General features: G+C 33.3%; 2 protein-coding genes across 2 annotated transcripts in view; both read right to left on the bottom strand.

Moving 5' to 3' along the window:
* LOC129950514 (uncharacterized protein K02A2.6-like) overlaps window positions 1-2,136 on the bottom strand; it is a 4,311-nt gene extending 2,175 nt beyond the window's left edge. The window contains exon 1 of the mRNA XM_056062447.1: window positions 1-2,136. This exon is cut by the window's left edge and continues 2,175 nt beyond it. Within this exon, the coding sequence (XP_055918422.1) occupies window positions 1-2,136 (2,136 nt within the window).
* A 20,694-nt stretch (window positions 2,137-22,830) lies between these two features.
* On the bottom strand, window positions 22,831-65,373 carry LOC129952148 (protein Optix). Its single transcript, XM_056064603.1, has 4 exons — window positions 64,202-65,373; window positions 48,410-48,528; window positions 48,086-48,335; window positions 22,831-24,547 (listed from the first exon to the last, which is right to left on the bottom strand). Exons 1-4 carry the CDS (start codon window positions 64,483-64,485, stop codon window positions 23,884-23,886), a joined length of 1,317 nt encoding a protein of 438 aa, XP_055920578.1. The 5' UTR covers window positions 64,486-65,373; the 3' UTR covers window positions 22,831-23,883.
* Window positions 65,374-72,089: the final 6,716 nt, after the last annotated feature.

Genomic DNA, 72,089 nt, shown 5'->3' with positions numbered 1-72,089 from the left:
GATGGTAAGGCCATGATCATTAAGACGTTTTATGACTTCCATAACAACGTTGTAGTTCCCGTGCAATGTTTTTGTTGCGATGTAGATGTCGTCAAGGTATGCAGCGACTCCATCAATGCCTTGCAAAATTATTTCAATTGCTCTTTGAAACAGTCCGGATGCTGGCTTCGATCCAGGAGCTAAACGATTCATCAAGAAGAGTCCCTTGTGTGTGTTTATGGTGAGAAGTTTCTTCGAATCATCATCTACCTCAAATTGCATGTATGCATCGGAAAGGTCAATGTTGCTAAATATTGTGCAATTTGATGTCTTAGCAAACATTTCATCCGGAGTAGGAATTGGATGAGCATTTGGTTCCAAGCAGTTGTTTAAACCTGTGGAGTAGTCTGGACAGATACGAATTTTATTGTTAGGTTTACGTACCACGACAATAGGTGCTGCCCAATCTGAGTGTGTGATTGGTGTTATGATACCAGAGTTTTCTAGTCTCTTCAATTCAGCTTCCACTAGATCTGCAACTCCATATGGAACATCTCTTTTTGGAATGTAAACGGGCTTGGAATCAGGTTTTAGCTCTAACCGCAATTGAAATTTGGTACAGTGGCCTGTTTTTGAAGAAACCACATCCGGAAACTTTTGCTGGACCTCTTTGAGAACTAAATCCTTACTCATATCTGCTGTGATTGCGTTGCAAATAGAGTTTATGGGTAAGTTCCAGTAGCCAAATTTTTCAATTAGGTCAATTCCGAAAATATTTAAACTGGGAAGACTTGTTACATAAACTGTAGCTATTTTTACTTCGTTCTTGTGCCGGATTTGTGTAGTGAACATGCCGATGAGTGGAAGTATATTTCGTGATGCATCTGATGCGCTGCGCTTACATGGCTGTAGATTAGGACGACCCAATTTAATCCAGTTTGTTTTCGAAATAATCGTGATGTCTGCTGCTGTATCGAATTGAAGTTTAATTTGCTTCGCAGATATTTCGACTGTGACAAACTTTCGGTCCGAAGTGTAGTTGCCAACACAATGTATGGTGCTATGCGGACTTGATTTTATAACATTTTGCCTGAAGGCTTGCTTTTTGTTGCTGTTGAATTTGTTGTTAGCGTTTTTGGGCTTTGCTGTGTTGGGCCTTGAGGTGTTAGGTGAATCCCCTTGTGTTTGTTTCTGGAAACATGCACAATAGCCATCCTTATGCCCTTGCTTGTTACAAATGTTGCACTTGTGTTGTGTATATGTGCAATCTTTTACAAAATGCATGGCACCACATTGCCAACATGGTCTTCTTGGTGCGTCGATACGTTTATGCTGAACTTTTTGATGATCACTAATGCTGTTGCTTGAAAATTGATTGCGAGTGTTTTTTTTAGAAGAAACAGCATTGATGGCTGTATCTTTTGCTTCTAAAAGGTGCGAATCACTTTTCACTATCAATATTCGTTGAGTCTCTGTGATCAATTTTTCTAGTGTTATTTCAGCATCTGTATCAAGCATTGTAAGTAATTTGCTACGAATGTCATTATAAGTGGATGAATTTAATCCAATTATAAAGATCAAACATTTAAATTGATTTGTCGACATGGCTGCATGCTTAAAATGCTCGCATTGCTTGTTTACTTTGCCTGCATAGGCAATAAAATCTTCAGCATCATTTTTGGTAATTTGTAAGCATTTGTAGCGAATGCTGAACAGCGATTCTTTCGTGTCAAACAGCTTCTTGAGTTCTGTGACTGTGTCCTCGAATCTAAGTTCTTGTGGTTTTCTTGGCAAGATACAATCTGCATACCGTTCATAAACTTGTTGACTAAGTCTACGTAACAACAACCGTACTTTCGAATCATCTGGAAGCGTTTTTGCATCCTCTTTGAAATGCATTTCGTAGCGACCGTACCAATGTGAAAAAGTGCTGTTATTTTCAGGCTCATACCTAAACTCGTGTATGCTTTTTCCAATTACATCCATCAATGCTTCTTGTTGTCCAGCTTGAAGTTGTTGCTGTGATGCCTGTGAAGCTTTGTTGGAGGAATTTTCCATTAGTTTGGTGAGCTTTTCAATTAGATGTTGTTGGCGCTCAGCAGCCTCCTGTTGCTGTACTAAAAGCTTTCCAACCACTGAATCAAGTGATGTAGACATGATTTTTTTTTTTTTTTTTTTTTGAGTACCGCGTGTAATTACTTTAAATCCTCGTCGCCACTTTGTTATGTTTTAAAGTCAGTAAACAAATAAGTTTTAAGATAATAGTTTTATTAATCAAGTAAAATAGAATAAGAATCAAAATTAGTAAATTTAGTTTATATTTAAGATGGCTGACAATTCAGAAGTCACGTCCTTCCTGGTAGAGATCACAAAGCTGACTGACTTCCTTCTTCCATTCTCTTCGTATTCGCAATTCAAAAAGTAGTTGGTTTGGCGTTGCCAACATTATGAATAGGCAAACCTTACTGGAGAGAAATGTTAAAAGAGCGGCAAAAAATATGGCGTCATTTTCTGTCCCTGACAAAAAAAACAGATGATGAACATAAAGTTTAAATTCTGCGCCAAAAATTACAGAATTAGCCACAATACTTCTAGCAGTGGAATCAGAGCGTAAAAAATCAAATGAAAAATCTCCATTTCAAAAACTGCTTCCAACACCTAAACTAAGGTCAGTCAGAAAAAAATTCAGCATTGTCTGAGGAAAAAAACGTATGGGCTTTATTTGGAGCACAGTTTCCTAATAAGGCCCAAAGGAATTTTTTTTTTAAACTAGGGAAAAAATATATTGAGCAGCTTTTTTGAAATTATGTTCCCATCTTATTTTGTATAATTAAACTAATTTGTATGATCCATTTAGTCTTCCTTGGTATCTAATATAATAAGGGAGTTATTAGGGAAAACATATTAGTTGGGTACAGGTAAAGGAACTGATGTTGCTTTGTCTCGCTAAATGTTTTAACTGGAAGTTCAGGGAGAGTTTAAACTGAGAGAAATATTAATAGTAAGTTAAAGAAAATACTAAAAATGAAAATCTAATTCTCTAATACAAACTGTTCCTACAATTGTGAAACATTTGAAGTTCATCTTGTCTTTACAGTAAACTTGTTTCTTTTATCTTTTTAGAAAAACATAATTGTGACTTGGTTGTCAAATATTCATTTGTTCAACATGTTTCATCACTTTGGTCTATTGCATGGAAACACAAAACAGTTATGTTTCATAAACAAGGTTAAATAATGAAAATGCAACCTTTTACTGGGAAAATTTATCTCATCCCTTGAAACTATTATTGAAGCACAGTGGAAAAATGTGTCTTTCTAAGTCAACAATAAAATATGATAACCGTTTGTTAAAATCGTAATGCCACCAATAATAGGTTTATTTCTAGAAGGTGGATAGTTTTAATTTCAATACCTGCATTTTACCTTTGGGCGTTCTAATTGCTCACCAATTTGTTTTAATACATGTACATGTATATTTAGTTGATTGCAATCGGTTAAATAAAGAAAGTTCCTGGAGTTTAATTAAAAAAATGGTTTGGATAATAAATCAGGGAGCACCACCTTTATTCTGTTCGATAGCATTTTTTCAATAATTCCATAAATTCAAAAACAATTTTTTCCTGTATTCAATTTATCTAATTCATTCTATTTGTCAAAGGCAAGAACAAATCTTTTGCACGACAGCTTATAACAAGCTTTAAATTTTGGTTCCAACTAAAAAAAGTAAAATACTCTCGCTCTTTGTTTCAGAAACAGAACCATTATCAACTTCTGATCTGGAAACCTAGCTAGCTGTCTCCAGTTTCGCACTCTAAGTTGGTTGAGGTCCTCTCTCACCTGGGAACGCCATCTGAGTCGTGGTCTTACTCTACTGCACTGTAACTCGGAATTGTATTCGAAGACCTTTCGGGCTGGAGCGTTGATGTCCATTCGGTCTACATGATCCAGCCATCTAAGCCTTTGGACTTTAATTCTGCTAACTAGGTCAGTGTCGCTTTACAGCCAGTACAGTTCGTCGTTATATCTTCTCCTCCATTCTCCATCTAGGTATGCGTACGGGACAAAAAATCACCCGAAGAATTTTTCTCTCGAAGCATCCTAAGACGCTCTCATCTTGAGAACCGGGATGAAGAGTGTCTTATAGATGGTGATTTTACATGCTCGAGAGAGGACGTTACTTCTCAATTGCCTTCTAAGTCCAAAGAAGCAGCGATTTGCAAGAGTTGTTCTTCGTTTGATTTCAGCGCTGGTGTCGTTGTCTGCATTAATAGCAGTGCCGAGGTAGACAAAGTCCTTAACTACCTCAAAGTTATAGCTGTCTATGGTGACGTTTTGTCCAAGACGTCGTCGTTCAGTGTCCTTTTTTGATGACAGCATATACTTGGTCTTGCCCTCATTGACCACTAAACCCATCTTCTTCGCTTCCGTCGCAATGCTCAAAAACGCTCCACTGACATCACGCTTTGATCTTCCAATTATGTCAATATCATCTGCGTATCCGAGTAATTGGATGGATCTTTGGAAGATTGTGCCTCTAGTGTTGACGGTTGAGTTTTGCACAATTCTTTCCAGAACGATGTTGAAGAAGTCGCATGACAGAGCATCGCCTTGTCTAAAACCTTTCTTGACATCAAATGCATCGGTGAGATCTTTTCCGACCTTGAAAGAGCAGCGTGCATTTCCCATCATTCTGCACAAACGGATAAGTTTGACAGGGATGCCAAAACTAGACATTGCTCGGTAGAGCTCTTCCCTATAGATGCTGTCATACGTGGCTTTAAAATCGATAAAGAGATAGTGGGTATCGATTTGAAGCTCCTGGGTTTTTTCCAAGATCTGCCGTAGTGTGAATATTTGGTCGATAGTGGACTTTCGTGGTCTGAAGCCAGACTGATAAGGACCTATCAGGTTGTTGACGAACGGCTTCAGACGTTCACATTATATGGCAGAGAGGATCTTATACTCGTATGAAATGTTAAGGAGACTGGTGCCTATGTAGTTGGCGCAGTTTAAAGGGTCTCCTTTCTTATGTATCGGGCACACTATGCAGAGATTCCACTCATCGGGCATGCTTTCTTCCGACCAAATTTTGCAGATGAATTGGTGCAAGCTCCCTACCAAGTCATCGCCTGCTGCTTTGAATAGTTCGGCAGCGATGCCGTCGGCTCCAGCAGCTTTGTTTGATTTAAGTTTAAATATAGCTATCTTCACTTCGTCAAGGTCGGGTAGACGGAATTGTTGATCTGCGTCGCCGAGGTTGAGTGGTTCTGTCTACCTTACAGCGGAATTCGGTTTGTCATCGCCGTTTTATAATTTGGAGAAGTCGTCTCTCCATATTCTCAACTGCGGTTCTACTACGATGTTCCCCTGATCGACTTTACAGGCTTTGGTTCGTGGCTGGTACCCTTGGGAGGTTTTTTTTACCTTTTGGTAAAATTTACGAAGCTTGTTCCTGTTGTGACATCCCTCTATGTCCTCGAGCCGTAGGGGCAGTTTAGTTTTTGATCAAAAACAAATAAGAGCAATAAATTCTAAAAAAGCAGTAGTAGATAATCCTAAAGTTTTGAAAAATTACACTTTACCTTTTTTAACTGTTTTTGCACAAATTTTGAGTTTAAAACAATTTTTTTCAAAAACTATGCATAGTTTTGACTTGATTTAGAAACAAGCTAATAAAAAAAGTGTTGGCTTTAAGAATATGTATAAAACTTAGTTGTAAGTACTACCAATATTATTTAATAATTGTTTTCCTTTTAACGTACATATTTTTTTAAATTGCCCCTTCCTCCTAAACGGGAGGAGATAGAACCCTCCCCCACTCCCATAGTAAAAAATACTTGCTTTTAACTGTTCTATACAAATCCGTCATTAAACTTTGTCGCCAAAGTTATCGTACCTATACTCTCCCCGAGGCGGCATCTCTGATGGCTGCAAGGCAATGTTGCCACTGGTTTTTAATGCTTAATGCAGGCAGCATAGGACTCCTTAAGAGGTTATTAGAGACTCGATCGGAAAAGGACATGGCAGTCTAGCCGTATAACGTCGAATCTTCTTACAGTACTTCCTTGTTTTGGCTTGGATCGGGATATCCGTAGCCGTACCTTGGTTACAAGGAGGTAGTGGTCCGAGTCAATGTTGGCCCCTCGAAATGTTCAGATGCTTGTGAGCTGCTATTTTAAACAATACTTTTTAACTATAGAAAATCATCTAACTAACCATCTTCTAACTATAAAAGATTCTTCTTTCACAAGAAATTAATATTTATAGTTCTTAAATACAATGTATTGCAGAATATACATAAACGATAGCTTTCTCCAGGTCCAATTTCTAATAGATACAAACTTATGCTTGATGAAAATATATAAGAAAAGATACTTATCTTATCCAAAAGATTTCCTGTAACACAAAATAATTGAACAAGGCAACTATATAAAACTTCATTCTCTGCTCCACCTAACTCATGCCAAATATCATTTAAAATAAAAATATAATCTTTAACAAAATTTCAAAACCTTAATTCTTATGGGCCCTTTTCTACAATGTTTCATTATTTAATATTAAAAAGTAGATATATTATTATTTAAAATATTTTTTTTTTGTTGTTAATTGGTCATGATTACCTTCCAAACATTGAACACTCAAGAACGATGAATAAATATTATTCTCCATTTTGAAACACCTGACAAAAGACTACTGAACCTCTTATAGTTATTTTTGAATTATCCATGTGCATCGTTAGTCAGCTAAATCGCCATTTTTTTATTTTTGTTTTTTCCTCAGTCTCGGTCCCATTCATTGTTAAAGTCTGTATATAGGTAGGTACCTATAGCATAGACAGACACCTTCGTCCGTTCTTATTTTTGTTTTGAAATAAAATATCAGTTTCTGGGTAAACACCACATGCTTTAAGTCACTATCCCACACTAGCAATCGAGTCGGAAAGCAAAATATTTCCATCCGCGAACATGGCGATGGCGCCACAAATACCAAAATTTTAAAAGCCTGATCATCTTGAGTGGTACGGATATTATAAAAATAGACTTGGCCAAGTCTGTGTGTCTACCTTTTAAATGAATGTACGTTTAAAATGTTCAACAATCATCGCAGACTGCTCTTCACTTCACAGTTCACGTTCACGTTCACACAAAAAAATGCACCAAAAGTGACGCATCACTGTCAATATGTTGTATCTAATAATGTTGTTGTTTTGGCCCTCTGTTTTACGTCTATGTCTACATCTACATCTTTCAATTTCAATCTTCCCGATCCCGACTCGATTCTTGTGGGTAGATAGGTTAGGTACATACATAGATGTGTTTTTATTTTTACAGTGAAGATAATCAAGTCTTCTGTAAAGTGCTTCCTTATCTGCCCCTCTTCTATTTCTTAAAAAAATATCTACATATTCGGTTCAAATTACAAGGTGAGTTCTATGTAATTATCCTCGATGTATGTATATTTCAGTGTTCTTGTGTGGTTGCTTCTGACGTGCATTTTGACGGTACGTCAGAAGCTAAGCAAATACAAAATTAACATTTAGAATGATGGAATGACAGTTTTCGCCAGTCAGACATCTTCGCTGCCGCCCGGTTGCCGCCGCCGCCGCCGCCGCGCCATGCCGTCACAACGCTGTCGCCGAGGACGTCAAGCAGTAATGGTCGTCCAATTTGGTCCTGCAATTAGCGTCGCTGTATGTTCAACAAATATAACGTTTGTAATGCTCAATAATTGATTACGCCTTGAGCAGAGTGTAGCTTTTTACCTCTTTTTATTTTTGGTCGGTGTCGACGACACGTTACGACGAACGCCAATACATAATATACGCTTGTGTCGCCGTCGCCGTAGCCGTATACCCGTCGCTTCGCATCTCTTTACGTCAACATTTAAACAATAACCAAATCAACCTGGTTAGCATTTTTAAGCGTAATTTACATTACTCATTGAGATTGAGAGGGTGACATGTTTAAAAGACGACTCAATTAGATAAACCACAAAAATAAGCGCAGAGGTTTACCCAAATTAAATTTATTCACCCTCTTGTTATTAGTTGTCCTCTGCTATATAGCTTCTGAACTTATTCTATAGTCTTAGAGAGCGCCATAAATACGACTTCAACGTTATCATCAAATGAGCAAATGGAGTGTAAATAGACAAACGCGATTTGAATGGAAATTAAAAGTGTCGACCAGGGAATATAGCAACCTACTTGGGCGCTTATGTTAAATGTCAACAAAGCGGATTAGTTGTTTAGACGCCGCCGCCACCTCCACCACCGCCTTCGCCATCGCCGCTACCGTTCAAAATTCGGAATCAATATTTAATTCAGCACCCTTAACAAATGATGTATGGACTATGTTGTTTAACTTTCGATGGGGATGCTGCACTTGTTTGAATACAAAGCCTATAAAAACAAACACATCTTACATCCTGCAGGCGAGGCGGCTTACAGAGCAGGAGCTCACCGTCAAAAACCCTTTTCATCCTTATCACCCTTTTTAGCTAAAAGGCACATGTTAACAATGCTCAGTGTTATGTAAACACCAACAAAACGAAATGCAAAGTTAACTGACAAATTCCTTAAATATACTTTTTGTGTGTGTTTTGTGTGTCAAAAAAATAACAACAAGGAGCTCTTGTTTTTTTTATTTGTTACTGTTTTAGTGTTACAAAAGCTTTTAAAACTGTTTTGAAATAAAATTTGAATAGATCAATAAATTAAATAAACATACATACTTGTAAATATGTGCATAATTATGTACATAAGTTCATATTTTTAATGGAAAAATATATTTTTTTCACTTTTAATAAAAAAAAACTTTTTTAATGACGAGAGGCCGCACAAGCCGACGGTATTTTTTAAAGTTCATAAATCTGCTCATTGATTTGTTCAGAAATAAAAATTCATACTTTCTTATTGTTTAATATTAAGGGTGTTTTTTAAAACGTTCTCAAGAAGAAATGAAAAATATATCTTTCAATGTTATTGCTTTGAATTAATATTAAGAATTAATATCTGAAAGTTACAGTTCCTGCCTAAATATTATCTTCAAAGTCGTCAATCGTCTCTGTGTAGGTAAGTGACTTCATAAAACTCCACAAAAACGGTCCAGTGGTTTTAAATGCACCTTATTCAATTTATTATAAAATGGCAAACCAAACTGACAATAAATCAAGTGACGGCCGTCAAAAATACTAATCCGGAAAAAAGTATTAACAGACCACACGTTTAAAAAAAACGTAGTCTAAGAAAAAAGCACTTTAATAATTAACTGTGTTTTGTTGGAAAATCTATCCATAGTATAGTAGGATTTTACACGAATAACAAAAACAATATTAATAGTATGAAAACTAGCGATAAAAGTTAGAGTAGAATTTTACTACGCATGAGTTTTTGACATACATACAAGTCTCGAATGGATCTTATGTGAGTTCGTTCTCAAATGTCAACACGATTGATATTGCATTTGTAACTCGATAGCTGTGTTCATTGAGTAGTTGTGCATTTGGAATCGGCCGTTTTCCATTGGGGAACAAATCAATCTGTTATTGTTGATATTATTTAGTTTTATTAATGAAAATCGACTAACTGGGCTTATTTTGCAAGCAAAAACAATAGAAAAGGTTTATCTGAGTTCAAATAAATAAATTGGGTGGCGCAACAGTCCGTTGGGAACCAGAACTGTTATCAGGAATGGAAGGGACCTACAACGGCTAATTTGAGAAATAATACTTTTTCATGACAACAATTACTCTTTAAGGATTTGTCAATTCCTCGCAAGAAGCAGTACCCGCGAAAATTATGTTTTTTTTAGATTAAGGTGGCACTGGCAGGGATTGAACCAAAGACCCCTCGCACGACAGTCCTACGCACTTTTTTTTTTTAATTCATTTTTATTAATTAATTCTTAAGACAAAAATTCATAAAACTAGCCTAATTATCCATAACTTACAGCTAGCTTAATGGTCCCATACGGACGCTCTAAGTTAAACTATAACACTTAGAACTAATGCCTTTTGGCCCTAAGATCTATTTTACTTCATTTAAATTTTATTTATTTTTGTATTTATTAGAAAATTTAAAAAAAAAACTAATATCAATATCCTTTTTTATTTTTTCTTACAAACTACTTAAAATAAGGTCCTTAAATAAAACTTAAAACTAACTTAAACTACCTATTCTACCTATAAACTACTCCAAACTAGAATAACCACAGAAGCAAATCTAACTATCTAACATTTTTTTTCATATTTTGTTGTCTTTTTTTTAATTTTTATTTCTTATTTATTTTTTTAATGTTTTTTTTTGTTCTATTATTTTTTGTATTTTTTTTTTTTTTTGTATTTTTGTTCGTGCCACTAAGCCTATTCTACTTAAAACTAAACCCTAATACTATTAAACAAGTATGTAAGCCGGCGAAGGGGTTTTAACCCATCCCGACTACCCACTATCAAGTGCCGATTGAAGCCACCAAAACTGGTTCTCCTGCTTGACCCTATACGTTCGGTCCCGTTCGAACACAGCCCTACTGAACCGAAGGAGCTCTGCTCCGCCTTGTGCCATGACGTCCCGATTGTACAGGAGTCGCCTATCCACGGTTCTTCGTCTGACGTGGTAGATTAACGGAACTGCTAATCTATCCTGTATCAGACCGCATTTGTCTAAAAAGAGGAGTGCCTCTGGTGGAATGAAGCCGCTCAAGCGTACACTTTCAAAATACTCGTCGTCAAAATACACTTTTAAAATACGGCCATGTAGCAAATTACCTTCACTCTGGGGTCAACCGACTGCTAAAAAACAGCCGTTTCGTCAGAGCAAAAGCTCCTCTGGCCCTGGTCAAAGCAGCATTTATATGTCTGTCGAAATACAAATACTGATCTAACCAGATACCGAGGTACTTCACTACACTTTTGCTCGATAATGGCTGCCCGTGAAGATCAACGATGACCATCTTGCGCCAATTCTTACACGTATCCCTCGTGGCCCTAGCCAACGGAGTCCGGAACAGAATTGTCTCTGACTTCTGGACATTTATTTTCAGTTTCCAGTCGTCGCAATATCGCTGAATCTTATCGAAATCACGCTGCAAGAGAATTCTAATAACCTCAACCTTTCGGGCCGTTCTGTACGCAATTAGATCGTCGGCGTACGCAATTGCCTTTGTAAGACTACCTATCAGATCGCTGGTGTAAATGCTGAAGAGAATCGGCGAATTCACCGCTCCCTGTTGAAGACCATTTTTAATTGAGAATGTTGTGGTAGAAGTTACATTGGCACTTTTGACAACAAACTTTCTACCGTTAGGCATATCATAAAGTATATACAACAATGGCTTGCTTATGCCAAGCCTGCTCAGTTTTAGGTAAAGACCCTCAAACCATACGGTGTCAAAGGCCTTTTCCAAATCAACCACAACAGCACCTGTGCATTGTTGTTTTGATTTATTCCGTTGGATATCAAAAACGAGTTTAGACGCAGCATGAATTGTGTCATGACCCGCCTTGAACCCGAACTGTTTATCCGGAATTATTTTGTTGTCCGCAGCCCACTTAGTCAGAGCCCTATTAATGATTTTTTCGAAAACTTGTCCTTTCCCTTTTCGGGAGAGGATGAACCACAGCGGTCTTCCAATGCACTGGATATTATGCATTATTCAGTGCATTATTGAAGAGCGTGGTGTAAATGTCAATTGCTTCCATCGGTAAATGTCTTAGTACAATGTTGGATATACCATCGATACCTGCTGACTTTTTGTTTTTTATTGAATTGAAGATGAGCTGAAGCTCAACCTTCGTCACTAACAATGGACTTGGTCCCGTTTGCTCGGCGATAATGGCATTTGCCAAGGAATCGTCATTGAACCGCATGAAACCGCGGTTCTCAGATCGCCAATGTGTGAGGTAAAAGTTATTAAGTAGGGCTCTGTTTTCCAGTTCGTGGTTGGGGCGAATGCTAACATTCACCTTGTACACTTGCTGGAAAGCAGCTCCAACTGCCTCCACTTTTTCCTTCGGATCTTCAATTATGTAAAAGTCATCGTCAAAGATGGCTTCTTCTGGATCTATTTGCGCTGTCCTGAGTACGTCTCTGTTCTCTTCAGTTCTTTGGAGTTTAAGACACGGAAGGTCATTATCGTTTTTTTTCCTGAATATCGCATATCCTGAATAACGCACTAACCACCATGCCACGGGTACTACTTTCTTTGAGTTTAGATTAATTAAATATTTTTTGTGTTTCCACCGCACAAGACGATTTAAAAAAGATTACGATTGACAGCACTTTCTAAAATGCAATTGGTGTTTCGATGTTTCTTATAAAGTGCAAATGAGATAGTTTAATTCGTGTTAAACAATGAAGAACTGAACATTTCAGCAACATATAAGAATACGCTACCTACTCCATGTGCATGACCATAAATAATTCATTATCTGTAAAACCTACTCCTCCACACAGGTTTTTTTTCACAAATTTTATATCAATTCCGATCCCCAACCGGAATCGAGTCAAATCAATCTCATTTCAGCTCGAATCAGTTATATAAAGAATTGAAACGATCTTCAAGCTCGCTTCAATACCACATGTTAATGTAGTAGTCAACGAACAAACCCCCTTCTTAAAGTTTGTATTTTATGTCAAAGCTACAATTGTTAAATGAACTATTTTTAAAGAATCTCAATTTCCAGATGTTTTCTTACATTTTCTTATTGAAAATCGTCCGTTTTATTAGTTTAGTTTGTTTTTTTTGCTAAGTTAATTTTAACATCTTTCTTCTATTTGTGTGTGTGTGTTTTTTTTTATTTTTATTCTGACATAACTTCTTTCAGTTATACCAATTTTAAAATTCAAAAATCTGACTCTTGCGGATCGTTTTTTTGTGAAAAAAACAATGGAGAATTTTCGTTTAAATCAAAAAAATTCTAAAGAACTAACCATTTCAAAACGATACTATAGTTAGGAATGCACAATTTTAAATTTTCTCCATTGACATTCGAAAAATTAATGAGGGATATGTTCTAAAATAATTGGTTGTTATGGAGTATGTACACTTTATAAATGGAAAAGAATAATATCGTTAATCCCATTTTCATAATTTTTGAACACTGTAAGGAAATTCTGATAAATTCGTCGAAAATTGATTTAAATTTTCAATGTGTGCGGAGAATATACTATAAAATTAGATCTTTCCGGTCTTCTTTGGACCCGATCAATGTGATTTCAGCAGATTCAGGTCTTATATATTTGTGTAATTTTTGGTGAATAAAGGTAGTTATACATTTACAATAATGTAAAGTTGAAAACCAAAATAGACAATATTTGACTTTTGTAATAGAATATTACATTCATTTCTATACTATTACTAGAAATGAGACCAAGATTTAATTTTATCGAAATGTTGCCTTACTGACTCCTTTATATTTTGCTGGCAAAACATCGAAAACAAAAATTTAACAGCAAATTCTTTGTCTATGCGTGTAATATGAATTGGTGCTTTTATCTGTTTATTTATCCTGGTAAAACTTCACAATCGCTGATTTCAATAAAATATTCCTTTCCTTCACTTTAATGCGCTGAACTTGAACATTTTGATACATTTTTCAATAGTAAATTTTAGGGCCATGACGCGACGAAGGCTACAAAATGTAGAAACCAAGTTAGTGTTAAATGATCGTATTTTGAAATTCGGGTAACTATAGCGGGATGGGGAAATAGAACATTTACGCCCATGTTCCGAATTTCGATCGAAAATGAATTAAAATCACTTTTCAATTTCATGTGAAATGAAACTGCATGCTCTTCAATTCGAACAATTTCGAAAACTTCGACATTGCTTCGAACTGTCAGAACTGAAGAATCATCCATTTTTACTTTATTTCTGAAGTAAAATATTTTTGCTGTTTTGAAGATGGATACAATTATATTGGCAATTTTAAGTAAACAAAAAGGAAGCAGTAAATTCTTGAATTCCTCTTTTAAGCCTTCATTGTAATTTTAGATTAAGCAATGACGCTTTTTTATATGTTCTAAGGGCAATATAACATTTTATGAAACCTTTACGATTCCTTCAATTCAAAAACTTGCTGCAACCCACCGATTCCTAGCAGAAGGGAACTATCAAAGATCAATTCACAGAAATAAAAAATGTGATTTGAATGCGTTCAAAAAATGTAACAAACCGAAATACAGAACATCCATTTGCATGTTTGAAAATCCAATTTACGATAACGAATTGTGGAACACACAAATATACTGTCGCAAAGTGTATTCACAATAAGTGAAATGCAGAACATAAGCATTAATATGTTAATTCTGACGATTAGTTTAAAATATGCCAATTATCAATATTGAAAATTTAAATATGCGCAGCTCTTTGTGAAGAAACAAGACATACTTTAACTTATAACTTTTAACCATTTGCTTGGTAATGCTTGGAACAGGGAGTACTTACAATTTTATGCAGATAACTGTTGAAAAATGTCGATTTACCTTAAATATTCAAAGAAGAGTATTATAAGTTAGTAATGAGATGACAATACATCGTTGATTCATTAAAGAAGTTGCAATTTCACCGAAATCCTAACGTATCCTAAAATTATCTGTTTAAATTTTGTCAAACTCTAAATAACAGATAGTCATACTACAGGAATGCGCAACGTTTTTTGAAACTTAAGATCGCTACATTTTGTTTTGGTCTCTTTAAAAGAAGGGAAAAGCGATCTTCAACTTTATAATGTTTTGCCATACTCCCTCTGTTATTTAAATATTCAGAAATTCGAAAACAGGGGCACCTCTTTTCAGACACTTTAATCAATTTAAATCCTTAAATCTATTGACCACATTTAATATATTTAAATGTTCTAACAAACAAATCTTTATTTTTGAAAATAAAATGTATCGACGCAAGTTTTAAATTTAGACATTATTTTACTACCTACCAGTACAGACTAACTCAACTTTTTTAGAGGGAAAGATTTTTAAGGTGATGACACCTTTTTAAATGGCAGCCATTTTGTCAGCTGTTAAGTTATTTATTTAATTTGGTTTGGTATTGTAAATTGTGTAATTGTGTAGTTGAGCCCAAGTCAAGACTGCCGTTGATCCAAGTTTTCATAAGCGAATTTCGTTAACGATAAGCATCACTTTTGGTTAAAAGGATATGTCAATATTTGGAGTGATGATTATAATCTTTAAATGCATATGTTCAGAGCTTAATGAACCACCAAAAACTGGAGTAGTTGGTCTGTACTTTTTTAAAACCATGCCGGCCAGAAAGGTAGAGCCAATGTTGACCGCTAAAGGGCCATATTTACTGATTGTTTTGTTCATGAATTGAACATTTATGAGGTGCAGGAGCTATGGTTTCAACAATACGGAACAGTGGCACGAACTGTGTAACATCTTAGACAGTTCATGTCACAATCGATTTATTGAAGCAAACTTTTGGTAACTATATATTCATAGGTTTACGTTACGGACATGTGATTTACCTTTCAATATCGTGCCATTTGCCTTTCTTCTGTGGGGATATTTGAAATCGAGTCGCACGTTTGGGTATGCCAAAAGGGCCGAAACGAATTACAACTTGGAGGACAAAATACGCACCCATTATTGTTGTGAATACACGGAAGCATCGTAAATTGAACCTCCAGATTAGATTACGTGCGAGAGCCAGAATCATGCATATTTATACTATAATGCCAGAAGATTATCTTTCGATTAAAGCTAATTTTACGTCAATTAAAAAAAAATCAACTTTACTTTATTCCATTTCAAAGTTCTATACCTCAAAATATTTTCTATTTTCCTTATAACCAATCCTTAATCTCATCAAGTCCAAGTCACAGAAGTTAAAACTTCATAGCAAGGAATTTGAAAAGTCTCATCAAAATGGATGATTCCTTCTATCGTGATCCCCACCGCACTTTCTAAGACTTTCAGAATTTCAAAATTTGATATTTAGTATTGAAAATGCAATTTCATCTTGTCATCTTTAGGTAATCATAAAGTAAATTTCAAAAACCTTTCAAGCCTATAGTTTAGACTTAAATATTATAAGTAAACAGAACGAAACGAATAATGAAGTACTCTCTGAAGAGGACACACCTCGAGTTACGCCCTGCCGAATCTAAAAATTTTCCAAACAGTCGTGTCGTTCGTCGCGTAGTCGTGGTTCATGGAGACGTATCAAACGGTTAAGGACCATTGACTAAAATTTCTCCTCAGTTAATATTTTAACATGTATAGGTATGTTTGTATCAATGGCATGATACCTATGACGCAGATTTTCTTCAATTTATTTTATTTCCATCTTTCAAGTACCAAACTTTGAGCGTAACTTTTTAATTACGAACAAATTTATGAATCTTCTTGTCTCTTCATATTTCTTTTTCCTACTTATTGAAAATCATAAATGTCAACGATTTAATTGCCTTCGCAAAATAATAATTGTTGTTGGAAACTTGTCTTCAAATACACGCACAGGCGTTTTGTTTAATTTTGATTATTCTGCCTTTCATCGGGGTTCAAGTGTGCAATATCATCAAGGAGGTGTTAACGTTGGTTTCTTTCAATTGGGCTATAAACTCATTTAGAAGAATTAGTTGTCCATTGTGCTTTTGTTCATTGAACGGAAGTATGTAGACCGACTGGGCGTTTTTTTTTGTGTTAACAGATTTTTGAATTACAAAAGGAAATACCCAATACCCATAGTATGCGAGTAGGTACCTAATACCCAACCCATATAATATAACATTCAAGCATTCATGCACATTAGTCTTGGTTTTCTATTAATGGACTTCATTTACTCCCTTTTCTGAATACCTAGTTGTTTTGGTTTGTCTGTGGATTAGAAGAAAGTGTTTGAAATCTCAGAAGAGCATTTGCTATTTTTAAGGGATTAAAAGATTAAGGAGATTTTTTCCGATTAAGAACTTATACCAACTTATGGTAGAGATGGAGAAAGAATGAAAGCATCGAGATAATATCTTTTAAAATATGTGGAATATTTGTCGCCCTTTGGAATGTGCTGTAGGTTTGTATATCTCTGCAGCTACACTATTGTTGGGATTTGACAATTTTATATTTGTTTATGCAGCTGCAACGCAGACAGAAATTTCTTAAAATTTTAATATGTACTTTCTTGCTCACAGGCAACAAAAATATCTGAGTATTCTGAGTAGATGTTCTAACAAATGGAAAGGAGTTGTTTTTGTTTTCTCGGATTGAAATTTGCATATCACGCAGTGTTATCCGTGAGTTTGAGGTTTTTGAGCTAAGAAAATTTCTTTTAAAAGCTTTGAGTTTTTTTTATAGGAGTAGGATTTGAGATTGGAGGCTTACATAATGTAAATAATATTTATGAAGGATAGGATTAATTTAGGTTCAAAATTCCAAAAAATGCATGTATCATAATTTGTTCTTATTTTTACTAAGGGGTTTTTGGTGCCCTTTTTATGCCGAACGGAAAGCGGGCATTAGAAAAGGAAGAAAGGTTTTGAAGATATCAGCAGTGCACATTGGTTTTAAATTTTAAAAATAATATGAAATATGGTCGTTATATCTTATATTGAAAAGAGGCTGGGATGCGACCACAACTGATAACTTCCCATCCCGTCTGTCGATTTGTCTTGGTTAAAAGGTTTGTAGATTTTCGTCTTTTGTTAAAAAAGTTGTCAGTTGAATTATTCTAAAGATTTTAAAAATAGCTAACAATATTTTTCATATAAAGAAATAGTTTAGTTTGAAAATCAACACAATTTTCACCCATTTAAGTAGCATTCCTTAAATTTCTACAAATTGGATGAATGAAATTAATTTAAAAGATATAAGAACCGAATATCAATTGTTACCAAATTTGAGTACTATTTTTTGAAGATTTAATTTTTGTATAAAAAAAAACGGACTGTTGGATTTTTATAAAAAAAAACTACTGAATATCGAAAACAATATATTCTGTGAAATAAAAGAGTTAAAAGACAATATTTTTAATTTTTGAAGAGGTATTTGAGTAGAAAGTAAATTTTTACCAAGTTTTAGTATTGTTTTTTGTTAGGTTTTTATTTTTTGTAAAAAAACTGTCAATTAGATTTTTCTCAAAATTTTACTGAATATTGACAACAATATTTTTTTTAAATAAAAGAGTAGTTAAGAGTAGTTTAAAGCCAATATCTCAAAGTTTTGAAAAGATATTTGAGTCGAAAATATATTTTTACCAACTTTTATTAACGTTTTTGTTTAGGTTTTTATTTTTTGTAAGAAAACTGTCAATTAGATTTTACCCAACATTTTTTAGAATGTTGAAAACAATATTTCTTATAAGTAAAAATAAGTTGGAAGCCATAATCTCAAATTTTTGAAAAGATATTTGATTCGAAATTCAATTTTTACACACTTTGAGTAATGTTGTTTTTTGGTTTTTATTTTTTATAAAAAGAATTGTAAATTCGATTTTTCTCAAAATTTTACCAGATGTCAAAAACTTTGTTTTTCTTTGCACAAAATTGTTTTGGAGATAAAATCATTTTGTATTCGTAAGATCTTCGTGATGACATTTTTTTTCAATTCTTTTGATTCATAAAAAAAACCGTTTACTGGATTTTTTTTCCAAAAATATACTTTTTCGGTATAACGTTAAAATATATTATATCAAATTTAATTCAAATCTATCCAATATATATCTATATATTGGTTCGTAAAATATTTAGGGTTAACCAAAATATTCACCTTTTTTCAACTGCTATGGTACAAAAACACCCACGCAAATTTCTTGAGAGCCCTTTCTGCATCTTTCTGCCTTTTTATCTGAATAACAAAATATTTAAAGTCGATATCTCTTCTGGTTCTTGAGCTATGGACGACGAAAAAAAAGTTGCGAACGGAAGTATACATGCACGCACAGACATCTTTCTAAAAATCTTTTATTTTGACAGTAGTGACCTTGAAACGTCAAGAAATGTCAACATTTTCAATTTGACAAGTTGGAACCAATTACAAAAACTTCCTATGAAATGTTTAAAATGAATAAATCTTGATCAGATAATTATTTAAAACATTAAGATAAAACTCGTAAATGACAAGCAATTGTACCACAAGCTTCAAACCAAAGTTAAATACTGGTCTATGAAATTACTCGTCTAATCCAGAAATGGACATTATTTACAGTTTCATAACTGCAACTTATTTACTTCAAGTGGTATACAAAAATTTTAACAAATTACACCACACGTAACCTTTATTCTGGAAACTTATAAAAAGCGACTACTGTGGATATTAATATTATTTTTAAATTAAATTCATATATTTTAAATTTTTAATATACGTACTTAGAATTTTATTCGCGTTGATATTTAAAGTACTTGTTCTGTTTTATATATAATTTATGGAAACTTATTCGGAATGACAAATTGAGCATTAGAGGAATGCACACCAACGTATTAACGCTTTTGCTCCCAATTTTTTGTCATTTGTTTTCATATAGAGACTCTTCCGAAGGAAGAAATCAACACTCTTCATTTTACTTAACGCGCCAAACTTACTGCGGTTACATGTTCAAAACTTATTTGAATTTTATTAAAATGTTGCTTAAACATAATAACAACGAAAACATAACACTTGTCAAACTTTTATACCCTGAATCCGAATATTATTTCAGATTTCTTCCTTAAACGCACTTCAAAATTTCATCATTTTTTTTTCGAAGAAAAAATATAAAATTTAAAATATTTATCAGATATTCGGGTCTTTCACTTAAGTTAGTTTGGTTTAAATGGCGTCTTTTAAAGGTTATTTTTCGACAATGGTCGGAGATAAGAAAATTGTTTCAGTTCAGCGTTTTTTTTTCTTAAGCCGATTTATCTGTGTCACCAATTATATGGATGTGCAGATCTCTCATTTAGTTTGAAAAAATCCTCATACAAACTCAAAGAACTCAAACAATGAGAATCCATTATTTCACCAAGTTTACCAAGGTTACCGGGATGTATGGTGTATCAAGACAAAATGTTCTATAAATACAACCGTTTTTCTGAATGAAAATTCTGGTAGACAATATGATACAAGGAAATAAAAAGATCATAGATGTTAGTTACGTATACCTCCTTTCTAATCACTGCAGCAGGTTTTGGCAATCAAAAAAGTCTCCTCTTCCGTCTAAAAGAAAACGTGATACTGGCAATCGGTGTGAGCAAATAATTGAGCGTTTTCTATCAATTCGCAAAACAATTCAATATTTATCTTTGTTGGGTACTGTTGTATATAGACACATTCTAGGAAATTGTTAAAGTGACAAACTTGCAAAAGTCAACTACCTTAAGTTGGCAAATAAATCTTATTTCGGTGTAACTAAAACTCAATGTTTACGGATTCAAAACAACTAAGCTCCATTACAGGTGTCTTTACTTGATATTGCTTGATTGGTAGAAATGGATTTCAAGTGCGGTTTTTGAAAATGATTTTTTCGGAGGCTTTACGGTTATAAAATAAGAGAAGTACATAGAATACATGCATTTGTCCTGCAGTAGTCGAAGACTCTATTAATGAGACTTCTTATATAACGATCTTGGTGATAATAACAAATTCTAATATCAATATTTTCATATTTATAGCAGCCTTTAAATGGATCTTTAGATGACTTCTAATGACGCACGAATTGGAGATCTGACTGTGTTCGCTTTTCGGCAATAAGCCATTTTAAACTTAACTGATTTTAACTTAACATACCTTCAGTTAATGATGTTTCTGAATCAATTTTTGTTAGAAACATGTTAAGTACCATTTGCGGATACCTATTAAATTATTTATAACTTTATAATATCACTTACCTTATATTTATCTTTAATACCTTGTTGAGAAGCCTTTAAACTTCCAGACATCTCCGTTCCATTGATGAAATATGCCGCCTGAACCGCTCTACGAGTGTAGCCTTCCAAGCAGCTTCGATATTCGTAAAAAGAACATCATTGTTGGCGTTACTTTTGGGAGCAACAGCTTTTCTAACATCGGCCCAAAGATGCTCTATCGGATTTAGGTCTGCGCTTGATGCTGCCTATTCCAGAACTGCTATCAATCGGTCCCTAAAGCACTGTTTCGTAATTCTAGTAGTGTGCTTGGAGTCGTTGTCTTGCTGAAACTTTCGTATCACTGGCATGTTTTCATCGGCCCAATCCACTAATCGTTCCTTAAGAATGTAAATGTATTTAACGGTTGTCAGCTTTCCATCGATTCGATGGATCGGGCCAACTCCACACCACCAGAAACAACCCCAAACGTTAAGCGAGTCGCCTCCATGCTTAGTTACTGGAAAAACATATTTAGGGTGTGATCTTGCGAACTCTATTCTAAGTCTACGTTGCCTTGCGGTTACTAATGGTTTCTTCCGAGAAACACAACCATGCAACCATGCAACTTTCCACCAATCTTTTTCTGATTGTGTGTGGGCCTATCGGGACATCGAATGCAACCGAGAGTTGACGTTGTATTTCTGTGGAGCTTTTTTTGGGCCTACTAATTGCTAGATCCATTTGGCAGCTTGTCTTACGGGCTCGTTTTTTAGAAGGTACATTTTCAGCAGTCCCAAAGTTTTGAAAATGCCTAATTGCATTGAAAACTTTCTTAATAGAACAGTTTATTTGAGATGTAAATGCTCTGTAGGAAATTTTAAGCTTCTAAAGCTCAAGAATCGAACCCCTTGTAGGAGGATCACAACTCTTAAATTTTTCCATTGCAATAACTTCCAAAATTTAAAAATTATTCTTTAAAAACGTTTGCTGACAATTCAGAATTTCTAACTTACCAATGCAAAATAAAAAGATTATTTTTATTTCACCCAAGTCAAATCTAATTAATATAATATATAGTGAATGTGGAAATGAGAAGCAAGTAATGTTTCTAATGAGTTGTCCACAGCTGTATATATATTTATTTATGTACCTGCGTTGTATTATAAACAATTAGATTCTTGTACACGTGCGGTATTCAAGAAGAAATTTAAGGCATATATTTTAATGTTATAACCAATAATTTAAAATTATTAAAAGATATGTTTCAAAAATAATTTTGGCTCGAATAAATTCCGTTCCATAATCCCAATTTTTGACAACTGTTTGCCGTACCAAAAATCAAAAGAGTTTTTCTTTCAAGCATCCCAAGAGGATCTCATCTTTCTTTGACTAGGCCCAGGCCTCAGCGCGATAAATGAGAACCGGATGATGAGCGCCTTATGGATTATGATTTTATATGCTCAAGAGAGGACTTTGCTTCTCAATTAGTCTAAGTCCAAAGAAGCAGCGATTTGCAAGAGTTATTTTTCCTTTGATTTCCGCACTGGCGTCGCGTCGTTGTCTGAACTTGTAGCTGTGTCTATAGGTTGACAAAATCCTACACTACTTCGACGGTGACGTTTTGTCCAAGACGTCGTGTTTCAATGTTCAATGATCAAGAGATGGTGGGTATCGATTTGAAGTCCCTGGGGTTTTTTCAAGATTTGCCGTAATGTTAGTATTTGGTCAATGGTGAACTTCAGACGTTCACATAATACGGCAGAAAGGATCTTAACTGAACTATTATTTTTGATAAAAATTTGCATGATTTGCAAACGTCGTTCAGGAGTAAGTGATGCATTATAAATGACAAACCACTAATACTTGTTGTTTAAGATTACTCAATTCCAAGCCGTATTCTTCAGATATCTCATATCTATAAATTCATATCTTAATGATCAAGACTCCCGCTTTTATTCCTTTATTCATTCAAAATCCATCCTCAATATGGATTACTTGGATGCTTATTATACCTATTGGATTACAAACTCACCACCAAATGGTAGGCCTACTTATTTAAAAAACATGACAAACAAAATGTACTTATTTCGATAATTTTTATTAGTTTATTATGTTATACACTTGTTTAGATTATGACTACTATTTAAATTATTTCTAATAATTAGGAATTTAGCATATATATAATTATTACAAAAACAATTTATCGGCATTTGTATTTATATCAAAAACCTTTGATTTGATTTTTTTGTTTTAGGTTTGTTATATATATAATTAAATTAAATGTTTTACGGAAAAAGAAAAACGTTAGAGTTAAATAAAATATTTCATTTATGTATGTATGTAGGTATGTAGTCAATATATATCACTATAGGCGAAGCATAAGGTCCCTTTAAAAATTGAACATTATTTGTGCTTTTGACCTCTTTTGTTAAAGGGCTTACAAATTATATTATTAAAATCAAAAAATGTTGACAATTTTAAGTTATATTTATACAAGATTTACAATTTCAATTCTGCTTAGTAGGACAGTTTACAATAATGTAATGTAGGTCAAGATGTAACTCCTACTTATGTAAGTATATGAAAAAAAAAATTAAAGCTAGAAACGCATGGTGAACTTTACAAAAAGTTCAATAGACAGGAATCGAACCTGAAAGGTGTATCCCAGAAGTCAGATTTCTAAATGTCCTTGATCTGAAATATAAATTAATACGCTTCTAGCCTTGAATCATATCTACATTGAGCGATTAATCGAGCTTTTTGCATGAAGATTTGTGCAAGCCAGGATGAATAAGAAGTGTAAAATGTTTGTAGAGAGCAGAGGTATCTCTATATTCCGTTAAAAAGTTTCGTTTTCACTTAATAGAAAAAATGAACTTAAAGCCAGTATTTTTTTTAAGTTGCATGTTCGATAAATCACTTAGTGTAGATAAGTTTGAAAATGTTATTTGAAGAAAAAAGTAAACAAAAATGCAAAAATTCATTAAGCTTCAACGATATGCCTTAAAAATTTTATACAATCAGACAAATGATTGCGTTTCTTATAAATTATTGTACCTAAATAAAAATAATAATAATTATTATTTTAATTTTAATTTTAATATTTAAATCGAAAGCTAAGTGCCTAATTTCATGTTACTTCAGAGGCCGTATGGGAGGGCTGTGGTGATGTTGAGAAAGGTCTATGTAAAAACTGCGCCGCAGAGTGATGATATGACATTTCCTGAAGCGAAGTCATCGAATTCGAGTTGATACTGTTGGCCGACGAGTTGAGCTTCTCTGGTGAGTTAACCCGAATTTTAGGCGGGGGCGTGCTATCTACTGCATAATTTGGCGTCGTGTACGAATGAATTTGATTTCCATTAAGTGTAATGGTTTGTGGAAGCTGTGGGTGCGGTCTAATTACAGTAGGCTGAATTGGAAACTGTGACATTTCTTTTAGATTTGAAAAATTCTGCAAATAACAACCGGCATTCAAGAAGCTAGCAGCTGTGGTGTCCAGTTTAAATGGTTGCATGCAGGATATAACGGCCGGATATCCAGCGTTTGTATTGAGAGAGCTTGTCAGGTCTCGTGGCTTGTCATCGTCTATACAAAGATCTCGATCGTCGCGATCGTTGCCGCCGTTCGACGTAGATCCGGGACTATGTTGCAGGGGTAGACTATTAGGTACAGGCGAATGGGTTCCCAGCGATATATCTGAATCGGACGTGTCGGATGGAGCTGGCGATGAAGCACCCTCTGCTCTTCGGCATTGGAAAGACATACCTGGGTTGTTTTGATTGTGTTGCATTCTGAAATGAAAAAAAAAAAACATTTGAATACATTTTTACATACTTAAAAAATATAAAATCGTGAAATTAAGCATAATAAAATATTATAAATCTTATTTAATAAGACTTTTTCATTTAGTGAAATTTATAATTCAAGAGACAGACAGAGACAGAGAAAAAGATATAGATTTTTTTATACGAGGATATTATTAGCTAGCTTTTCGTGTTTTAAAATAATTGGACTCCGAAAACTTGCTAACTTTTGCAATAATTTGACAAATAGCTAAGTTTTTGTAACTTATTATCAGCCTACGATCTACGTGCGTGAATGATTGGGAAATATTGGGTCTGGTAAAGCATTCCACATTCGTTTAGTGCGACTAAAAAAAGAATCTCTGTACTTTATAGTACGTCCAAAATTAGGCTCAAGGGTGAACTGATGGGCATTCCTAAAAGAACGAGTACTAAAGTTGAATTGTTTGAGTGGAGGAATGTAACTGGCTATTTAATTAGAGCATTGCTTATGGAAGTAGCGATAAAATAACGAGAGACATGAAACCTTGCGACGGTGCTCGAGACTCTAGAGATGCAAAAGTTTCAGTAAAACAACGGACACCTATTAGTTTTAGAGCCAGCATTTTTGGCGATGTGAAATATGTGATCACTCCACAACAAGTGGTTTGTAATGCACATACCTAGGACTGATAGCTGTTCAGTCTCCTCGATGCAAGTATTACTAATGGATTGTGGCATTGGGGGAAAGTTACGCTTTTGCGACAGTATAGACAGCATTGATTTTTCGAAGCATTAAATTCTACACCGTTTTTGAATTCCCATGGAATAATGCTGTCAAGATTAGAATTCAATGAGCTTATCATACGCTGCCGTTGATAGTCCACATGCGAAGAACAAAGATGACAATCTAAAAACGAATATGAAAAGCTGAGGGTACTGTCATCCGCGAAACAATTTATTGAGTTAGAAGTTTCAGACAAAAGATGATTTATAAAAATAAGGAAGAGCGTCGGAGACAAAACGGAGCCCTGAGGCACACCAGCGTTTATTTTGTGAATATCAGATTTGAACCCGTATAATACTTCTTGAATTGAATCCAACCAAGAAGGGATTCATCAAACCAAATGCACGCATTTTCGATAAGAGAGCTTGAAGCCAAACCCTATCAAATGCTTTTGAAATATCAAGTGCAATAATCTTACTTTTTCCAAAACGACGTAAAGATTTGTTCCACTGTTCGGTGAGATAAACCATGACATCAGCAGTGGACCTATTGCAATGAAAGCCATACTGCCGGTCTGAAAATTGATCGGCGTTTCCATGACAGTTAGATGGTGAGGAGGATTCGCCTTTTTTAGGGACAGGCTGGACAAATGCAGTTTTCCATCCACTCGGAAAGTGACCTGTAGAATAGGACAGATGGAAAAGCTTACACAGTGGTTTTGCCAGCGTTGAAGAACACCACAATTGCGGCCAGCTGATTTGTGAATGTCAAGATTTCTAAATACTCTAGTAACTGAAAGATTGCGAAAGAAGATTCGTCCCATAGAATCGTTTACACACAGGCGGAGTCAAGTCACTCAAACAGCAAACTGTGCCGCAAGCAATTTGGCTTTATCAATCGAGCTTACATAGGGATTGTCATTGAAAACGACGAAGACGCAAATTTCGTACAAATGACCAGAAATTTTGACCAGTTAAAGTTCCTGAAGAATTCATTGAGACCGTCCCAGTTGGCTTTCTCATATCGCCAAACGTTTCTTGTAGGGATTTTAACTTTAACTAGCGTTTTTTGGCATCAGAAATTTGCAGTATATTTATTAGGATCAAAGGTAAGAAACAAGTCTGGAGTGTGGCGGATTGGCCTGCAACGTCAGGAATGCGAGTTGGCTCGTCAAATTACTGAGTCAGTTGGTTTAACTCAGAAAAAATCTCGACATACCTTCCTTTGGATGTTTTCTGACCCGAATAGCAGCCACGAAGCCACATTAAAATCACCCGTAAGAACGATTTCACTGTATGGAAAATAGGATACAATTCTCTGGATAGCCATTTAAAGGCTTTGACGAAGTTCAGAATGTTAGTACCTGGCTTACTAGAGAGTTCTTTGCTTTGATTTTACCTCAGTTGCAGTAATTGCTTTTATTGCCGCTTGGCTATCAATGTAAAAGGTGATTTGAACTTTTTGAGTTTGGAAGCCCAAGCGAAGAGGTTAAATTGAGAGCTTCAGAATAGAAGCCTGCTCCTACACCAGTGTCTATTTTAGAGCCATCAGTATAGATAGCTATTGACGACTCACTGGAGTATGGTATTTATCAATCCATTCATCTCTGCTTGGGATGGCAGCCTGGAATAGTTTATGAAAATCAAGTTCGGGTATTTTATAGTCTGTTGTAGTACTTAACCCATAACTTTATGAAGGATGTGGGCATGTCCTATGGAACTGTTTAATGCTTTAGTTTGACTAAGTCTCAGGGCACTTTTGGACGCAGATTCTTGAACAAGGTCTAGGGGAATTAGATTGAGTATAACTTCCAGTCCCACAGTTGGAGTGGATCTCATTGCCCCCTTTATGCAAGCACGCAAGTCTTTGAACTTTTGTCAAAGTTTACAGGTTCGTACTTTTTTCTAAAGCTTTCGACCATACCAAATTACCATAGATTATTTGATAATTTTAGGGTTTGGTCCTAAATATCATGTTGTCTATACATTTATAACTATCGTAAAGCTCTCTCAAAGCTCTGAATAAAACTCTCATCAGAGATCACTTATTGAACTTTTTGGAAGTCAATAAAGAAACTTAACTGACTAAATTTGTACCGCCTGATTTAAAGTTATATGCGATATTCAAGACGTTAAACAAATTGATAATTAATTGAAAGTTCCCCTCAAATCTTTTCTTACTTTTTCCTCCATTCAAACTATATTATTTCAAAAACCTTCAATAAATCATAGCAGGTCGACAAGTTTGTATCATGCATCCATCTGAAGCAATCATAATCAATTTAACTTAGGTCTCTTCCAAGTCTTCTTCGAAATTCAACAAAACACCATATATCTTCATACGAGTATAACCAACCCATCACATATCAAAAACCAAAGAATCCCTTTTCTAAAAAGATATCTTACTCTTAGAAATTATTTTGAAATATCTATATAGCCGCGTTGATTTGATACACATATAGATACGCGGGAGCGCTATCAACATGAGTCCGAACACATGCAATGTCTCAGTGTCAGCTTAACAAATGAGCTCGTCAAGTTTTTTTTTTCTTCTTTTTCTATTTTGAAAGCGATCGGTTGAGACATCAGCACAGCAGAGTTTGTGAAAAATCGTTCTCTATCCCCCGATTCCCGTAATGATCCTAATGACGATTTGATCTTTCTTGCCTGTTTCCCTTTTGTTCGGCAGTGACTTATAAGCAAGCAACAGCTCCAGCTCCAGCACCAGCACCGGCAACGGGCATAACAATGAAAAATGTGCTATGCTCCCATGCTGACAAATTAGATTGAGACGTCAAAACTCCAGCGCACTTACATTGTGTAGGTATGTGAAGTGAAGATATACACCATCATGGAGATCACCATGGCTATGGCCAGTTTTAAAACTGATGGGGTTATCTAGAAATTGGCATATTATCGTCCACTTAGGTGAGAAAGTGATTTGCGCCTAATATCAGCAGTATTGAAGTAGAAGTAGTGGAAGTATAGAAGCAAAGCAGTCAACAGTCAAGGCGAAATATTACTTGAATACTAATTATTGGTTATACGGTTAGTTCTTCCGTTAATGCCCCACCAGTAATGGTCTGGTCGGGTCGGGTCGGGTCTGGGCTGAGGTGTCATCATTAATAATTTGTTCTGTTGTGGTGTATAGCGTTTCTCGCGCGCCTCCTTTTGATTTGACGTCTCATGTTGAGTGATTAATGATGATCATCAACTGCAGAAGGCACATGAATTAAGCAACCAACCTGCTGTTTGCCCTAGAGCCAAGGCGCACTTTTCAAAGCGAAACTAAAAGGGGACTTTGAGGCGAACCATCAACAAAAATTATGTGTGAAGTATGAAATCGTTTTGCTTCAACAAAAATGATGGATATGTGCTGTCTGTAAACAGATAGCTTGCAGAGTGTAAGTTCCTCTTTTTATACCTTTGCTTGAGGTCTTGGTGCGGCCGCGGCCGAAGTGCGGCGGTTGGTTATGTCCAGCATTAACAGCAAAACCGTCAATCAGCAGGTCGAATCGGCAGCCTCACCTCATATACTGAAGACGTGCGGTAACGAAAATGAGAGATTTATCAAAAGAGAAGCAGGAAATACATAAAGGAATACATATAGATACGATTGTAAGATCATTTACATCATTTACAGTGAAAGACCGAAGTCCAGCTGAGGGGTAACGAAGCGACGTATAGGTATCAATATAAATATCCACTCCGACTTTCGAACTTCGAACAGTACGACGAGATGTGTCTTTTTAATTTCATAATCTTCCTATGATGCCATCAGTTTTAGTCTCGGTCCATTTAAGCACACAGCATGCACCTTACTTGGCTGAAACCATACCCATACGCCGCGCCGATGTCATCACACGTAACGTATCCTTCTCACCATTGCACACATAGCTATCGGCCTGATGGCCTGTCTTCTTCCGTTCTTCATGTGCACTTGGGATGGGCTTAAGTCCAAACTCCGAAGGTGTCTTGATGACTTCCACGATTTGTCTCGGTCCGCTTTGAGAGGAGAGGCATCGCTTCGCATCGAGAAGACACATTCGAATTCGATACTCTTGGCTAAAGGATTTTTTTTCGTCGTCTTTATTTTGTCGTATCCATGTTATTAATGAATTTTTCTGCGGATTATCGATTGTGGGAGGAGGATAACAGGTAATATGATTTGGGTCTATATTTTTGTATATCCAATCCGTCAGCTTGTGCAAAGACCATGGACATATGTATAGATAGGTATTTGTGTGTTTGAATAAATTCGGCGGATATGCTCTGGCCACTCATTTTGTCCGCATTATTAATTTGGGAAGCTCTTGGAATGGGAAATCGATAGCTTGTGCGGCAATTCAAGGAAAGACGGACAAGTTTATGCGAAATTTCAAGGCTAATGAAACGAAAAACTACCGATCCAGAGCCGTCCACCAAAACTTTTCCACACAATTGACTAAACATATCATCCAGTAACTTAAACTACCGAAATCCGATATGCTGGCACCTACCTAAGTGTATGTAATTACAATACCCTTAGATAGCTAAAATGTAATTCAAAACTTGGAAAATTCTTAATCGGCTCATGTCATGAGTTAATACGTTTTAATAATGTTGTATATATACATACATATGCTCGAATAATATGTATAGGTAATATGATGCCGAAATCTTTTCATTATTCTTCTTTTTTTTCTTTTTTTTTTATTTGGAAGGGGTAAACGCGGAGCTTTTCGATCTTTGTTTTCGATTTAAAGTCTATACCTAGCTAAAGTATGTATTTATATGTGATGTACGTTCAGGTATTTAGGTTTTGGGAATTAAATGTGAATGGGGAATGGGTTGTGTTAGGTATGTGGTTTCCTTCAGTGGTCTTTGCATTTAACCCATCGCATCATAATGCAATACAGTTACTTTAGATTAAAAAAGGATTTTTTCAATGCCTATCGAGGGTTGTCTTTATGAGAAGACTGTATTTGAAAAAAGGATTATAATTGTGTGATGTTGCAGCCATTTTGAAAATATTTGTATAACTTAGTGTCAAAATACTACATACTTTTGTATCTATTTTTCTATTCAAATATTTCAATAATAGTCATAATTATCTATATCTTTATACTTATGCATATATCTTAGGTACATACAGAAACAGTGTTTTTTAAAGGGTATCATAAGAAGATATATTATTATTTCAAAGATAATCCAAATCACGTCATGTCAGGCTTTATTCAAGGAAAAATATCGAAATTAACGAGCAAATATTTTATTACGAGTTTCCTTGAGCAGGAATCTTTCTGTTAAAAATGGTGATTTTCGTCATGTTCTTTGAATGACATGCATTCAGAAGATACAACTTAAATAAATATCAAAGGCACAAAGCATTTAAAAATATAGCTCTAAATAAGCTTGAATATAGGAGTCCGCATTAAAATATAATTTTAAAAGAGAGTTTTGAACGAAGGCGAAGTATATTTTAAGTATAAAGTAATGGTCTTATTTTAAAACCAACAAATCAATCATTTAACATTTCAAAGAATTATTTTTTCCAATTCATATTAAGAAATTAACTCATTTATTAAAAATAAAAATGTTTCCGGATAAGTTGGAATCACAAGATTTTCTTATATCTTTTATACTGTTCGGTTTTTAACTCTTAATATAAAATGACCCAGTGACGAATTTACCCAGTATTCGTTTTCTTTGCTGAGATTTTTTTTCGTACCAATGGGCTCGTATCTTTTTTTATATTTGTATGATATCCGATAGCCTCCAAGCTGTCTGTAATCGTTTGTACATTATATCATTTTGGCTTATACCTTTCGAAAGTGTTGTTGCAATAATTCTTGAAAGAACCCAAATTATAAAAGGTTAACACACTTTTTGTCAAGAAATGCATAATTAGAAAATAGTTTTTAAAATGTTTAAAATTAAGACAAATTAAAGCAATGGATTTACACTATGAATAACTACGTTAACTCGGGTTAATTCTTTCGTCAAACGAGGGCTGTTTAAAATTGTACGCTTGCTTTGCTTGCTATTTGCTTTTGATTTATTGAATTCGTTAAACAAACTAACGTTAGAACTTAAGACATTTATTCTTAGATTTATAGATTTACAATGCTTTAAGAAATTTGCAAAAAAGATTTACTTTAAATGTTTTACTATTAAAATCATCGCTTACGGAATATACCAAAAAGTAATACGTGTTGTAAACTGAAATCAATTGGATGAGAGGTACTGTTTTTTTACCATAGTTGGATCTGCTTGATATAGGACATAAAGGAACTTGTCTTCTAATACATGAACGGCTATAAATAAAGTTTAATTGTTCAAAAATTGATTTATGAGCGTAAGCCTATGATTGTAGGGTGGAAGTTCGAGCCTATTGGACCATGGGAAAAAACGGAAGCAGAAACGCATGAATCTTCTTTGTACTCCTTCTATTCTGTTTATATGGACTGAATAAAAGGTCAGAGAAAGTAGGGAGTTTAGTCAAATAAGAAGAGTCTAATTGATAATTGACAGTCAAAACATTTTGTTTTCGTGTAAAACACATTGATTTTCATTTGTCTATGTTTAGTAAAAGCTTATTTATAAAACACCATTGGCGAAAACTATTTAAGATTAAACAGTCGTTAAGTGAGTCAATACGTTTGACAATTTTAATGTCATCAGCGTAAATTAAAACAGATAAGTGTTTTATAATACAAGGCAAGTCGTTAACGTACAAAATAAACAGTAAAGGTCCTAAGTGGCTACTTTGTGGTACGCCAGAGTTGGTATAGAAATATGATGACCGCTCATTCCTAAAAAGTATGATTTCTGTATGATTTCTTATATAAGTACGACAAAACCCAACTTACAAATTTATCGTTAAAGCCTATGGATTTAAGTTTGTAAGTTAATGTTTAATGGCACAATTTATCAAAGGCCTTACTGAAGTCTGTGAAGACACAGTCAACTAGTTTCCGTTTTTCAAACGAATCTAAACAAAATTTTGTATTTTTTAACATCAAAAACTTTGTACTAGAATTCAATAAGTTTTTAGTTAATGAAGAACTAGAATTATTTATAGATAGATAGATAGATAATTTTTATTCATTCAAGCAAACTTAAAGCTAGATACAATATAAATGTTTTTAGATTGAATGAAATTAGTGAACATTGGGTAACTATAAAAGTTAGTGTTTAATGACACGCCAAATAAATTAATTCAAGTAATATCTGATGTGGGGTGACAATCAGAGTTTAATTATTTAAAAAAAAAATTAAGTTAATAATAAAAGTAAACTTGAGCAAAAATTAAGTAAATAAATTATTTCAAAAAATAAACTTAACAATTCAAAAATAATATACTGTAAACAAAAAATAAAAACAACAAGCAAATATTTAAACCATGTATGTTTGTGCTACTTAATAGGATAAGGTTCTCAAAAAGGATTCGATGCATTCATAGTCATGTGTGAATAGCCAATCTCTAACTTTTTTCAAAAAAGATCTAAAAGAAGTAGTTTGTCTTATAAATAACGGTAATTTATTAAAAAGTTTTGGAGCTGTAACTGTGAAAAAAGGGAGAAATGTGTTCTACGTGCGAAAGGTACAGTAACAAGATGTGAGTTATTTATGCGTAGACTGTAAAGCTGTGAGTTTCTAGTTGGAATATTGCCACTTTGTTTGAAAAACTCTCTTAAAACTTTGAAAACATAGGGATGTCTCATTGGTAAAATTTGCAATTCTTGGTATAAAGGCCAACTTTCAGCAAAACGATTTTTATTACAAATTATTCTTATTGCATGTTTTTGAGCTAACATAAGGGGTTTAAAAGTATTTGCGTATGATCCACCCCAGCTGGAAATTCCGTATTGAAGTTCTGAATGCGCAAGACCGTTATAAATTACTTTTAACACTTTTTTCGAGCAAATTGGTTTGATAAGGTACATTTTACGAATAACCAACATCATGTGTGATTTCAAGGAGCGAATATGTTCTTTCCGATTTAATTTGAAATCGTTTAGAACACCCAAGTATTTGAATTTCATCAGTGACTCAATTTTAAAGCAACTATCGGAACATAAACTATGAGAATAAAAATTAAGTTCCCCACATTTATGAATAGGTAAGCAAAATTGTTTACAGTTATGGGCATGAAAGCAAAGGTTATAATCAAAAAGACTGTTATCAGAAAGTTTAAAAGTTACGAACTTAGTTTTTTCGCTTATAATTAGCTTATGAGCAGCAAACCATGTCCTAAGGATTTCTAAATCTTCTTCAATTTTGGCCACACATTCAAAAGTAGTATTAAATTGATAGGTGTATGCTATATCATCTGCAAAAGCAGTTGGGGAACCATTTAATTTAAGATTGAAAAGAGAATTTATATAAATTAAGAACAATAATGGACCGAGAACGGAGCCTTATGGGACTTCATTTTTTAAAGGAAGTGAATTGCTAAAAGTTCCGTTCACATTTACTTTTTGTTCTCTTTCCTTTAAGTAGGATTGAAGCCATTTAAATATAACACCTCGAAAACCAGCATTATATACAGTTTGTTTAACAGAACGTCGTGGTCAACCATGTCAAAGGCCTTAGTCATATCAACGAAAAGAGCCATGGTAGTTTTGTTGCAATTTAAACTGCTATATAATTGAGTACACAGCCTTAAAATAGCTTGCCCCATTCTCAGAGAAATCATAAGGAATGTATTCTGAAAAGACTTTTTATCGGAAGGTCAAGTGATAAGTTTATTGAATGAAATTAATGTTGTCAAACGTTACGAATTTCGCAAAACTGCGCTTAGATATAATGAATAAAGATTTCTAATTTTGTTTAATTATTATTACTATAATTATTATTTTTAATCTTCCAAGAGCTTTTTATTGTTAAAAAATTATAAATAGTTTTTTAATATTCAAAAGAAATTATATTGAGGGCTTTTTACATTAATCGCCATTCTATTATGATTTTTGTAAACATTTGTGTAACGTAAATTTTACTATAATTCAATAAAATCTTTATCAATCTATCTATCTACTTACGATTTTATATTTTTTTATAAGACATGTTAAAAGTTTCCATTTAAATTCTTCTTATTTTGATAAGAGTTAGATGAACATTTAGCTACTAAAAACATTCTTGCAATGGTCTTGAAATCCTTGCGGCCAACCGAAACAAGTTGGCACTTGGTCTAAAACGAAGGACACAAGTCAGAAGGGTTTAAAATTATCTCAAGAGTTGCTTTACAAATACGAACGCAAATGAAAATTTGTTTGCATTTGTTGTGTGTTTCCTTAGTTTTGTACTTCACCATTTTCCTATTAATACACTGCAGAGAGTGTATAGTTCATGCATATATCATTCGAACTTTTAGTTCTATCAGATCCTGATTTCGGAAATTTCATAAGCAAAGTTATAATCAAATTGCAACACATCTGGACAGATACAAAGTAAACAATTTAGAGAATTGTACGCTATATACAGAGATTTCATTTTTAAATTAATATTATTTCTTTCGACTTTCTTATCCACAAGTATTTTAGGACGTAAGGAATGTTTAAGTTTTAATATGTGCTTAATTTACAAAACTGTCAATTAGTCTAAAACTCATTTTTTTGAAAAAATAGAAGTTGGTTGAGTTCTAACTCATTTAGATATTCATCAAGTTATAAACCGCTAAAACTTTGATAAAAATCTCAATTTGAAATAGAATTTTGATTCATTAAACCCTGGAATTGAGGTTTTTGGGATATTTGAATTCGGTTTTGCAATTTTTTTACTTCTTCCGAAGACCTGATTTTTAGTGGTGGCACTACAGTCCTGTGTGAAATAGGTCCTCACCCAACAAACTTCTCCATCTAGCTCGGTCTCTAGCTAGATGTCTCCAGTTACGCGCTCCAAGTTGGGTGAAGTCACTTTCCACTTGTGCGCGCCACCTGATCACGGTTGCGAAGCACTAACAAGCCTCAGATACGGACGGTTTGGTCAGATTCTAAATATTTTTAAAATAAAGTTCCAAAGAAAAATCGAGAATTACTAGATCAAATTTTCAATTTATTTTAGAACTTCCACTTAAAACTTGGAGCAACCTAATTCTGAAGCACGATTTTTTTTATTTATTAATACATTTACAATGAAATAGATGTTTTTAAAGTTGTTTTCTACTTCATAGTGATGAGCCGTTTTAGTATTTAAATGTAATAAAAGATCAAAAAATAAATCAGCGCTGTAGTTTTTCATAATATAAGTACAAATTTATTGAACAAACCACCAAATAGAATCAAACGCAGGACAATACAATACAACCATAGTGGAAACGTTAAGGTTTCTACTTCAGCTCTTTTGTTTACGTTCTTTAATTATATCGTAATCCATAACTTATAAGTATTTTCATGATAAACTCTCATAAAATCGGGTTTAACTGTATTAAATGTTGAAATAAATCTTTTAAATCAAATAATCTGGTCACATTATTTTCAAATTGATTATTAAAAAAAAGCAATGACTTTTTAAGTCATTCTTTTAAGATTTGTATTTATTTTATAATAAAAGTTGATTAATCAAACTCGATTTTTGTATAAAGATTGTCATCATATTTATGGTTGGTAATAACTTACTTCATTAGGCATAATCACTTCAAAAATGTATTTAATTTATCTAAAAACACAAGTTCTTTACACAGTTTTTATTTAATTGCAATATTATGAATCATAAATAGACAATAAAAGATCTCAGAATTTATTCAAAATGAGTTATATATCTACTGAGTATTAGTATACTGCTATACACTTCATACTTATCATAATAATCTTACATATTTTCTTGGCATTATAATCGATTACTCGATTTCACTTGTACATATTTTTTGAAAGCTTCAACAAACACAGCAAATGTCAAATGAGGACTGGTAGAACATAAACCATAGAAAGAAGAACAAAAAAATTATTAATTTGTAATTTCATCATACCCACGCAACGAGTAACGAGCAACGAACAACGCCGCGCAACGCGACGTGGTGTATTTCAATTTATAAGAAATCCAAAAAGAAAAGGGCTTTCAAAAAATCATCCATTTTAATGTTGCATGTACCATCATATACCATCAAAGAACATCACAAAAACAGATCCATATGAATTCACATCAATCGTGTTTTATGCTTCCGTTTATATTATGCTTTCCACCACACCAGTCGGAAAAGACACACGATTTGACATAAACGCTGCCGTACAAGTAATTTAGCAACACTTCAACACCAACAGCAACACCGAAACACCGATTACTTTGCCCCCGTGCGTCACTCGTCTCTCGGTCGTTGTAAATGTCAATGATCAATCAAAATATCTAACACAACCAATTTCCTTCTTTGTGCGTCGAGTGCGAGTAGAGTATATATTTGCTCTTGTTCCATGTTCAGCAGGAACTTCAATGCCTCTCAGTCTCCTGGCGTGTAACAAAAGGTCCCTGTTTACTTTACTGCCGTTACAGTAACACTATACATCTAAATGCGTTAAACGCCAGAAAAGAAAACGTGAAAATTAAGGCTAGGAAAATATTCAACACCCTATTGTTCTCCTCAACGACGATGATGACGATGACGACGGCCAACCGTCCTTCCCTTTCGTCTCCCTCTGCGACTACGACCCGGTCGCTCAGTTTTGTACTATAGTGTCACTGTCAATGGAGATAAATTCTCCTTAGGGTATTAAAGGTTTTTATCAACCCCTTCCCTTTTTTCCATAGGTACACCGTAAATAGACAACAAAAATCAGGAACAAGAGCAGGAGGGTTGAATTTGAATTGAATTTGTAACTCAAATTCGAACTAATGTCAACATAGTCGTTAACCGTTAACGAAAAAAAGGTACACACGGTGGGATAAGTTGATTTGCCTACGTTCATTTAAATTTATTAGGATTTCCATCCAAATATTTGTCTTGTGACAATTTAACTGGAAAGCATCAATAAAACGGGATATACCTACCTTTTGAAATGAAAGAGCATCCGCAGCATCTTCACCATCCATATAAAAGCAATAATTGAAGTGTATTCGTATTTTAAATATATGTACAAATGTATACATATGTAAAAGAATCACACAAATAAAAAAGGGAAGTTTCGATGATATTTATTGTTATTGGAAAAAAGTTAACCTCCGTGTGAAAACTATACATACTTGAGAGAATTAAGGAAATAACTTTATTTTATTATTTATTTTGAGTTTTACGGGTATTAGATAATTTGGTAGACCTTATTAAAGGCCTAAGAAATCAGTTATAGCGGATTTTTGTCACCACTACCGTTTTCGAAAATGTACCGACTCATCGCGTCACTATTCAAAAACCAGAAAGTAGTTAGTTTTTTCACTAAGTTTGGTGATTTTCCTTTTTACCATTATATTTCATCCCAAAATGCGCATTATTTTAGCCAAAGCTTTTTAGAATGGCGAAGTTGAAGACTACAACAATTATCGCCCCATCTCAATTTTACCAGTCATATCGAAGATTATCGAAAAAGTTTTTAACAAACAATTACTCAAATATATCGAGGGAAATAAACCATCAAGCACAACACAATATGGTTTCCGGAAAAATCAGACACAAAAATAGCACAGACAGTAGACATGATATCACACCTTCAAGAAAATAAAGACAATCGCAACCTTGCAAGCGCGCTTTTCATAGACTTGACTTCAAAAGCATCCGACACAGCAACCATAAAGTCCTGCTACGAAAGCTTTTTGCTCTAGGAGTGAGAGGTTTTTCATTTCATTGGTTCAAATCTTACCGATGTTTAGTCCGATGTACAAGCAATAAGCAACCATTTGAGATGTGGGTACCACAAGGTGGTGTATTTGGACCGACACTCTTTTGCTTATATATCGAAGATCTTGCAAACTTGATTCCAAATGGACATCCAATATTATTTGCAGATGACATCAGTCATATGTATTCTGCCCGAACTGCTACTGAACTCCAAGAACAGATGAATAATGATCTTGATATGATTCTATCTTGTATGAACGCCCAAAAATTATGTGTTAACATTATCTACTAAGGCTCCACTGTGGAACAAGTTAGTCTGTTTAAATATCTTGGACTTTGGATGGACTCATCACTGAACTAGAAATACCACATATCAAAACTTTCATCCCCAGCTGGCGTGTTTAGTCGAATTCGTAGTAACGTACCTGATGGTCTAAAAACACAAATGTACTTTGTCCTTTTTCATAGCCATCTGACGTACGGAATCAATGTATGGGGTACAGCAGTTCACAGCTTGATTCAAAGTTTATAAGTTGCACAAAACAATGCATTACAAAATTTATTTGGATTTGGATGGTATACAAACACTCGTCGGATTTATAACCAACTGCAAATTCTAATGGTTAAGGATGAAGCAAAAAAGAACATGGTGCTCCATATTCACAAAATTGAATTTTGGCCTTAGAAATAATTATTGTCTATATCCTTTCAAGTTATTCAACGAACAATGCATGAATATCTAAAGACCCGAATTCCGACGCGAAATCCGTGAATTTAAAATTCTCGTATGTCCTATGAGGAATTGACTACACATTTTAACGAACTTCATCGAAATTCTTAACTATGATGTTCCTAAAACCTGAACACACTACACTTCTATGAATTTTGTTGTACTTTATATATTCAGACCTATCACGAATTCCATCGAAAGCGTAAATTTTTACGAATTCCGGTTTCGATGGAATTCATCCAAGAGTTCTTAAGGTTATTGTTCCGTAGTGTTAATGTTATTAACAGCATTGTTGAAATTCCGCTTCCAATTACAAATATTACTCGCCTCAAAGAGTCTAATGAAAGAAGATTCCTTGGAAGTATTTATTATATATGGGCTATTTAATTTCGTGGTTTCAAGTTGGTAACGTTGGTAGTTGATAACTGTCAAACTCTACTTTCATTTTAAGTGTCATAAAATTAATTGAATATTAGCTAATAAAACTTGAAATCTACTACAAAGTGGTAATTCCAAAAAAAAAATAATTTTTGAATGGTCGTCATAATCGATTAAACTGTAAAGAATCTGGAAGCGTTACTAATATCTTTAGGCCTGTGCCTTACACCGTAGTGCACGCTCAGTCAAAAATATTGCTCCTGTTAGTGATATGAACAATCGCAGCACTCCGTTGAAAACTAGGCCTTAGTGACTTACAACTCAACTATTTGCAAGTTATGCTTTCAGGGATAGAGGGGACTTACAGTTCTAAGAATTCGAACGGCTGATTTCAGAAAGCACTTTTTATGACAAGAATTACTCTTTGAAGATTTGGCAACTCCTCGAAAGAGGCAGGATTGATGATTGAGGCCTTGGAACCTCTGGCATGAAAGGCCTACACACTAACCATCACGCCACGGGTACATAGATTTCCCGATGTTTGCATGAAATTGAACGTGAGGTCACTTTCATGTTTTTTTTTTGCATCTCCATCATTATAAAGTTCAATTTAAGCAACAATTTAAGCCTGTTTGTTGATTATTTGAACAACAGACAATAAACACCGATTTTTGGAACTACGTTTCTTTTTTTTGCTGACGATTGAAAAACATTTCTTGGAAATAATATATGGTTCCAACAAGACGTAGCAACAAGGTATACACAGCAACAATAACGGCGTATTTTAAATGCCGATAATCCTCAAACTCTCGAATTAAAAACCAACATCATACTCAAGTTATGCCCGAGCATAATGTTAGAAATGGCAAAAATGTGATTAAAATTAAAATCAAAAGAGTTGATTCATGGTCATGTTTCGAGATATCAACCAAAATACTGAATTTTTTCTCCTATAAGAATCTTTTTAAAAAACGCATTTAAAGGTTAAGTTAACAATTATCTAATAATTAAATAAAATATGCGTCCAATAAGTGTCGCTGGCCAACTACGCAAGCAATTGACAAAATTGTGAAGAAATTTGAAGAGGCTGGTTAAGTTACAGATATTGTAAGGCCTCTGCATCATCGTTTCGCTCGTATTACTGAAAATATCGCTGCTGTAAGTGAAAGAGTTGCGGAAGACCTGAATGTGTTGATTCCTCATCGTTCTCAGGAATAATGACTGTCTTACTAACGACAGCCAAGACTGTCTAATGGCTTATTTTGCATTTGGATCTACACCTACAATCCTACATCCATGAAAAATCAAACTCACACAACGACTGAAGCCAGCTGACCATTTACAATGTAGTCGTAGATACGTCGAATGGGTGCTTGAACAACAGGCGGTGGACAGCGATTTTTCGAACAAAAATGTTCTTCAGTGACGAAGCACATTTCTAACTCGCTGGGTAGGGTGGTAAACAAAATTGTCGTATTTGGGATTCTGAGAATCCTCAAGTAATTGAAGAGGCCATTACATCCACTAAAAGTCACTTTTTGGTGCGCTCTTTGGTCCGGGAGGTGTGATTGGACCTTACTACTTCGAAAACGACGATTCGAACGATTATAACCGTCAATTTGGAGCGTTGTGGTTTTCTGATAACCGACTTTTTTTTGCCTGCTATTGAAGAATACGACTTGAAGAATATGTGTTCCAACAAGACTGTGCCACATGCCACACAACTTGAGAGAATATGGCTTTGTTTAAAGAGACATTTTCTGGCCGTGTAATTTCTCGTCGTGGAGATATCAACTAGTCACCAAGATCATGCGATAAGTGAAATAGTGTGTTTATGCCGAATAACTTTTAACTCCTGAGCACATAAAAACCAACATTCGTCAAGTTATGGCCCAATAGGTGTCAAAAATTAGTCGAAAACTACCTCAAAAGAATCGATGCTTGCAATAATTCGCATGGTGGTCATTTAAATTATGTAGTGCTTCACTCTTAATGTCAACGTTCAAACTTAATAATAAAAAATCATGAACTAAAATATTTTAAATGTTTTTTAAACCACAAAGTGGATAGCCCTGTACAATCAAACTTGTTATCTGTAAAAACCTTCCGCATTTTCATGTTTTTATAGTTCTTTAAAAAAAAAATAATTTAAATGCATTTTTATTAAAATGTTTTTATTATACTTTATGCGAACTTTGAAATCCAACTTATTTTTTATGAAAGTATATTAAGTAAATTTTATGTAAAGGACAAACAAAAATAAAAATTATATTGAAATAACTCAATCAATATTTCTCTGATCTGACTCGAAAATTCCGATTGCCGTCGCTAAAACCCAACTCTTCCAATTGACTACTGGTTATGACCTAAGGAACACAAAAATTAAACAAAAAAGAACTGTATTCATGTAGATATGTATACAAATATTTTTATATTGATATCTATCGATATATGTAGGCACATATGTAAGTATGTATACATTTATATATGAAACACTTTTTGATCTTCAATTTACAGACATATAACGAAATGAAAGAACGCAATGAAATTGACAACTACTCCTCGTTATTCTTTCGAGTCTCCACTTCAACTTTTGTGAAATATTTTTGCGCGCATAATACCAGTTAACTGATGCTGCGTCATCTTTTCAGTCATCATCATCATCATCATCCTCATCATGGGTATGGTATTCTTTATTCTGACGGTTCCACCAGTCTTTACTTTAATAACTCTTGATTGCACAATATTCTGAATTCTGGTGGTGCCTCTGCCTCTTCATTTAATAACTCGATGACTTTCAGAAAATACTTCAACACGATAAGTAAGATGTAATGGTTATACTCAAGTATGCATGTTTGTAGGCGCTTCTGCTTTTATCGAAACATTCATACACAAGATGACTATCATCTGATCTTCTCATTTTCACGTCACATCAGTAGTTATGTAACCCCATCATCCTTACTTATTCAGGCAGCCCCAAATCAACCCACGACAATAATAATGGCTGAATACAGGTAGACAGATAAAGATACAGATAGGTTATAGGTATTCTGTATTCTGTATTCTCCTGCCAAAATGTATTTTGTAAAACTATTGAAAGAAGCAACAATGAACAGATTCCCATTTGGTTTGGTGGTGGAGCACGATATGCCATCCAGCAGCAAAGTAAATGAAGCACCCAACAACATTATAAGTGTGTACATATGTACTACCTGTACCTGTATCCCTGATGTATGTCATCGGGTGTAGAAGCCAGTCCTTTTATGAGAAATTTGTCGACATGAAGTGAGTATTTTTGAGAAGGTATTTTAAGTGGATCGCTTCTTGCAGGCTCTTGCAACAGAACAGAGTCAAAACAAAGGGTAAAGCGAAACGTTCTCACTTCTTCCTGCAACTCGTATCGGAACCTCTACTACATCCAAATCCCCCCCTTCCCTACTATAGAAACATCCAATTGTTAACATTGTTGTTTTTGTAATTTCAATCAATATCCGTGACTTGGTGTGGAATGCAACAACAACACAACCAGCGGCGAACTAGCATTTTGCTGAGGTGTGTGGTGCGAGTTCTTTTTTAGCAATATCTCAGTCAGTCAGTAAATTTGACAGTTGGTTGAGCTAGTGAACAAAGTAAAATGACGTCACATCTTTCATCTCTTCTTATTGATTACTTTTTATTTTTTTTGTCAAAACACTGGAGGTTTAGCTTCCAATTCCATTAGTATTTGATAATTATTATTATTTTTTGAAGTGTTCTCAGAGTATTTTTTGTTTGCTGATGGTCTGGTTCTTTCTTTCCGTCGACGGAACTGTCCGTTTGTATGAATCGATATTTTTGTGTATAAAATTGATAATAATCCAATTCAGAATTATAAATATCAAAACCCACCTGTCAAATGAAATATGATATTTGCAGGTTTTTATTGGAGATACATATTATGTTTAAGATACTTTGAGTATTGTTAAAAAAAAAACAGAAATGAAGATTTTAGCACCGAAAGCATCACATCACGATGATTTTTCTTAACTTTTTGTTTATTTATTTATCAAGTCAATCAAATTAACATAAGTAAAACATTATCTCAAAATGGATAAGTATTTGTTTACTAAAAATTCTAATACGAAGCAAGCTTAAAATTACACAATTCGATTTTTGAAAGCCAAATTTGATTACCTTCAAACTCTGTGTCTAAAATTCTATTCCATTCAATTTTTTAAAACTTATTAGGACAATTTTTAATAAAATTTGTCAAAATAATCATTTTCATGATAAAAACATTTCAAGAGATTCAAATAGACTTGGAGGATTGAACAATCAAATTGACTTTTTTGTGATAATTCATTCGCCCTTTTTCCTTTCATCATTTTTTCTAAATAACAAGATTTTTAATTCATGATTGCTTAAAAGAAATAATTGTTGTACCATTAGTATGTATAGGCATCTGGTAACTCTATCAATATTCCTATACAAAAACGTCAACTTCATTGAAAAGTGATTATCGCACCTTTTGTTGCGACAGCGTTTAGCTACCATAAGTAAATGTCACCTAACACCGTTTGGATTGGTCGTTTTTGATTGTCAACTATTGCAAATCCTCTTAACTCATTCCATCCCTAAATGTACGTTATTTTAGGGGATTAAAAATATGAAATTCACATTTGTTAGATAGAGACAGAAAAACACATTGCAGATGATGTTCATCAATGTGAATTATTATAGGAAGTGGTTTAGATTAATACTTTTTTTTAAAGTAAAAAAAGATACTTTGTATATAAATAAACCATAAATATTAAAAATCATTCACAACAATGTTAGAAAAGTAAATCTCTAAGCAAATAAATATTACACTACCCCTCTCGATCAGGTTTGTATTAAATTATTCGTATGTCATTATTTCATCCAATTAAATTGAGACATTCTCTTTTACAAAAGTCATTTAAATAAGGAGTTTCTAATAATTGTGTTTTAGGTTTTAATTGGTAGCACTGGAACTGTTTGAATTTGAAGAAATTTCAATATTTTGTCAACTGCTTTGAAGGTGAAAAACTTCAAAGAAATCTACAATCCACATTATGCTCTGTTAAAATAACTTGTCTCTCTCTCTCTCGTTCTCTCACTCTGTTTTTTTTTCTTTTTCTAGAACTCTAGAAAAGTGGAGCTTTTAATTGAATATGATTTTGTGAACATATACAGAGCCGTTGTACATCCTATTTCGTCTTATGGATCGATTTTGAGTGGCCTGCAAATAACAAGAAATACAATATCGAGGTCTAAGGAATTTTCAGAGAAAAGCTAGTGTTAAAACTACAGGGCCCTTCAATCTTTCCTACCAGATGCCTTAAATGTTATTTTGTACCTCCTACTATAAATCGTATAGGGGGTGGTGTTGCGATTTATGTAAGGAACAAAAACAAACTTAAGCTTTTAGCTACTGGGGAAAGTGGTCAGACAAATTTATTAGTGACTGCCATCTACAGGCCAAATAGATATATTGATATCTCACCGCTGTATGCGGTATTGATTTGATTTATTTAGCATTTATAGTAAATAAGGGATTCCTCGCTATTGGACTTTATGTTTGTGAGTGACAAGAATAATGTTGCAGTGTATGATCAAGTTTTGGCTCCATTTTACTGAATTTTAGCCTTAATTATTTAGATGAAAAAATCACTTATCGAGATTTCTATAATATGAATGTGCAAGAACTTGAAACTCAAACAATTTTTTGCCGAATGCCACTGGTGTACCACAAGTTTCCATACCGGGTTCTCTCTTGTTTTCTGCTTATGTAAATGAACTTCCATCTTCATTAGTTAATTGCAGCTATCACTTGTATGCTGATGAGGTTCAACTTTACTTCAGCTGTCCATTTGTCCTTATCGAACATAGAGCTTTCTGCGCCAATGAAGACCTGAAGAGAGTGGCAAATTGGTCTTTGTCAAACGGACTTATGTTGAACCATACAAAATCTAAATGTCATGAAGTCAATAGAAAATCTCTTGGCCTTTCTTATTTACCACCGATTGTTCTGAGCATTGCCCCAATCGAATATGTGGTTACAGCAAAGAATCTTGGTGTGTTTTTAATCGTCTTTTGACTTGGGATGATCATATAAATGGAATCGTTGGTAAAGTTTATGGAGTACTTTGTACGTTATGGGTTACACAATCTTTCACTCCATTAAAAACACGTTTGTTTCTCGCTAAAACCTTGGCAATTCCTATCCTGGTTTATGGTTGTGAAATTTGTTGTAACTGCAGTTTTCACGAGCAGGCGAAAACTGGATGTAAATTTCAACTCAATGTTTTTTGATTACGTAAATATGAAAGGATATCTGATTTTGCCCCGCGCTTACTAGACATGCCTTTTGTTTGAATTTACTTTCCGACATACTTATCGCAAACCAACCACAATATTGTTTTGATAGAGTAAGAAGGGCGACCCCAAACATATCTCATCAGCTAATTATCCCTCCTTACACATATTTAACATCGGAATTCAAATTTTTTGTAAATTTGGTTAAGCTTTGGAACACTTATAAAACAAAATCTAAACGCAACAAGCATAAATTTGACCATTAATTTTAAAATTATTTTTGTTTACTATCCGTTTGTAAAATAAGCTTACAGCTACGTTATAAGATTTTAAATCTTATTGTTGTTAAGCAATTACGACATTTAAATAAAATAAAATACCAATAGACCTACACATTTATTAATGAAATAATTAAACTGTTGTTTTTTAAGACCCTATGAGGATAGCAACACTAATGAACTGATTCCACAGCCGATATGTTTGCAACAACATCTCTCAATTTGTCTGACAGATTCCAACCGCAGGTGGCGCAGTTTAACGAGTTGTACCATATTTAGGAAGATATGACCAACCTATAACAAAAACCATTCTATCGCACATTTATGCCATATCATACCTGGGTCAATGCAATATGTACCGGACATAGGCTAATAGGAAAGCATGCAGTAAAGGTAGGTATCCACAATTCTCACAGCCGAACGTAGCTGCGGAGACCAACATGAAAGGGAAAGTTTGATTCTTTTTCTCTGTTCTAGTCAATTCTAGAATATTAAGGATTTTCCTTAAAGGTCAAATTTCCTATTTTTGTCAATAAAAATCCGTCACAATATTATTCTTCTTATTTCTCAGAACATCAAAACTGCGCTAGTTCAACCTCGCATTAAGGGCTGCTTGTGACTACAATTTCTACCTACCTACCCAATCGGAGTGCTAAAGATTTGTTTTATTAGTTTTATGTCAAAAACATGAGTTGAATATATTTTATTATTAAATTTCAAAAACAACGTAACACTTATTATGTTCGAAGTTTTGTATCTTTAGTTTATGTCACAGCTCATTAACCTGAAAGAGCAACATTTACCCAATAAATTCTGCAAATTTTAAATGTGTAAAAGCGTTTTGTTGTATGTAAGCATTTTTGTTGTATGAATGGCATTTGCTTGGTCAGTTCACAAGAGTCTTAAATGATTTCAAAATTACTTCTTTTGTTTCTTTTTTGATCAACCCGAAAAAATGGGATTCATTTGTCAAAAGTTTTTTTATTTTGAAAAACTTATTTGAACAACAAATTATTTTTAAGAAATAATCGTTATAAAGTCATACTAAAAACAATTATTTTTCCTGTCAATTTTAATGTTAGTGGCGCTAAAGCATCGTTTTAAAAAAAGGTAGTTTTAATGTTTCAAGCTTTATCACTTTTGTGTTCAGTCTAAAAGTAATATTCAAATTTGGACAAGGTCAATGAGTCCACCTTTAGTCACATAAGAACAAATGTATGCTCATACTGAAAGTAACCAACTGAAATATAATTGAAGCGTTTGGATGAAGAAGAAGGTAGGCACATTTGAAACCTTCGAGATACAAGGGCTCAAAGTTCTTTATTCATAACTTCTTTCGTATTCCATTCAAAGAAAATGTTGATAAACGAATACAACAAGAAAAATAATAGCTTTTTAAGAATTTGACTTTTAAGTTTTAGAAAAAAAAAAATAGAAGAACTTAAAAATGTCACTTACCCCTTTTTCATCCAAACGGTTTAAAAATAGTAGTTATAAATATAACCAACAAAAATAGTTATCCACTTATCCAATAACGATGTGGCCATAATATCAGTAAGAGTAACTTTATACGACCAACTCGTACATTTACTCGTAAATTCAAATAAAGTGGACTGCTGACACCAGTGCTTATAAATACCAGTTATACGTTTATTGAGAGATGGAGGTATACCTTTTGATCAACTGATCTATGAATATGATGAAAATCATTGTCGGTAGTTAATCTTTGTTTTGTGTATATAAAGAAAATTGCTATTCTAGCCGTTAGCTTTGATCTACTCGGATCTGTCATTATTGTCATATTAATATCATGCATAAATTAACAAGAAGCTGGGCCGTGTTCTTGAGTTATGTGCGGCGGCTTCTTTATGAATATCTCTCTCTTCCCTTAGATGAGTGCTTTTTTACCGCAGAGAAAACTGAGAACCTTACAAAAAAATACCCATCGACTAGAAGTGCGTTTATCGATAGGTATAGTGAGTAGTAGCCATACTATCTTCTATAGCTTCGTAAAATGCATATGATACTGTAGCTCATGATGCTGGCCAGGTGGTGGTTCGGCAAACTACAAGCAAAAGATGCAATTGATCGGAATTCAAGAATATCAAGTTGCTATGCACAACACAAAATCGGTTCGAATTTCTCCTTGCAAAGATTTGAATGTGAAGTTCCTTATGTGACTAGAATTTCCTTTTGGAGAGTGTAACTCGGAAAAGGTTTTATATGATGGTACGCGCACATGTTCATCAAAGGAAAATTAGCACGCGCTTCAAGTTTATGGTCTGATCAAGGTTCAAGGAAAATTGTATTGAATTTTGAAGTCACAAAAATTCTAATAAGATTATAAGAAAACTTTACAAACAAAATAAATTATTTACCTGTTTTTAGCTGCAGCCGCTCGATCTCGTTGCCTTCGATTTTTAAACCAATTGCCTACTTGTGTAGGATTGAGACCAGTCGCTTTAGCGAGCTCCCTTTTTTTCGTTGGATTCGGATATGGATCTTGAAGATACCATTCTCTTAGAAGACTCCTCGTTCTTTCCTTAAAACAATGCGTTTTTTGTTCTCCGTCCCAAATTGTTGGTGGTAAGGGGAATTTTTTGCGAACTCTATATTTGTCAACAGGTCCTGTATAATCAAAAATAATTAACATTTATTTTAGCTTGTCTTTATTTTTAAAAAAAATTCAAAAAAAATGTTACCTAACGAACGTCCACGTAGTTTTTCAGCTTCTATATAGTGAGCTTCCAACCACATTGCTTGTAACTTTCCATAAGATGCTTTCGTAAATTTATGATTTTCTATTATTGCATATAGTTCCCTGTCAATAAAATAAAACAAAACAAATTTAAATTGATTAGAAATATTTATAACATACATATATTTTTTGTGTGGTAAAATAACTTAAATTCATATTGAAATCTTTAATGCTATAGCTTATGATGTTTGTTTTTGATTCGATAAGGGGCTATAAAAGTCGATGCAGACCTAAGGCTTTGACACGTGTTAGTTTTACACTTTGATAAATGAGAATTGTAATATAATAAGAAGTATATAGTAATATGAACATACTTGTTGGGTGATTGTGTACTTGTGCGAAGTGAAAGTTTAAGGGATTGTTGACGGAAAGCAAATAATCCGTACGGAATTATAATTAACCTGGAAAAAGTGTTTGTATATTCATTTGTTGTATTTTGTAACAATAAGGCTTACATTGAAAATTAATCTCATCTGAAGTTGACACCTCTTCTTTTGAAAAAATTCCAATTATTTATGCATTAAACTTCCGATGGTTATAGAAGAAGTAAGAATTTTCTGCGTATGCATTGCAACAAAAATATTTTTTGAATAGATATAAAACCAGTTTTAATATATTTAGTAAGATATTCTCGAGTACTAACAAACTTTTAAAGTGCATTCGAAAATACATGATTGGGACATTTCTCAAAGTTAAGTTTTTAAATTTTAGAAGTTACTATTCTTGACCACATATCTACAAATTCAAAGTGGACAGGATATGTCTTACATGTTGTACAAACATTGTGCTTGAGTTTGTTTTAAAAGTTTTAGGTGCAAAAGACAGTTGTTGCAAGTTACAAGTAGTTAAACTATACACAGAATCGTTCTAGCCTACTAAAAAATTTAAGAAAATTGCTCTCATAAAGACACCTAAATGTTTATTCTTAAGACACATCGCGTAGGTATCTAGGAATGACGGTGTCATTTTAGTCAAAACAGATATACTGCACCAAAATATTCCGAATTGGAAAGATGCTCAATAAACCTAAGAATATATACCTATACTTGCTCCCGTAGATTATCCCAGTATAGTCTTGTAGTCCTCGTGTAGATTTCAGAAAGTCGTGTGAAGACTTTCTAAACACAGGCTTGCCAAAGGCGATGCTGATGAAATAGGAGACGTTAGAACATGAGCTGGAGATTATGGAGGAAATTCTGTGGTAGTTCGTGTTCACAATAAGTTTTTTACGATAAAAAAATTAGCACATTTTTGCACTAAAGTATATAATTGACATAGACATTTACATTCAAAATTTCCGTCAAGCTTATTCTGATATAGTTGACTAAGGTTTTTAACAAATAGATAGGTTTTAAGCTTGAATACTTTTGTTTAAGATTTTTTGAGACATCTTATATTCAAAGCACCTTAAATTACCTCAGCTTTTTGACTACCCGACACACGTTTCGATAGCAAAATTGTTATTTAAATTGCACGAAGTTACGATTAGATGCCATTTGGAATAAGTCAGCTAGTAAAAGTAGAAGAATGTTTCAATTGAAATTTTCTGTGCCCAATTTATGGTGGTATAATAACATCTTACCAACGGTCTAAACGAAAGATTTAGTCCTTCGTCTAGTGAAAAGAAAGAAAACAGAAATGTAATTTACTTTACCTTTGCAGAAACATTGAATCGATATCGAAAAAAGTGAATTTTAGAACTTTAATTTTTATTTTGAATTAATTTTTATTTCATTTCGAGTGACACATGAAAAGGTCAAGTCTTATATTATTTCTTGAATTAAAAGCTTTCCGTAATTAATAATCTTTTTAATATTTGAAGTGTTTTGTAATACAAAAATGTATCACTTTAATTATGGCTTAATGAATTTTAAGTACTTCAATATGTTTTACTTTATGAGCATAAAACGAGGATGCCAAGGTTCCTTAATATTTATTTTGGAAAAAAAGCAGAGCCAAATTATTGTTACTCTATTAATTTAATTTCAAGCATTTTGTTTAAAAATTCAAGCACAAATTCAACACAGAAATTAAAAAAGAAGGTTATGCTTGGTTGGCATCCTTTTTGGAAAGGAATAAGGACATTTCGTTGAGACAATCTGAGGGACTTACCCTCTCCCGTGCCCGGGGTATAATAATCTTTAGCAGGGAATGACTTTTTCAAAATTCAGGAGGCAATTATGACCGACAACAATTTAATGAACAAGCCCGGCAATATTTTTAATATGGACGAAAGTGGTTAACAACTCAACAATAAACCAGGTATGGTTTTAACCAAAAAAGGTGCGAAAGACGTCCATAAGCTTACTGCTAAAGAGAAGGGTGAAAATGTTACAGTAACAGGATGCTGCAACGCAAAAGGAAATTTTGTGCGTTAATTATGAAAGGAACAAAAAACCAGAGTTCGCCGACAGATTAAAAAGTGGTTCTGAAGTTTATATATGAACCGAAAGTAGTCGTACACCAATGCTGAATTTTTTTTAAATGGTTGAAAGAACATTTCACGCCGCGGAAACTTGCTGTTGGTAAGACACTTGATGCTTTTGAAATGCTTGAGTTTGCTGAAAGCAATGACATCATAATTGTATGCTTGCCAAGCCATACCACCCAAGCTTTGCAACCTTTGGACCGCAGTTTTTTCAAACCATTGAAAACTTATTTTAATAGCGAAACCAAAGTTTGGATGAACCACCATTAAGTGAGGTCAATAACAAGATACCAGGCTGGACATTTAGTTGGGGCGGCATGGGGGAAGGCAGCGTCAGTCGCAAATGGAGTTTCAGGATTCAGGGCTTCGGGAATTTAACCCTTTAATCCTTAAGCAAACAATTAACAGTTTTACATCCATCATCGTCTGCAAATCAAGATAACCGGCCAACAACTCAGGTTTCTGGAACTACTCCTATTATTGCAACAGTATCAGAATTAACTTTTTCAGCCACAATTTACACTGCACATCCCTGCAACCATTCAGAAAATGAAACCCACACTTCATCGAGCTTCAAAAGCTCCTCGCCAACCAAATTTCTTCAAGAACTTTCACCACTGCCAAAGATTCCAACATCAAATTTTTCAAGACAAAGATAGTTTGCAGAGGTCCTAACTACCCCTACCTCAATTTCAATGGTAGAATAAAAACCCATTGTTAAGTTTTGTTAAAAATAAAAAATATATTTCACGTTAACATAGTACAAAAATTGATTTTTTAAAAACCGCGGCATCTATTATGCAATTACTGACATTGGGCTGTGATAATAATAGCAATTGCTTTTGTAGTTAAACCACAGATTAAGGCCTTAACTTAGGTTTAAATTTATTTATAAATAGCCTAAACTCAGGACTTGATTAATTGCAACTTAGCAACAGTTTAGCAAACATCAATGAATATGCAACATTTTGTTTTAAATTATGTTAATCACATAAATATACAAATACTTTGGTTCTTTAAGGCAAGTTATCGATATTACGACCTGTCGATAACAGGTCATTCTACTTTTCAAATTTAATCCGATAGTTACCTGGAGTTAACTTTTTCAACATGGAGTTGTTGTTATTCAGAAAAAATACACGCCTTTTTTAGATCACTGCACCATTTCCCATAAAATTGTGTTTTCTTATTTTTTTAAGACAAGGGGAAGGAACTAGAAGCACTTAATTTCTGTACCGTTTATTTTTTTACTCGCACTCACCCTTTCAACTTAAAAATATCTCCATTTTTTTTTCTATTATTTTTAATTTTTGAAGACAATTTTTCACTATTTTTCCGGTTTGAGGGAACAATTGCCTTTCATTTTTAAAACTTAAAAAATTGTTTTGAACAATTTTGACATATTGAATGGTGGCATCTTGAGTTAAAAAACAAATAAATGTATTCGATTTTTCGATAGGTACAAAAACTAAAAGAAATTAATGCTTTAAAAAACCTTTTGAGTTTTACTGGTAGTTCGGCTTATCATCATATGTTGTGCACAATTCAATTTTACCATGAGAAATCAATTTTTCATTTACATATGTACACGAGAGATGAAACAAGCACCAAACAAAAAAAAACTTGGGCCATATTCATAGTTCTTTGATAAGTACTGATTTTGTCTTTGCTAAACTAAACTTCAGTTTTTGTTATTCATAAACAATTTTACAGCATTTTAAAACAATAGCCTGGAGCCTAAAAATAAATACGGCCTATGTTTAAGCTGTTTTCAAACAGTTTGAGAAAATTACGTTGCGAGACATAATATGTCTTACAAATTTAAAAACAAACATTAAAATGTCAAAATACTCAAGCATATATCAATATTTAAAAATTTTGCTCCTGGATCTTAGAATACTACTACCCAACGGAAAACGAAAGCTCTACTTAACCCGAATGGACCCCATTGAAATAGATGAGATCGATTTTTATGAAAGTTACCGATTCGAGAAAAAAACCGTCAAGTTTATGATTGAACTTCTAAATATTGAAGATTGAATTCCATGAAAGGTTTGCCAATTTATGTTTTTTTTTAAAGCCTTAACAGATCCTTACATAACATTTCTCAACTAACAGCAAACAGAATAATTTAAAGGATTTCAAAGATTTTGGCTCCTCAACTAAAGCATTTTATATTGTTTCCCTTTACAAGTAATTTTTTATTGGTTTAAGTGAAATTGTACTAGAATTGTAGTAGAATAGGTATGACTTAAACTTGTTTCTAACTAAACAGAGCTGAAAATTTGTTTATGATTAGCAGCTGTGCATAACCTAGATGTTAAATTCATGTTTTTCAAAACGTTTTACTAAATGGGGAATCCCGTTAAGGATTTTTCAGCTATTATTTACTTTAATTTGGCATTTGTCTTAGTGCGTGCTGTTGGGTTGAAAGAAGAGTTTCTTAAAAAATGTCGCAAAAAGTCCCAAAATTCTTGTTTTTAAAGGAGAAAGTTAGTGTTTTAGAAAAATTAAAAGGAGGATCAAGCGTAACCAACTTAGCAAGTAATACAATGTTGCAAAATCAGCAATTTACGCTATCAACAAAAAATAGGAGAACGTTTTAAAATGTGTTAACAATACATTGAGCGTTTTGAACTTTATAAAATGAAAAAAGCTCTTTACCGTTGGTGAATGAAACAGCTATAAAAAAAATCTATCCAATCAGTGATTGATGGTTAAGGAAAAAGCTAAATTTTTCCATTCAAAAATCAATGGAACTTTAGGGCGATTTTAATGCAAGTGACGGATGGTTGCAAAGATTAAAGAAGCGTTATGGTGAGCCTTTTATCAAAATAAGTGGTGAAAAGTTATCTTCTAGACCTGACCTTGTGGACCCTTTCAAAAACAAGCTGCAAGCCAAAATAAAAGAGCTAGGTCTATCTCACAATCAAATAAACAATGCGGATGAATCCGGATTATTTTGAAAGTTACTTCCTGACAAGACATACGTATCATCTCAAGAAAAAAATGCTCCTGGCAGAACAACAGAAAAACAGCGCATCATTCTTGCTGGTACAAACGCAACAGGAGAACATAAAGTTAAGCTTTTTGTGATTGGAAAGACAAAAAATCCTAGCTCTTTTAGGAATTTTAAATCTCCTGGTGACTACAGTTGCTCCAAATCGTCATGGATGACAGCTGCTGGTTTTAAAAATTGGTTTCATCATTCCTTCGTACCACAGGTAGGAAACAGATTGTAATTTTGCATTTATTTAAAATGTTTTCATGTGTAGGCCAGAACATTTTTAAAACATTTTTGTGGCTTAAAATACTAATCTTAATCGCTATTTGCTATTTAAACTCGGGTTGGCAACTTCTTGAAAAAGAAACAATAGCAAAATGCTGGACGAATATTTTAAGCTCAATAAATAAATGAAAAAGACTCTGAAGAAGATATCCCACTTTCTCAAGAGGAACGTACGCTAGACCTAGAACTTTTGAACATTTTCTCTCGTATACAGAAAAACATTTGATTCGATTTGTACCCTTCTATGTAGATCATTTTTTCGGTTGCTGATGTCCATGAATGGAATTAAGATCTTCCAAAGAACAGCGGAACGGATGAAGTTTTGATCAGGGACGAATCTGAAAGCGAGAACAGTATTCTGGAAACAGCGCATACCAGAATAGAGCCTAGGGAAGCAATCGACATTTTCAATAAGGCTTTGGAATGTGCTGAATATGAAAACGTTAATACAGCAGACATCAGCGTACTTAAACGACTTCGCGAAAAGGCAGTTTTCAGCGTAATAGAAAAAAAGAAAATTCAGAAAAGGATTACGCATTTTTTTCACTAATTGCAAAACAATTACATTTTTTCATGTACATTTACATTTGAAATTAAAAAAACATATGAATTTTAGTTGAAACAAAGGTCTAAGAACTATACACCTTCGTCAACATAAACAACTGCTATAACGTGAACACGCTCGGTATTTAATAGTGCACGTTGCCGCGATTCTACTCTAGTTGCTTCGCTAACCTGGCATAACTGTATGTACCCAAACGGACTCGAAAAGGAATTCAAGTCCATGTGTCTGTTAGGAATATGGGGGTCATTTAAAATTCGTAAAATATCTTAGAGGTAATTTTCAAAAATAGCAGTACAACGAAATACAATTGATTATGAATCTTATGCCCTTGGTCCGATTTTCGATCGAAAGTGAAATAAAATCACTTTTAAATTTCACGTGAAATGAAATTGCATGATCTTCAATTTGATCAATTTCGAAAACTTCGAAATTGCTTCGAACTGTCAGAACTAAAGGAGCATCCTTTTTTATTTTGTTTCTGAAGTAAAATGTTTGGTGTTGTGAAGATGGATGCAATATTATTGAAAATTTTAAGTGAAAAAATGCAGCAGAAATCAAATATATTGGATTTGCCTCACACATTATACGTGTCTTAAAATTATGTAGAATTGTTTTGATAAATAAAGTAAATTCTTGATTTCTTCTTTTAAGCTTTCATTGTAATTTTAGATTAATCAAAGACGCTTTTTTATAATGTTCTAAGAGAAATAGAACCTTTTATAATACCTTCATCGATTCCTTCAATTGAAACAAAGGTCTAAGAACTATACACCTTCGTCAACATAAACAACTGCGATAACGTGAACACGCTCGGTATTTAATAGTGCACGTTGCCGCGATTCTACTCTAGTTGCTTCGCTAACCTGGCATAACTGTATGTACCCAAACGGACTCGAAAAGGAATTCAAGTCCATGTGTCTGTTAGGAATATGGGGGTCATTTAAAATTCGTAAAATATCTTAGAGGTAATTTTCAAAAATAGCAGTACAACGAAATACAATTGATTATGAATCTTATGCCCTTGGTCCGATTTTCGATCGAAAGTGAAATAAAATCACTTTTAAATTTCACGTGAAATGAAATTGCATGATCTTCAATTTGATCAATTTCGAAAACTTCGAAATTGCTTCGAACTGTCAGAACTAAAGGAGCATCCTTTTTTATTTTGTTTCTGAAGTAAAATGTTTGGTGTTGTGAAGATGGATGCAATATTATTGAAAATTTTAAGTGAAAAAATGCAGCAGAAATCAAATATATTGGATTTGCCTCACACATTATACGTGTCTTAAAATTATGTAGAATTGTTTTGATAAATAAAGTAAATTCTTGATTTCTTCTTTTAAGCTTTCATTGTAATTTTAGATTAATCAAAGACGCTTTTTTATAATGTTCTAAGAGAAATAGAACCTTTTATAATACCTTCATCGATTCCTTCAATTGAAAAAATTGCTGCAACCCTCCAATCCCGAGCAGAGGCAAGCTATCAAATATCAATTCACAGAAATAGAAAATGTGATTTGAATGCGTTTAATAAATGGAAAAAACCAAAATGCAGAACATTCCTTGCATGTTCGAAAATCCAATTCACAATAACAAATTATGGAACACCCAAATTGACATTTGCAAAGTGTATTCACAATAAGTGAAATGCAGAACATGGGCATTATTATCAGTTTTGAAATGCTTTTAGTTTTATTGCTTCACACGGTTTTTTGTGAATTCCAAATGGGGAAAAACGTCCTTTCCTATTGAACTGATGTACAACTTCCTAGGACTCCGGTGGCAAAAGTCCACAAGATGACAGTTTAACAAATTTTGACCTCAATATCCGGAATATTGACCATTGTTGCACACAAATGGTGCCAAGCACCGTCATCAAGCTTTATTCTTTCGATTCAATCACTTTATGGATGCTGTCAAATAAATAGCCTTGACAAAGTGAGTGGATGTGCAGTCCATTAACTGCGCCATCTATAACTAAGGTCACTCGAATCATAAATGGGGATGTTGAGTTTAACGTCTAATGCCGCTTTATAGAAAGATTCTTATTGGTTCGAGTCACATTTTACTTCGATTTTCAATAACACATAATAAAAAAAAGAATATGTATAGTCATGTGGAGATACCTTGTTTTGTTAATTACTATATATAAATATTTTGTGATAAGTCTAATTAATGTAAAACCGCGCGCTGTCTAAGAAATTGAATAACTGGGTATTATTACCATCAAATCGAAACACAAAGAACACGCATTGTATTTCTTTATTTCAATTAAAGAAGGTATAAATTATTATGAAAATAAAGAATATCTCTTTTGAAAATAATATATCACAGGAAAACAAAACAAAATAAATAATAAAAACAAATGATCCAAACACTATTTTATTGCTTACAGAGCGAGGATCATCAGCGTCTCATGCCATCATGAATGAATTAATAAAATTCAATACATTTCCGCTTGTTAACCAAAGCAGTTTGTGCAAAGTATATTGAACCTTCAAGAATTTGGCTGGGAACGGCATCCAGGACTCAGGGTTTTTTTTTTGTTGTAGTTTGTGGCAAGCTAAAAACGATCATAAAATTCTATTGTATAGTTGTTTGGGGTCTTTAATTAGTAAATTAATCCCATTGTTTATTAATTGAACCCATTTATTGTTGTATTCAAATTCAACCGTGTTGGCTTGGCTTTGTGTGTGCTTAATAAAAACGCTAGTGGCAGTGGCTATCAAATATCCGCTTGGTAAATTGCTATGTGCAATATGCCATACCGTGATCTTGAATAGGAATTGCGATCATTCATTAAAAGGGGTTTTCTCTCCAAGAGGAAATTATATCGGAATGGAATATGGAATACGTAATTTAAATGAATTTAGAATGGAGAATGGACGGACGGACCCTATAACTTATGAGCATATTAAATTCTTTATATGCTCGTATGTACATTTAAATTGGATTTGAACAGAGATTTTTGTAGGCATGTTGTTAGGCTTTAATAGTTAAGTTGGCATAATTAATAGAGTAAATTGTAAATTAGTTGTTTAATGTATGGAATAATGTTTGTTTGTTTATTTTTATTATATGTTCATCAGTGATCAGTGGTAATAAATAAAAAAGGTTTTATAAAGTCACGTTGATGTATTGACCAACAGAACGTTTACACATTTGTTTTTATTTTATCATGAGAACATAAAATATTGTGGACGAATGAATAATAATGGTAAAAATCCTACAATACAAAAATATATGTTCCGTAATACACAAGAACCTTATGTAAAAAATGCATATTAAGTAAAAATCAAACATAATCAATGTTACCTAATAATGTGTACATAAATAAGTTTTTTTTTACGAAAAGCTTTTCCTAATAGAAATTGAATTTTTCCTTATTATTTCTCCATTTTGTTAAATTTAGAGTTGCTAAGAATTTGCTTTATTCTCATCTATGTTTATGTTTTACGTTTCTAAGAAGTATTGAATGATGTTCACTGTGATGAAAAATAATAATAAATAATTAGGTGGCGCAACAGTCCATAGAGAACCAGGGCCTAGTGACTTTCAACTCTCAACCATTCCTGTGTGCGAGTAATTGCAGGGATGGAGGGGACCTACAGTTTATATACCGCATCCGAACGTCTAATTTGAGAAAGCACTTATTCATGACAAGAATTACTCTTGGAGAATTTGTCAATTCCTCGTAAAGTTTAGGTGGCACAGGCAGGGATCGAACCCAAGACCTCTCGAAAAAAAATAATAAATTAAAAAGAAAATGTTGGATTCTATTTTAAAAATCACAACTCGCAATATGTCTTTAATTCTTTAGATCCAAAAAACGCCAAGAAAGACGAGTCACTATAAGGAAGAGATTCAATTATTTTACAAACTTTTCTATTACCGAACCCGAGTAAAGAAAGCTTAACAAGTGTCCGGAATTACCTTGTACCACCGGCATTTTATACAACTTGTCTTAAATTGCAACTTTTTTGCACTCCATGCAATTTCTGTAATCTGTCATTAGCGCCAATTTCAAGATGAATCTAAAGTGAATTTTTAGTTAAATAAAACAAAAATAAACAATTAAAAGTTAAAAATGTTTTCAAAAATTGTATCTTAATGAATGTTTAACGGCCAATTTCTTGATAATGATCTAGTGGGTTTATTGATAAATTAGAACTCATTTCTTCATCAACTTGTCAAGCGTTATAACTCTGATTTAGATCTCAGTTTGAGATAGAACTTCGTTTAATTAGCTACTCATATTTGGGGGTCTAGGATATATTAGAACTCGGTTAAGCAATGCTTTTATTTCTTCCCAAGAACTAAATTCTAGATTCATTCCGGTTTAATTTCAGTTCACAAGGAAATTTTATGTGCAATAATTGAATATTTAAAAAAAATGGATGTAAAGTGTTGTGGAAGCTGACAGTTTCATAAAGTTAAACATTTACATAAGCATTAAAACATTTACACTTTTCATGCGCTTTATTTTAGTTTTACATATTTATTAAATCAGAGTTTTGGAAGGACATTATTCATGTCTATAAGCGTTTATAATGACCACGGCAATTCAGTTTGCACAAATAGACATAAGAGCTATTTAAATTATTACTAAACTTTTAGCAATAAAGTTTGAAGGTGTTCACTAAATTCAGCCAAAAAATTATGTCGAGATGAGACATACAGCAATATCGCTAAAGGTGTATATAATATTTTTGAGATTGCAGGACTCGAAACCATTTTGTTTATACTTATTCGAGTAAGATGTTTAGTGCAACACGAAAATATATGTACCTATGTATTTACTATGTTTGTATGTACTACATGATTACATTTATTAAAAAAGAATAATTTAAAATAACAAACACGAAGAAATTGAGAATATCAAAACCAAATCCTAAAAGAAATGTCCGCTCCAACGGTGCTACATTGCTACATAGCATTAGCAAACAAATGTTAGAACTCAGTTCCACTCAAAACGGAGATCTAAAATTCCTAGAACTTTAAAATGCTCTTAAACCGAGTTATGCACTCATGATTAGATGTGAAGAAATGCTCGAGTTCTAACTATTTTTAAAAGGGTGTTCCATAGATAAACCGAGAGTTACTTGATCGAGTTTTTATTTTATTTTAGAACTTTGTCAAGAAATTGGTCGTAAGTGTTTTTTTTCATGAAAATTCAAAAAAGGGACTTCAGAAAGTGAAGGGTAAACTATTCAACCAGTTCCTGCTCCATTTTAAACTATTCTTCTTACTAATAAAAGAGTTAAAGATGGAGGTAATAATCAAAAACTTATATTATTTATATATTTGGCTAATTTTACATTCTGCATAGATGATTTATTATGGACTAAGTAGGTACCTTCCTTATTATGTTATAAGTAGTAACCTATTCAAATGATTCACTCAAAAGAAGATACTAAAAACGTCAGTCTTAAAATACATATTTATGTTAATTTTTCTATTACTGATTTAAATTTTTAAACTTGTTCTTAAAACATCATTAACTGATTTTAAAAATGTATAGGACATTTTAATACGATTTTATAGTGACTTTCACGTCCTCGTGAAGGTAAAACTGATGAAAACTGTTTAAAGGCCTTGAGTTTGATAGACAAATTTTATAATTACAAAAGGTTTAATTTTGAAAAGCTCGTTGTTGGGGAGCTATTATTACCTTAAATAAGAACTGCGCCTTAAACACGAAATGAAGTTTTTGAAATTCAATCCAAAATATTGAAAAATTGCGTGAAAATTCGCAAAACAGAAGCACTTTTAGGGCGACGTGAAACACCTTCTCTGGTTTTTGGTGTGCAACCGTTATGGTAAATAAATTGCGCTATTGAGCTATGATTAATGATTTGTGAGATATTGCGTAAAAGTATTTTATTTTCAAGAAAAGTTTCCTGATCATTTTTTCACCGAGATCTTGTGACTATACAATTTAAGAATTATTTCCTTAAGACCTTAAAGAATAAATGCGTGAAGTTATTAAGGGCAGCCGCAAATATGTGAATGAATACTTGGCTGGTATAATTTTCCATTGTTTAATTAATCAATTAATCAGAAGCTGGAGTGTTAACAAACAAATACATTAAACACACTATGCATTTAAATACCAAAATTAATGCGTTAAAAAACAGTTTTATTTAAAGTCTCTTAAAATAATGGAAAATGGCCAATACTCGGACGTATACTTACTGTTGTATGTTACTGAATATTTAAGGAATATTTCTTCTTTGTGAACAAACCTCAGACATAATGAATCTGAACATACAATTAAGAATACCAACCATGTAATTAAATCTTATGAATCATTACTACAGAGTTTGAGAAATATGTGAATCTATATTTCTCTATTAAGAAACATAACGGAAAAATCTTTTATTTCTATTCGTTCTTAATGGAAAATATTTTGCAATACCAACAAATAACGAATATTTTCGGTGAAAACAAAAGTATTTTCGTCTATAATAAAAGCAATATATAAAAGCTAATGGTTCCCGAAAATTTGCCGTAAACATTCCGTAAAGAACAAAACAGGTAACACACTTCTGATCTCATAGTTTACAACAAATTTCTTTTGGTTTTGTTGTTAGCTTAAAAAGTTGATACCTTGAGAACTTTTTATTCCAAAATCAGCTCAAATTTGTATCATTCAGAAGTTCCTCGACTAATTTTTCGTATTCTACAAAATAGTTTCTTTTTATGGACCTTAAATAAATTAATAAAGTTAATAAAATTTTCGATAATCGGCATTGAATAATGTACAAAAAAAATCTCGATAAGTAGCACTATATCAATCAAGGGCATCCTTCTTTATATATTGTAAGATGTGAAATAGATTTCAGTTAATTTCATGAATAGGTAAAATCTTGTTTAATATTTCTGCTATATTTCGTTTAAAGCGTATTTTGTAAATTTCGAGGTGATTAAATACTCACATTGGGAACCACATTGCACAATTTCAATGGTAACTTATACGTTTATATTTCTAAATTATTTTCTATTTTTAATTGTGTTGATAAATAAATTTGACTTAATAAGAATATTTAGAAGTAATTCAAACCGTATAAAGGCAAACCATTTAAGATCTAACAATTGAACATTGAATTTGAGTTGCTGGTGTCTTGTAAAAGAATACAAACATCGCAGAAGATTTATTTTATGTAATCTTAAATATTTGTATATCTTCTCAATAAAAAGTTTAGCTTTAACATGGATCACTAAAAAGTTTCCTATTGGCTTTGAATAAGTGGTTTTAGTGTTGATTTTTAGCTTGTTTTCAAATCCGAATCCGATGCTATATGTCAAACTGAGAAGCACACGTTTTCCACATTATTTTTATAATTTTATTCAATATATTCGAAAAACTTGATTATGTATAACCTTTAGACTACAAATTGGTACTAAAAATACAAACTTTTTTTTATGGCAGGTAAAGACTTACAAATAATGAGGATTTTTATAAATAAGATACTGAAAACATTTAAACGGAATACTGAATTAAGGGATTGTTGATGATTCGAATCATCAACACGAGTTTTATTACAAAAAAAAAAACTATTTCATGAACCAACATAGCTTTAAAAAACCTACTTTAAGGTTTTATTTTAATTATAAAAGGTTGTATCTCAAAAATCATAAGCAAAAGATTAGATTTTGAAGTTGGATTCGAACTAAGATTATCAAAACCCTTAGAAAAAGTATAATTTGGCAGTTTTCTTTATCCTTGTTGATCAGTGTAACCTAGTTTTTATTGTTCATACGTATCCACTTTGGAAAGTTGATAATTAATAAGTTTCTACATTTTCGTTCTCCCAGAATTTGATTAACTATTATTAGCTTAACTACTTATAGAAATTTCACTTCGAACTACAAATAATATTTCGAACCATCAACAAACTAAGAATAAACATTTCAGTCTTAAAAAAGACTGGAATTTCAAACGAAATGAAAGCCTTTAAAAGAAAACACATCGAGAATCATTCACCTCCCCGATAAAACTCATATTCGGCTTTAACATATTCCCCGTCGGAGAACAATCGTAATATACATGGCAAACAAAAAGTACTATCATACTTCCGTCGTTACTAAATTATTGAAACTATAGATGCTTGTTTTCAAAACCTCTGTTTTTTTAGACAAACATTATTGTTTGCAAAAGAGCTCTTTAAACTTTTTCGATACCATGTTTTAACTGACGCGCCGGCCGTCCTTGCCTGCCATAGCTCGATTAATGTTAAAAGTGAAATGAAATTCTTCCCAGTGAAATATTTTTCGAGTGAAACTCATAATGTTTTACAATTTTTATACATAAACAGGCAAAACCTTAGAGAAATTCTCTTAATAATAATATTACAAGACAAAATTTGTAACGTTTTTATCTTCTTACAATATCCGTGGGATATATTAAATACTTACTTATTTGCTGGGAGATATGTATAAAATTATCATAGTTTTCAGGACACGATATTATCTGATTTGTTATAATGTTTTAGAATCAAATGTTTAAGGATCAAAACAACAGATCAATGCAAGATATTGAATATTTGTGAATGTCAACAGTTTGAAAACTTTATAGTTTCGAATAAGTGTGAAAGAAACAGTGTCTTGACTTCTTGAATTATAATGCAGTACATATCTAACAATATTTAATGTCATATCATAGTTTTTAGAAAGTGGTCTTATGCAATTTTTCAATAAGTAAAGTTTTATAAATAAGTATTTAGGTAGATTATAGTTGATGTTAAAAAAAACCTGTTTAAGCATAATAGATTATCAATATACACGCGTTACCAATTAAGTTTTTATTATGTGTATCTTTTCAACTAATCAGCTACTAATTTGATACTTAAGTCCTGTAAATCTATAGTTTAATTTTTGTTTGTAATAATTGAACATACAGATAGCAAACGTCTTACAAATAAGTTGCCTTCAATCTTTGTTTAAATAATAACTTATAAATGAATATGGTACACAGCTATTTGCTATTAACTAATTATATGAAAAGTTCTTTTCAATTCAAATGCAACATCTTACTTAATTGAGTCTTGAAATCACAAATTTAAACAATGGATTGTAAAAACTGTGAAGTTTAGTAATCACAGTACTTTTGAAGCTTTCAAAAGCCAAATAGTTTAACACACTTTTAAGTATCTTACTTTTTTGAAATCGATTGAAACGCTTTTAAAGTAGATACTTTACTTTCATCAATTGGTAATTAAATAAATCCGAAAATTGTTTAAAATATAGAACCGGAGTAAGTAGGTACTTAATAATTTCAATTGCTGTACAAACAATCTTTTGAAGTATTGTATCAATTAATTCATATTCATCTTTTCAAACTTTGTCAAACTTAAAAAACTGCAAAAATATCAGATTTCAACATTAAAAATGTATAGTTAAAACATTTAACTTAGGTATACTATATTTTTCTATATATACACATTATACAAACCTGAAATTTCCAACATGATAAGCTACAACAGCTCTCGCCCGGAGAACTGCTTCTGAGTTTAATATTTCGTGCATATTAGGTAAAGCCACTGGCAGGCTCCAAAGGAACCTCGCTAAACGCTCAATATCCCCTGAGTCTTCAAGTGTTTTGCAAACAATTTCAACTTGAGTTGCCGAAAATGCCAACGTAGGAACCGCCAATATCGGACTGGGTGCTATAATCTGATGATTTGGGGAAAATGTCTCGGAAGGAGGATTTTTACCCTCCGTCGGTCCAACGGCCATTTTGTTAATTGAATCCACTGTGAACAAATTTGCATACTATACTTGACCAATTTTGTTATTCAATCATTAATTTCTTGTTTGCATTTAGTCAAAAAACTCATCGATAAACATTGATTTATAATATAGTAGGGCAAACAAAACACTTTTATTTAAACAAATTTGTCAAAATCACACAGTGAATGATTTTTTTCTCAATTCTTATAAATGAAAAGAATTTTTGTTAACACACATTTGATTTAACTTTTTGCTGTATATATTTCTTTTTTTTTAATCTTTTAATTTAATTCTTTTGATTAAATTGACGTTTTTTGTTTCACCATTGCAAAATTAAGAAAAAATCATAATTATTTCGAAACCGCACTATAATCTCTCACAGTACAGACGTCCGTCAGTAAGCAAAGTATCGCCTCCGCTGTAGATAACCAGCTCATTAGAGGCCAATTCCGTTTGGTTGTCGTTGCCGTTGCCGTAGCCGTCCGTCCAAACTACCTTCTCCCCTTTTTACTCCGCTATACACAAGCTACACAAATGTCGTGATACACACACGTATCCACTTAAACCAATGAGACATAAACAGATATCCGTTCGTTTTTGTACACGACGTGTAATTTAAACATTGCCCGTTGTTGGTTAAACTGGTAGCGAAAACGATAACGATATCAACAGCGTTCGTCGCCGCGCACTGACTTCCACCATCGAACTCGAACAGAAGCGAAGCAGCAGCAGTCGCAATCGCAATCGCAAACGCAATCCACGAGATGGATACTCAAAAGTGGGAGTTCGTCGTTCAGCTGAGACGCAAAATTACCGGACGCCGAGCATATACTTGACTAAACTTCACAAAACCAAACCAAGCCAAACACCACGCTATCCAGACAAACTTCTCCGACCATCTGACGGTAATAGAGCCGGGGCTATGTGCATGCACAAAGCCCAACCAGATTATGAAGGGCGTCACCATTCCGTTATATCTCCTCCCATTTAAATGCAGCTATCTCTTTTTGTTGTGGGTAGAGCGAGCGAGATGACTCGCATGAGGTTATGGTGAATTGTGATGAACTCAAGGAAGAGTGTCGTCGGCGCGCGTCTCGAATTGGACGGATCTAAATGATTCACAAGCAATGAAGAAATGAAGGGTAACAAATCAAAGAAAAGACACTCTAATGTTATCGACATAAAGTTGGAAATGGTATTGGAAGGATGGCGAAGGCGAAGGCGATACCAATAGATGGCTCTCCTAATCATGGCAGTGGTAGATTTAGCTGGTAGAACAGGTTTTGCTTCTGATACTGATTCAGATACAGTTTCTGATGAAGTGAGAGTAGTTAACTTAAGGTTCTCAATCTCACACAAATCGAGTTCGAGTGGAAGTGGAACTGCCATTGTGAAAGCAAGCGAACCACAGCCACAGCCACACAAAGTCGTCGTCGTCATCATCGTCGTCAAAAACGAAAACGATATTAGGGTGTTAACAGATTAGTTGTTTACATGCCAAAGTAAATGAGTTCCTCGAATGAATCATGAATGGATACGTAGGTATCTGAATTCTGAATCGGGAGATCTGGATTTTGGATTTTGGATTCTGGACCGATGATGGAAGCAGTGAATAGTGGCAGCTATAGTATAAGAATGGTTGGTAGCCGAAAAAGCACCGCAGTGACAGCGGTAGTAGCAGTTGGCAGTCGGCAGTGGTATAGCAGCAGCCACCTTACGCTACCCGCTATACCTTACGCTATACAAACAAAAATAATGCTTAATGTATCCATCTCCATCTCCATCTCCATCTCCATCTCAGCATGGCTTCGAATTGGAAGTGTTTTCATTTTGCTTCTGGTACTGCTACTGCTATAGGTATAGCCGTTCTGGTATCTGGATATGCGCGCACAATGGGAGTAATATGATTATTGATAATTTGAAACTCGAAAGGTGGTGTCTGTGAAAATGTGTTTTGTGTATAGTTTATATAAATGACAGTAATGGCAGTTTGGTGCTCGTTGCTCGGTACGGTACGGTACGGTAGCAAATGAATCGGCGACAACCGACAACCGACCGACAACGTATATTTTCAACAATGCACCATGTTTCAAACACGTCGCCATCGTTTCTATAGTCAAATAACCGACGACGACGAGACGAACAGCAAGGGCTTGGGCTTTAGCATTGCGGGCTTGGGCTTCTTTTCTATTGTGTCATGGATTCATGGCGTAATGGGCTTTGTGTGTGACGTTCGTTCAATTTGTTACTTTTCCCCATTATTATTAATTTTGTTTTGTTAATGTAACAGGAAAAGGATCATTGCGTTGTGTAAGCAGGGAGTTGCTTTTATAAAAAAAAAGATACATATATACTTGGATATAGATACAGTCATACGTATATTATATTCATTATAGGTAGATGTACCTAAATGTAAAAATTACTGTTATGGGGTTGGTATAGGAAGGTATAAACTCAAAAAAAAAAATGAAGAATGGCAATGACAGACCTATTGATTAATTTTTAGGAAGGTATAGACAACGAACCTACAGATATTTGTCTATTATTAAGTGCAAAGTATATAATATACAATGTATAATAGAAGATACCTTTTCATATATACCTATTACACCAAGTATTATGTAATAGGTACTATTTTCAAAATTATCTTCGACTTAGGAAAAAGATAGATAGGACGATGGAACGTAAGACGAGTGAAGCGTCAAGTAAATAAAGAACTGTTTGTTAAATTTAATGTCTTTTCTTATGTACCTAAATAAGTACTACAAAGTTACTTAAATCTAATCATAATGAGTTTTCTTGTTTTTGTCATCGGAGATAGGTACCTTTGGACATTGAGAAACTTGCTGGGGATATTTTTGTTGTCAGCATCAGATCTTTTTTGGAGTGATGAGCTTATCTGAAACCTGTAATCCGAGATGCCCCTAGTTTACCTTATATAAAGGCGTTATATTTAATATTGTTGGAATACAAAAATTAGGGACGTTAAAAGTAAAAAACAAAATCTATAAATGTGAGTAGGTTGTTACAATTCAAGTAATTTTGAAAATAATCTAAAAAAAAATATCCTAATGAGATCTACGTGTAATGTATATGTATAATAAAACCCATTAATCAAAATCATAAACCTATAGGTACCTACCCATACAGTAGATTTAAGGGATCTTAGCAATCTTTTAAATCAAGGCCATTTTCTTTTTTTTTAATGTTTAGGTTTGAGGGAACAAATATAAACGAATATTAATAGATTTGTCCTCTTATCATTTTCAATTTGATGATCTATTTGTCTCTATATTAAATTGGTAGCTCAGTGGTTTGTGGTCTTAACCTCTCCCAGTAAAAACTACAATATATTAATAGGTACAAGAAGCTTTTGGTACACTAATGCGAATACTCACTTTTAATAATTTAGGGAGCACTGATTTAAATGATTTTATTTGCTCAAAACGCACAAATGTTGGGAATACATTAATACATAGTACGCAGATATTAGTCCAGTAAAATAAGGAGAAACAAAGGGGCTCGAAATCAGAGGTATTGATTTTCAATTTGTTTAGGTATATCTTCTTTTTGGTGTTGTAAGCATTGTGTAAACTTATAGACATCATCATAACAACGAAGGCTTTTTGCACAATGTTTAAAAGACCAAACAGGAAATATGAACAAATTTTCAGCTTAAAATATCTCACTCCGAGGTATAAAGGCCTTATTTTACTGGACTATAAACATAAATACTTTTGTGTACCTAACCCACCTCCATGTTTGACTGTCCCTTAACGGTTACGGTTTTCTAAAAGTCACAGTCCGTAGGTGTTCTTATATGCATTTCGCCCCGATGTAAGTAGCTCATATTATATGGAATCTCGATTTATTCGAGAAAATATGCGTCAAGACAAGGTGTAATGGTCATCTTCTGATGAGCCCAACCATTACATCAGGGCGAAACGCATATAAGATTCATGATTTTAAAAATAAAAATTTCATTATCATGATTTTAAATCATATTTTTGTTCAGGAACAAACAATTCGACTGTTAACAGTCAAACATTTCATCTTTATTAGCATTCCAATACGAAATTGAGTTGATTGAAATTATTTATTTTTCGCATTTTCAAGTAAAATGTGTTGAAAACTATGAAAATTTAAAAAATATAAAATTAAAGATAATAAGAATATTTACAATTTTAATAATATAAGTGGTACTAATATGAAATTCATTCACCATTCATATCTGTTCTCAAGTTTTTGCCAAAAAAGTCACATTTTGATAGATTTTGGAATTGATGTTTTGTTTCATTTTGCACATATAATATACTTATGTACACATAAACTTTTTAAAATCAAACACAGTCACATATTTTGCTTGGATTGGGTTTTATATCCCGGTTTTTATATTCCCGTTTCTTAAAATCCCGTTTTTTAAATTCCTGCTTTTTATAATCCTGATTTTTTATAACCTACCACTTTTTGTAATCCCGTTTTTTATTATCCCGATTTTGCAATCAAAACTATTTGTTTAATTTTTAAAAAATAGCTCAATTTTTTTTTATTTAAAAAATAGTTTTGATCGCAAAAGCGAAATTACAAAAATATTAAAACAAATAAAAAATAAGAGATTTTTTTAAATTCATTTTATTATAGCCTTTAACAAATCTAACTTATTAAAAAACAAAAAATATAATATAAAGTAGTATTCTTTTAAATCAAAACAAAAAACAAACTCAAATCAATTAACAAAGTATCATAGTTTTCAATTAGCTCAAATGTATACTGTAGGCTATACGACGCAAGAAACCAGTTCTATTCATTTTTTTCGATTCCTAATTATTTTTTTTTAAAGCTCTTGATTTTTGAATAAATTCTCCTGTCCATTTCTTAACTTTTCTACTTCAGTTTGCACTACAAAATCTTCTTTTCTCAAGTCCGCATATGATCTTGTACAAGTCAGCATTTCTTCTTTCAACTAAAACTTTCAGCCTGCGATGCCATGCTTCAGCATTGTTTTGTGTTCGCGGGAATTGTTTTTCCGCACTGTCATACACAGACCAGAAATTAGGAGAATATTGCAGGCATTACGAATGTAAATCATTTTGAACCACTCTGCGTCCTCGTCATCTTTCAAACTATTTTGCTAGGAGTCATTATAGGAAGAGACTTCTTCGGGTGGAACAAAAGCTAAACTTTTGATCATTCATATTTTTAATGCAAACTCGTTACTGTTTCCGTATTTGCTCGGAAGTCCTTTTTGTTGCACTCGTCGCCAAACGATTTGCCCGAAGTGATACAAACATCCTCTGAAATCTGAGAGCGGAAAAAACAAAGTCACAGCCGAAACTATCGCCTTTTCGAAATCCTTAATGCTTTTTTCGGGCCGTAACTCAATTTTGAGCTCAGTTGCAACTCTATAAGCAACTCGGAAAACAAATTTTTCAAAACAATTTTTTTTGAAATGAAACAGAAAATAAGTGGGACAACACTGTTCTCAATATGACCGTGGATTGTAAACAATTGACGCATGACAGAGGGAACGACATAAAATGTACCGCACATTAACCAACATTTTGCTGTTTGCAGGAGAACCAAGCTGGATACTGTTCCTAACGATATAATTTCGTTGCCTTCACTTTCTTTTTCTGACAAAATTAATAATTCACCTTCAAGATGTTTCAAATCATCTGGTATATTTATCTCATTGATATATTGCGGTTCTTTAATCGGGATTGTGATCGATCGGGATTGTAAAAGACGGGATTTCAAAAAATCGGTATTTTTGAAGACTGGATTATAAAACTTTTTTTTCAGGATTTTTTAAAAACGGGATTTTAAAAATCGGGATTCCGATACGCTCCCATTCTGCTTTCAAACATTTTATTAAAAGTTGGCAAGGAAATCAAGTACAAATTAATTATTAAATTTCTATAACTTTACATAATAACATCTAGTTTAATAATTATTATAAGCTTTTAATGCGGATTTTAAATCAAAAAGAGTCATGTCTTTATGAACACCCATAATATTATTTTGTCAATATAATATTTTAATTAATATTTAAAAAATATGTGCAGTGTGTAGTTGTATAAGATAACACATTCAATATACATATATTTTTATCTATAATAGTTATAATTAGTGAAAAGAATTTTTAATGCATAATGTAATAAATTAAATATATCAAAATTGTTATTGACTATAACCAAAACTGCAGATTCAAGGATAGATACATATCATCAAAAAACATTTTAAGCGAGTGTTTTCAATTAATATAAGGCTTTAGGTCACTACGAGAGGTATTCAGCCTTAAGCTTATGTCTCAAAATAAAAAATAGAAATAAAACAAAATGGTTTACAAAAAATGGCAAAAGCATATATTTTAATTAGCAACAAATTCTCTTCAAATATTGCACAAAAACAACATAAAGAATTTTTTACCATTTGAAGATATACATGTTGTATATTTGATATATTAATAATAAAATCATTTTCAACCAACCAATCAATAACAAATCATACTAATTATGAGTGAAGGTAAAAATGTAGGTAAACGTTGCATAATACAGATTTTTATTAAAAGTTTGTGCGATGCGTAAAAACGTTCTACAGGTAAAGTTTGTTTTATATACCTACATGAATACATTTTTTTTTAAATCGGGGACAAGAAGGAAATGCAAGAAAATAACTTGGTTTGACTAAGAAAAGCTCATCAATTGCGTGGTTGAGAATTTTCCGTAAATCCACCCAAGGATTGTTTTAGGGTTTTTATTTAGAGGCAAATAAGAAGTTGAAAGAGCTTTGCAAGACTAAAAGAAAGTTGTACACAGAAAAGTAAGCAGCCAGATTAGCAGAGAGCTGAATGGAAAACGCTTTACTATCCACACAAAACGTAATGTAATGCTTTCCCATTTCAAGGATCTTTTAAATCCTGAAATAACGGCCAAAAAAGTGGCAATTCGCTGCACCTGGTTTCGTAGTCGACTCTTTGTGCATTTATACATTAAGCTAGTTGGAAGACTCTCGACTCTCTGTGCATTTATACATTAAGCTAGCTGGAAGAAACGCTGGAGACGCTTAAAGATGGAAAAGCAGCCGGTTTGAATGGTATTGCAGTGAATTTTCATGCTCAAAGAGCACCTTTTAAAACTTTTTAATACAGCACTATCTCCAGATGAATTTCGAGATGCTATTATATTTCCAATCCACAAGAAAAGATCGTTATTTAGCGCGGCTAACTACAGAGGGATTTCCTTCTTAACAAGATATTTTATATATCTTACAAGATATTTACAACGATGATGCACATAAGCGTCTTGTAAGTTGGATTGAGACCGGAAACTTTCTGAGGGAATTCCAGGCTGGATTTAGACCAGGGTATTCATCAATAGGTAACATTTTTATATTCAGCAGCTTGGCAGAGAATTTCTTGAAATAAAGGAAAAAGCTTTATGTTTTTTTTATCGATTTTAAAGCAGCCTTTGATACAATCGATCGAGGTGGAATATTATACAAGCTGTATGGTCTTGGGACATCGTTGAAGTTTGGTCGCGTTCTTGAGCAGCTATATAGAGGAACATGGGCGGCTATAAGGACAGGTGAAGAACACTCAGACTAGTTGA

This window comes from Eupeodes corollae, chromosome 3 (genome assembly GCF_945859685.1).
Source record: "Eupeodes corollae chromosome 3, idEupCoro1.1, whole genome shotgun sequence".
Lineage (NCBI taxonomy): Eukaryota > Metazoa > Arthropoda > Insecta > Diptera > Syrphidae > Eupeodes > Eupeodes corollae.
The sequence above is the reverse complement of the archived record's forward strand: the minus strand, read 5'-3'. Positions and strand labels throughout refer to the sequence as shown.

Coding starts and splice junctions, on each gene's coding strand:
- LOC129952148 (XM_056064603.1), bottom strand. CDS start 64,485: ATGGCCGTTGGACCGACGGAGGGTAAAAATCCTCCTTCCGAGACATTT. Junction 48,529..64,201: donor TATCATGTTGGAAATTTCAG/GTTTGTATAATG, acceptor TTTTATTGACAG/GGAACTATATGCAATAATAG. Junction 24,548..48,085: donor GCGGCTGCAGCTAAAAACAG/GTAAATAATTTA, acceptor TTTTCATTTCAG/AATGCAACACAATCAAAACA.